Below are 72,089 nucleotides of genomic sequence, written 5' to 3'. Positions count from 1 at the left end.
AAAACAACCCTGAGATTCCACCTCACACCAGTCAGAATGGCTAAGATCAAAAATTCAGGTGACAGCAGATGCTGGCGAGGATGTGGAGAAAGAGGAACACTCCTCCATTGTTGGTGGGATTGCAAGCATGTACAACCACTCTGGAAATCAGTATGGCAGTTCCTCAGATAATTGGACATAGTACTACTGGATGATCCCACAATACCTCTCCTGGGCATATATCCAGAAGATGTTCCAACTGGTAAGAAGGACACATGCTTCACTATGTTCATAGCAGTTTTATTTATAATAGCCAGAAGCTGGAAAGAACCCAGATGCCCCTCAACAGAGGAATGGATACAGAAAATGTGGTACATTTACACAATGGAGTACTACTCAGCTATTAAAAAGAATGAATTTATGGAATTCCTAGGCAAATGGATGGACCTGGAGGGCATCATCCTGAGTGAGGTAACCCAATCACAAAAGAACTCACATAATATGTACTCGCTGATAAGTGGATATTAGCCCAGAAACTTAGAATACCCAAGATATAAGATACAATTTGAGAAACACATGAAACCCAAGAAGAACGACAACCAAAGTGTGGACACTTTGTCCCTTTTTAGAATTGGGAACAAAACACCCATGTAAGGATTTACAGGGACAAAGTTTGGAGCTGAGATGAAAGGATGGACCATATAGAGACTGCCATATCCAGGGATCCATCCCATAGTCAGCCTCCATACACTCACACCATTGCATACATTAGCAAGATTTTGCTGAAGGGACCCTGATATAGCTGTCTCTTGTGAGACTATACCGGGGCCTAGCAAACAAAGAAGTGGATGCTCAAAGTCAGCTGTTGGATGGATCCCAGGGCCCCCAATGGAGGAGGTAGAGAAAGTACCCAAGGAGCTAAAGGGATCTGCAACCCTATAGGTGGAACAACAATATGAACTAACCATTACCCCCCAGAGCTCGTGTCTCTAGCTGCATATATATCAGAATATGGCCTTGTCGGCCATCATTGGAAAGTGATGCCCATTGGTCTTGCAAACTTTATATGTCTCAGTACAGGGGAATGCCAGGTCCAAGAAGTGGGAGTGGGTGGGTAGGGGAGTGGGGGGGGTATGGGGACTTTTGGTATAACACTGGAAATGTAAATGAAGAAAATACCTAATAAAATAAATTTTAAATAAATAAATAAATTAATTAATTAACACAAACAAATCCAGGGTCTTTCTCTACACAAAGGGTAAACAGGCAGAGAAAGAAATTAGGGAAACAACACCATTCACAACAGTCACAAATAATACAAAAGATTTTGGTGTGACTCTAACTAAGGAAGTGAAAGATCTGTATGATAAAAACTTCAAGTCTCTGAAGAAAGAAATTGAAGAAGATCTTAGAAGATGGAAAAATCTTCCATGTTCATGGATTGGCAGGATTAATATAGTAAAAATGGCTATCTTGCTGAAAGCAATCTATAGATTCAACGCAATCCCCATAAAAATTCCAACTCAGTTCTTCACAGAGTTAGAAAGGGGAATTTCCAAATTCATCTAAAATAATAAAATACCTAGGATAGCAAAAACTATTCTCATCAATAATGAACCTTTGGTGGAAACACCGTCCATGACCTCAAGCTGTACTACAGATCAATTGCGATAAAAACTGCATGGTACAGGTACAGTGACAGACAGGTAGATAAATGCTATAGAATTGAAGTCCCAGAATTGGAGCCACACAGTTGTGGTCACTTGATCTTTGCCAAAGAAGCTAAAACCATTCAATGGAAAGAAGACAGCATTTTCAACAAATGGTGCTTGATCAACTGGCAGTTAGCATGTAGAAGAATGCAAATTGATCCATTCCTATCTCCTTGAACAAAACTCAAGTCTAAGTGGATCAAGGGACTCCACATAAAACCAGAGATACTGAAACTTATAGAGGAGAAAGTGGGAAAGAGCCTCAGAGAAATGGGAGCAGGGGAAAAACATTCCTGAAGAGCAATGGCTTTTGCTGCAAGATCAAGAAACCACAAATGGAATTTCATAAAATTGCAAAGGTTTTGTAAGGCAAAGGAAACTTTTAATAATACAAAATGGCTACTAAAAGATTGGGAAAATATCTTTACTAATCTAAAATCCAATAGGGGTCTAATATCCAATATATATAAAGAACATAAGAAGGTGGACTCCAGAAAATCAAATGACCCCATTAAAAATGGGGCTCAGAGCTAAACAAAGAATTTTCAGCTGAAGAATATGGAATGGCTGAGAAGCACCTAAAAAAATAAAAAGTTCAACATCCTTAATCATCAGGGAAATGCAAATCAAAACAACCCTGAGATTCCATCTCACACCAGTCAGAATGGCTAAGATCAAAAATTCAGGTCACAGCAGAGGTTCATGAGGATATGGAGAAATATAAACACTCCTCCATTGTTGCTGGGATTGCAAGCTGGTACTACCAGTCTGGAAATCAGTTTGGCAGTTCCTCAGAAAATTGGACATAGTTCTACCAGAAGATCCAGCAATACCACTCCTGGGCATATACCCAGAAAATGCTCCAACATATAATAAGGACACATGCTTCACTATGTTCATAGCAGCCTTCTTTATAATAGCAAGAAGCTGGAAAGAACCAAGATATCACTCTCAACAGAGGAATGGATACAGAAAATGTGGTACAATTACACAATGGAGTACTACTCAGCAATTAAAAACAATGAATTTATGAAATTCTTAGACAAATCGATGGATCTGGAGCATATTGTCGTAAGTGAGGTAACCCAATCACAAAAGAACACACATGATGTGTACTCATTGATAAGTGGATATTAGCCCAGAAGCTCAGAATCCCCAAGATACAGTTTGCAAAACACAAGAGGAAGGAAGACCAAAGTTTGGGTACTTCGATCCTTCTTAGAACGGGGAACAAAATACTGATGGAAGGTGTTACAGAGACAAAGTATGGAGCAGAGATTGAAGGAATGACCACCTAGAAACTGCCCCACCTGGGGATCCATCCCATAAACAACCACCAAAACCAGACACTATTGCATATGCCAACAATATTTTGCTGACAGGATCCTGATATTGCTATCTCTTGTGAGGCTATACGAGTGCCTGACAAATACAAAGGTCATCTATTGGATGGAACACAGGGTCCCCCTGAAGGAGCTAGAGAAAGTACCCAAGGTGCTGAAGGGGTTTTCAGCCCCCTAAGAGGAAAAACAATATGAGCTTATCAGTACCCCCAGAGCTCCCTGGGACTAAACTAGCAATCAAAGAAAACACACGGAGGGACTGGTGGCTGTAGCTGAATATGTAGCAGAGGATGGCCTAGTTGTTCATCAATGGGAGTAGAGGCCCTTGGTCCTTTGAAGGTTCTATGCCCCAATATAGGGGAAGGCCTGGGCCAGGAAGCACGAGTGGGTGCCTAGGGTAGCAGAGGGAGGGGGAGAGGATAGGGGATTTTCTGAGTGGAAACTAGGAAAGGGGATAACATTTGAAATGTAAATAAAAAAATCTTATAAAAATAAATAAGACAGAGTGGATCCTTTTGTTTTCCCATTTCAGCCATATTTTGTTTCTCAGGCCCCCACCCCATTTCCACCAGCATTTTTGCCAGCTGCACAAGAATTCTTCAAATCTGTTTTAACCCAGATTTAGGAAGAAAAAAAGAAAATAAAGAGAATAAAACAAAAAATATGAAACAGTAAATCCCCTCTGGGAGCTGAGTGGGAGCTATCCCAGTAGTTGTGGCCTCAATACATTTTTAATGGTGTCTTGAAAAAAAAATCTATCCCTTCATCACGTGCTTTTTTCTCTACTTCAGTTGAAATCTAAAGTCTCATTTCCCATTCTGTCTAAGCTCCATGGTGGTTACCACTATCTTTTGATAATTTATGGTTTCTTCTTTATTCCACTCTTTCACCCTTATCTATGTCTACTGTTTCAAACTGGATAAGAGAAAGAAAAATGAGAGAGAAAAAGAAGACATCCCCAAATAAAGTCAGGGTTTCAAATGGGACTCTATTAAAATTTGTCTATTTCCTACTGATCAGGGTGACACATTCATTGGAGCATGTGTTTCTTTGTGAGACAAGTCTGAGCCCTTACTATGTTTCCTGGTCTTATACAGTCCTTGGTGCCAAGTGACTATCCTTTGTGGACTCTGTGTTCATAACACTGACAAAACTGTAGTGAGTTTAATTCAAGCAGTCATGAGGTAAATGCATGTGAATCTTAGTGAGTTCTAGGCCAGCCTGATCTACACAGAAAGATCAAGGCTAGCCAGGAATAAATAGTGAAAAGTTATCTCAAAAGAAGAAAGAAAAGAAGAGAAAAAAAGAAAGGAAAAAAGAAGGAAAGATGAAGAGGAAGAAGAAATTTAAATGTGTGGGTCATGGTTGTACATTTCTTAAATCCTAGAACAAAGGGACAGAGGCAGGCAGCTCTCTCCACCTTTGAGCACAGTCTAGTCTATATTGTGTGATTCTACCTAGGGCAAAGTGAAGATAACATTAAAATGGAAAATATCAAATAACATCAGGAATGAAGACAAGAACATCACTTGAGTCCCAATAGTCAAAGAATAACAAGTGAGGATAAACACCTTTCTATGATGGAAATGAACAGTGGCCAATCAAGTACATTAGGACAATATTTCACTAGTGTTAAATTCTTTCAATGAGTGGAGAGAGGAAGCTTTCTTTTTAACTGTTTCTGGGAGGCCAGAGTTATTTCAAACAAATATTATAGACTGGGTGAGCCCTGGAGACAACCACACACTGACTTGGCCATGTGATTATGCTATTTTCTGTGTCTCTGCTGGTGAGGGGATCCTCAACAGAGGCTAAAAAATGAGGCTGCAGAACTGTGCACCTGGAGCCTTCAAAATGTTAAGTTTTTCTTTATAAATACTCAGCCATAGTTATCTTATCACACACAGCCTTATAAAAAAGTATAATACACTTTTAAGCAAATAATCTATAATGAGAGAGCCTGCACTTGCTGGGCCTTCCAAGAGCCTCTGGAAATATATATATTATTTTGGGTATACCTTGTGGTGTGAGCCTGAGACCCATGTGAGGACATGGCTCATTGATGGAGCATTAAGGCACATGGCCTTGGGACTGGCCACAAGGCAACTATTTGTTGACTGGTATGGGAAAGGACTTCCTGCCATGTCAACAGAGCAGAACCACAGGACAGGTCCTAAAGCCCTAGGGCCCTGGGTCCCCACTCCATGTAACACCAATTGTGGATGTAACTGGATTCAGTACTGGGTAGTCTACGTTAGGATAAACTGAGTTCTTGTTCTGGCCTGGTCACACACTGATTTCCAGGCTGAGGGATGGGAATCCTCATGACATCCTTGGGGATAGCTAGTCTCATTTTGTCTTCTAGATGGGACACACTGTGACTCACCCTCAATGCTCATTTTCCAATCACTGGGGAGCAGAGGTATATTTTGCTATTTAGAGCCTGTGTGGTTATCAGAAGACTCTTGGTGTCACCGGCCCTACTCAGTTCCATGTTCCTGGGGAGTTCAACCTGGGAGATCATGTGTGTGCCCTGTGAACATACAGGGATAATGACAGACACTCTGGTGTAGTGACTATGGTCTCACCATTCTATAATGCTAAGGCATGTTGGTAACATGACAATTGATAGGTGGCACTTCAAATTTCTACTGGTTGTCCCTGCAATATACTTCAACCCAGTCAGACCCAAACTTGAATACAAATATCCAGGCTCCTCTGTGAATTGCAAGGCTTTTATTGTTGGATTATTGTGCTTAGATACCTGGAAGAAATGGATAGGGTTTACTGCATCTATGCAGGTGAGCAGGCAATTGACTTCCTTGAGAACAAAGATGCAAACATCAACATGCTGGTCTGGCTTCTATTTTTTCCTGCAAAGAGAATAAAAGCAAGGTCTCAGAGGTGTAGAAGACCTCATGCCCACTGACTATACACGGGGATACCTCCAAGAAGGACCTGTAGTCAGTTTGCAATTGCTCTTGGTTCTTACCAGAACCAGGGAGCCTTATCTCAAACCTGTTGAGATAAGCTTTGTAAAGAGCCCCCAAGCCAGTCAGATGGGAGGAGCCACCTTGTGAGACACCATAGGCACAGATGGGACAGAAAGGGGAGGAGCTGGCAGGGCCCCATGTGAGCCTGTGGTCAGCTGGGACCCCACAAGGGAACTGAATCCTGTCACATGATGATGATGTCCCTCAGATATCTGCAGTTGAGGCAAAGACTTATCCGACTAATTCTAGGGACAAGAGGGGGTTCACTTTAATTCTACCCTTGAATGTCCCAGGCCTGGAGTCCACACATTGGCCTTGGAGGTGCAGGGAACAGAAAAACAGATTAGTGTTTTGGGGCTGGAGTTGCAGGCTTGAAAAGTTAGGATAAAAGACCCAGGCAGGAGAAGGGTTCTAGGCACCAAGCTTGTGTAGCTAGACTTAGGAGGCTGTGTCAGGAAGGCTGATGGAGGCCAAACTCAGGCAGGGATCTAGTGTGGCTTGGCTGAGTTGAGCAGCCAGGCCCAGCTCAGGCAGTCTGAGAGTCCCTTCCTGCCCCATTCTCCTGACATCCTCAATCAGGTGTGTCACATTTCTGGATTCTCAGAGAAGCTTCAGTGTTGTGTAAGAGCAAAAGCCCCTCCCCTAACCAGACACATAGAGACTCACTATGAAAGCAGTTGCATGTGTCTTGTCTTCGTCTGTCAATGTGCTATCGACACATTTCTTGATCTTTTCAGTATTTTCCAGTATTTCAGGATCGTCTTTGTATTGTTTCACATATTCAACATACTCTTCTGAGGTCCTGTGAAAGAATAGATGAACATCCTGTTTTATAGCTGGGCAAATGCCACAATCTGGAACACAAAGACAAGGTGATCCTTCATTGAAAGACATGTACCAGCACATCCCAGAGTATAGAGGTTGAGAGAGCCCTGAGAGCCTGCATCTCTGACCCCCACACAGTAATACCCACATACCCCTGAATGCAGGAGCAGGGCAGCCCTGAGCAGCAAGAGAGCACCAGCGAGCTTCATGGTAATGGTGGCAGGTACTCTTACCAGTTTGGTCATCTTTTATAACTGCCCTGGTCTGCTCAGTGGGCAGGGAGGGGCCATATTTGAACCCCACCCGATGCCTCCCAGGACACATCTTCAAACACCTTGAGGCCCGTGTGCTTGTGTCATGGGTAGTTATTTATTTTGGCAATACCTTAATATCTTAGTCAACAACCTGTTTCAGCCTGGTCCCATTAGTTGTGATCTTATTAAGGTCACATGTCATGTGAAGTCAAAGGAAAAGATGACAGGTCAAATGGCCTCTCAATCAGACCACCAGAGTGAGGTCTGTGTTCCCCTGCCATGCACATGGGAGACTGTGTCAATGTTTAGTTGAGAGCCTTACTCACAGTCAGTGTTTAGACAAGTCAGACTTTAGACCACTGGCTATGTGCCCCCTGACCTCTCTTTGTTCTACCCCTATCTTCCATTTGTTTCATGGCTTCCCTTGAAACAGTCTCTTCAATCCAAGCTTCTGATGCTATTGTAGGCATCCTTCAACTTGATCTTCTTGTTGTTGTTTATTGTTTTTTTGAGATAGGGTCTCTCTACACAACCCAGGTAGTCCTGAAAATATGTAGACCAGATAATCCTTGAGCTCACACAGGTCTTTTAGTGTGGTGGAATTAAAGGCAGGTACTGCTACTTCTGCCTAAACTTGACCTCTTAAAACCCCTGGTTAAGGTTTTTTGTTTTTGTTTGTTTGGTTGTTTTTTTATTTATTATTATTATTTTTCTTTTGAAGAGGATCTTGCCAGGTAGTTCTTGAGATCATAACCCTCCTGAGAAAGGTGTGTGTGTGTGTGTGTGTGTGTGTGTGTGTGTGTGTGTGTGTGTGTGTTCGTGTTTATGTGTATGTGTGGTGGATTCAGCTTTCCTTCAGGCTGGTGTTAATCACTGTTAAAATCTGTTACCAATGGCCAGGTATGGTGTCTCACACCTTTGATCCCAGCTCTTAGGAGGAAGAGGCTTCCTATCTCTGTGAGGTAGAGGTCAGCCTGGTCAACACATAGAATTTGAGGCCACCCAAAATTACCCAAGAAGACCCTGTTAATAAACATCATTAGTGTGTTCATTAAGTTCACACTGCAAGTGCCTCATGGTCATTTTCTCATAACTAAGCAAAGATACTTTAGTTTGGAGTGACATGGCCCAATAACTGTCCACTGCCAGACTCTACATTGCTGCTCTAGTTACTCTGACTACTGGTCAAAAAGTCAGCATGATGGCCATTTTGAATATTTCACAACTACCCTGGAAAAACTAGAGTCCAATGTCAGCGGGGTTCCTCAGTTCCAAAAAGCTCAGCATCAGTCCATCTGTGCTCACTGTTACCAAACATGGAGGGCAAAGAAGTCCAGGAGAGCATCCTCATACCCAAGCATAATTTCTATCTTTGTGATTAGGGGATAACAGAGAGGTAACTGGCACACACCTGCCTCAGCTTCCCAACCTGGGGATCACAGGTGGGAAGCACTATGTCTTTCCCTCATTTCTTTGGATTCGCCTGTCACCTGACTGCTCTGTGTATCCCTGAACCTGGAATTTACCATTTAACTAGCATGTTTGTCATTTGGAGAGTCTCTATACTAGGTATGACACCATTTCTACATAAGTATGACTCAAGGGAAAACCAGGGCCTTCATATGCTATGCCCTCAGTGCTTGAAACACATTTCCTTCACCTGCCTGGGAAATTTGTCACCTAAGTCCCCAGACTACATCACAAACCAACATGCCCGAGGGATAGCCAGATAGTCTTTCAACATGTCTGAGACACACACCAAACACCCATGTTGAGGCTTGGTCCCTGGAATGGCAGGGCTGAGCAGTGTATTGTGGTTGCTTGAGAAGCAGGGTGGAGCCCCTGCTCTCTGTCTTCCACAATTACCTGTAGCCCTTCTGCTGTGTACCCTGTGTTCAGACAGCAGAAGGCCTTGGCTACCTGAGGTTGTTTTAGCTTGGACTGTCTAAATACCAGACCATGAATCAAATTAACCTCTTTCCACATATGTTACCTAGTCTTGGGTCTTTTGTCATAGCAACACAACACAGATTACAACCCTGTAGTGGACATGGGTCCCTTGTGTGGAAGAACACACCTGACCTCCACCATAGTGAAGACTCTAAACCCTTCTTCCTCTTCCCTAGCTCCTCTTGCATTGGCTGCCTTTTGCTGTTCTTTAGATGTCTGAAGGCTCAGGAGAGGATGACTCTCCTCTCTCCCAGGATCAACACATGTAGGAGGTCTTCACAAATGCTGGTTAGACTGGCCAAAGGGTTAACTCACTTCTCTCAAGTCTATAAACTAGACCCTTTTTAAAACATGCAACACTATCTTTCCACATAACTCAGGCTTGGCCTCACACTACACCTCCCCCCAAGCATATGTTATATAAGTGTTTGTGTTTATGTAATTTGACTGGTATTAAATTTTAAAAGTAAAGAGTGTCAGTATTTCATACGTCAGAATTAAGTAGTTTATTTGAAAAGGCACTTGATGTCCCTTTCCCTACATCAACCAGTGGCAGAATAAAGTTTGCTTAATGAGGTCAAAGCCTTTGACATTTATTGGTTATCTGAGCCAAACAGGATTTGCATTTGGTAACTGTTTGGGCAATTAGGTGCCAAGCACTGAGATCTAATTGTGAGCTCTCTGCTGAGTTCAATGTGCTCTGTTTCTATAACCTTACATTTCCTGAGGGCTGAAGAGGCCTGTAAAATGTGCCCACTGGGGGCTTTTCTCTTCTGTGCGGGGTTGGGAATGGAGACAAGAGCATAGTTTGGCAAAGCAAGTATCTACAGCTGGTTGATCCAACAGTAATCTTAACTAAGACACATGGCAAACATATGTGTATGTATAAGGTGGCCAGGGACAGACAATAAGGTGCCTTCAGTTGTTCTTACCATATAGATGTGTGTGTATATACATTATTTGTGTGTATAAACATACATATATATGGATATGTATATACTTATTTGACATTTTATTTAGTTTTCTTTTATATGTATGGGAATTGTGCTTTCATGAGTGTCTTATGCAGTCATGTTTACTTTCTGGAGTTACAAATGGTTGTTAGCTGCCATGTTTTGTGTGCTGGAAGTAATTATGGGTCCGTTTTACGGCTGAGACCAACTTATATTTTTGATACAGGGCCTCTTAATAGGCCTGAAGCTTGCTAATTTTGCTAGATGGAGTGGTCAGTGAGCCCTGGGTGGGCTCTCTGGTGCTGGCATTACCAGAGGAAACTTTGTGACTATCTGTGTTCACAGGTTCTGAGGGCTGAAAATCTCATCTTCATGGCTCCAGTTGCATATGTAGCAGATGGCCTACTCGGTCATCAATGGGGAGAGAGACCCTTGGTCCTGTGAAGGCTGTAGGACCCAATGTAGGGGAATGCCAGGGCCAGAAAGCAGGTGTGGGTGGGTTGTTGAGTAAGGGGAAGGGGGAGGGGATAGGATATTTTTTTTGGAGGGAAAACCAGGAAAGGAGACAATATTTGAACTGTAAATAAAGGAAATACCTAATAACAATTTTAAAAAACAATAATTTGAGGAAAAAATTAAAAGATTAAAAGCATCAACTATGCAAGCAGGGTGAGCTTGATTTTAACAGGTTCCTATCTTAAGAAACATGTACTACAACAACAAGCTGACAATCTCATTTGTGCTGAAAATCTCTTCATTAGAGTAAGTAGGTTGATCTGAACTTGAGACAGTTCACACACACAGCACAGCCTGTGGCCTGTGGAGCAGTGTAGTCTACAGGAAAGCAGTCCACAGTAGCCTGTGGAGTTGTAGATAACTGGGAGCTCATACAGGGGGAGAATTCCTAACTCTACTGCTCACTGCTCTTACCACATGGACTCCATTGTTTAAACCTCTTTGAGACATGGCTCCTGACAGAGATGAGAGGTGACAAGGCGAGCAGGAATACAGGAAGGAGCTATCATGAAGTAAAGCAGAATTTGTGATACAAAACCATCATCAGTCCCCAAGAATACCCACACGGCTAAAGAGTTGGGGACTACCTTGGCTAAGAATCACTGAGACATAGATGGTGCCTCCATGTCCTCAGCCTTCCAATCCAAATGTCTCAGCTGCTTGGTCAATTGGAGCAAGGAGAATTGGGGAGTATGACCAGGAAGCACAGGTGACAAGTAGAACAGGACCACAGGGCATTTGGCTCAGAACTCGGGCTGTGCTTACAAAGGTCAGCTCTAATCCTTTTGGCAAGGAACAAATAACTTCTCTCCAGAAAATGAGGACATCAGGCTGTCTCAGGGTGTTTGTTCTTCAGAGTGGGAGGGGCTCCCATACTCCTGCCTCTATGCAACTGGGAAGGGAATTCACAGATGCTAGGTTCTTGCCCCAAGGTATGTCGAGCTCTTGGAGGCAGGATTGGTGGTGGGTGTGGCTGGGTTAAGGGCTATAATGGTTTATAGGGAAGAAGATCTGTACTGAGAAGAGCATTTAGCACTCTCCTCTCCACCATGAAGGGGACACTTCTTCTGCTGGCCTTGCTGATGATTGGAGAGCTGGGCTTCCATACAAGTGAGAGTGGGACACTCATTCACCCCATCTCCGTCCCATGTAGATCTCTAAGTGTGGCATGAGACAGACCTAGGGTCCTCGGGAGGCCACTGGCAAGGAGCTGCAGAAGATGGTTGATGCTTTCTGCTCCAGGTTACAACACTTGGGGTGGGTAGGACAGGGAGACAAAAGTGTGCTGGTGATGATACTCATGATGAAGGGACTGTAGATGAACCTTGAAGCAGAGGTGAGTGTGGAGCTTATGTGAAGGTCAGATACAGGACTGCCCACTCGTATCTTTTTCTTCTAGAAGTGTGTGTCTCATGGAAACCATGTTGTATCTGGGAGGCTGAGGCCTTTGAGAGGGCAGGAGTATGAGAGTGGAACTCTCGTCCACCCCACCTCAGTTCCATGTAGATCTCTAAGTAGGGCATGAGACCGACCTAGGGGTCCTAGGGAGGCCACTGGCAAGGAGCTGCAGAAGATGGTTGATGCTTTCTGCTCAGGTTACAACACTTGGGGTGGGTAGGACAGGGAGAGGCATTTGAAATGTAGCAAGGAACATCGAGCTTCTGTGTCTACCAGCCTGTTGTCTTTTAACGATGTTTTTCTGTATGTGCTTGTAGCAGAAGCATGTGTTCCTTTCTTTGCTGGATATGCTGGTGTTATCTCAGGAAGCAGGCTGTGGTTGTATCATGAACTTAGCGCATTCAATGGTACACCTAAGGAAACAGTGGCCTATGAAAAAATCCAGGACTGCTACAAAGAACAAGGAGTTAAATCCCAAACACTGGAACCACAAATTTTGGTAATGTCCTCCCTACCTCTACTTGTCCACATAGCAAATATTGAAAGCTGTGTACAAATGATCAATGCAACCACTAATATGTATCAGGTGACAAGCTACCAAAAACTAAAACCCTTGCCCACCCTAGCACATGTCAATGGAGCATGCCAGGTACACATGCATCCTTTCATGCAGGTTCCCACAATTCACTCCCACATGCTGGGTAAACATAGGGTTCCCATTCATAGTAGGAACAAGGCAGTCCTTGGTATGGCCTCTACACAGGCATGGTACCTGCAGATATACTCTAAGATGCCTGAAACTTGTGTCTACTGGCCAGTTTCTTTGGAACATCCCTTGAGTCTATTATTCCCCTGCCTCAGATGAATCCTCCTTCTGCTGGCATCATCTGATCTACAAATAAAAGTTTCCTCTATTTCTGAAATGTCACTCCAACCTTCAGGGAGTGCCTGCAGCTGCTCACCACAGCTGTCACCTGATGTCTCTTGTTTAAAGCATAAGTGGATTGCAGAGATGTATATTTTGAACAGTGCAGATCACATGCTGTTTCCCAAAGGACTTTTAGTTGAGTATCAGGTCCTAAAAAGCCATAGTGCCATTCAAAAAGGAATTTCTTCTAACAAGCCCACATGGGGGATGTGCTTTTAACATGGCCACACAACCAAGGAGAGATGTACTTAGGTATGGGAGACATCACCAAACTCACACTTAGCTATCTTGTCCCTCTCCAGACCTAGCCCCCATCATGCCTTCCAGAACCTATTCCCCTTTTTCCCTGCCTGGCTATGGCAGATTTCAGGCTTCCCCCTGAAGACTGTGGGTGGGTTCCAGGTCCCTTGAAGCAGAATCTGTTGCTATAGATCTAAATCACTGCAGGGGATTTTCTTTCCTGTGGACAAGGAGCAGTCTTTTTCTGGGTTGTTGGGGAACCCTGCTGAGATCCCGTACCTTGCCTGCAGTCACCTCTGTTCCTTTCTGCCTTTTTTGTTTTCTAGGCCTCTATACTTGTCACCCCAGAATGCCTGCAGTACTATTCCGAAGAAACCTTTACGAAAATTAAGGATGCATTAAAAAAAATATCACAACATTAGAAGTTAATGGGTTATAGGCAACCCATATTTGCAACATGTCTAATCTGAGCACCATCTTGCTGATCTGTCCTTTTTCTCTCCTGAAGTTGGATTCCTGACACCTGTGCCATCATCCTGCACTCTCTTAGGCTGATTCTAATAAATGCATGCAGCTCTATTTTTGCCCCGTCTCTATGAACAAGGTCTTCAGAGGATCTGGGAGATGGTGAGAGAAATGACTGTGTGGTCACTCAGAGCTGGGTGACTGCCCCTGACTAGCCAGATAATCCTGGGAGAGCCATTGCAGCCTTTTTTCTTTTTTTGTTGCTATGTAGACCAGGTTGGCCTGGAACTCACAGAGATCCTCCTGAGTTCTGGGATTTTATGTGTGAGCCTCCATGCTCAGTTTACTGCAGCTGTGTGAGACTGTGGAGACTGGAGTTATCTGAGGGCAAATAGCATGTAAGCAGTCACAGGCTTCACCAGGCTGGCAGGACAGAAAGGAGGTACAGAGATACTCACCTCATGTGTTGTCTCTGGGCTTTATCACAGGACTATGGACTCCTTGTGTCCAGATATAACAGGGGAGTAACTCAGGGATCCCATGGGTGTGCATCTTGAATTTGCTAGTGAGAATCACCATTTGTCACAACCTAGTTGACTTAGCAAGCTCCAGGACAGCCAGGTCTACAAAGAGAGTCCCTGCATCAAAAACAAAACCAAGGGGCTAGAGAGATGGCTCAGCAATCAAGAGATGGCTGTTCTTCCAGAGGTCCTGAGTTCAATTCCCAGCAACCACATGGTGGCTCATAACTAACTGAGATGTCTTCTGGCATGTCTGAAGACAGCGAAAGCGTGCTCATTCATGAAATAAACAAATGAACCTTTAAAAGAATCCTAAAGCTGATTAAGAATCAAAGCACTTCAATGGGGAAAGAGTGGATGCCCAAGGAAAGGGAAAAGAGTGAAGGCCTGGGAAGAAGGTTCAATGGGTAGAGTGCTCCTGTGCATTATCGGGGACCTGAGTTTGACTTCCAGAACTCACATAAAACCAGACTTGCTAGCACGTGTCTATAGTTCCAATCAAGAGATGGGAAGAGACAGGTGAATTCCAAGAAATTTGTAGGCCAGCTGGCCTGGCAGTCCACAATGTCAGAATGCCAGAGACCTGTCTTAAACAATGAATGAGGATTGTCCTCTGATCTCCTTGCACACACTGTGGTATGTACATGCCCACTTTCCCTCATACATTCAACCTTACAAAAGCAGTCACACAGCTAAAAGGGAGAGGAATGACACACAGTGTAAATTAAAATGATGAACTCCATCAGTTATAAGGGACATATAGCATAATAGCACAACTCTTATTCTGTATAATAGTGGCAAAAATTGAGAAGACTCATTGAATAGAGAAAGTGCTGGTGAGCAGGCTGAAGGACTGAAAGTTATACAAACAGGACACATTGGTCAGTGTGTAAGATTGGAGCCATTGCTTTGTTCATCTGTTTCCTGATGTGACATGACAACATCTAAGGCTTCCTAAGGAAAGGTGGGTGATCCTTAGGAAGGTGAAATGGCCTCCCCAGGGACAAAGCTGTCACAGGCAAACTAATGACTCCTGAGCAAATAGACCATCTGCACCCTTTAACACTTGTACTGGTTGGTTTTGTGTGCCAACTTGACACAGGCTGGAGTTATCACAGAGAAAGGAGCTTCAGTTGGGGAAATGCCTCCACAAGATCCAGCTGTAAGGCATTTTCTCAATTAGTGATCAAGGGGGAAAGGCACCTTGTGGGCGGCACCATCTCTGGGCTGGTATTCTGAGCAAGCCAGAGGAAGCAAGCCGGTAAGTAACATTCCTCCATGGCCTCTGCATCAGCTCCTGCTTCCTTACCTGATTGAATTCCAGTCCTGCATCCTTTGGTGATCAACAGCAATGTGGAAAGTGTAAGATGAATAAACCATTTCCTCCCCAACTTGCTTCTTGGTCATGATGTTTGTGCAGGAATAGAAACCCTGACTAAGACAAACACCCAAGCCAGTATTTTTTTAAAACACAATTCCAGGACCAGATATGGTCCTGAATCTGAAATCTGTTGGAATTATTCAAAGAAGTAAATTCCTAGACTTGTTTGCTGTGCCCATGGGATGCCTAAGCAAAGGGTGAGGCCTCTTCCTTGTGTTTTTCTGTCTCCTGACCAACACTGGCCTCTCTTACATATCCCTGTGTGGCATGACATGTGTGCCTTCTCTTAGGGCATGTACGTACTATGATCCTTCGTTGTTGATCTTCCTGTGCCATTATGTATAGAAGGTAAAGGCTCACATGTAGAAATGAAACATGCTGGACGTTGATGCCTGGATACTGACAAACAGAAGAAAGGAACAGGTGAATTCTCAGAGCTGTTTCATTTGCAGTGGTTCTATTGCAAATGAGGGAGTGATGGGAAGGAATGAGCCAGAGACATTTGACTAGCCCATGCTGATAAGTTATTTCTCTGCCTGTGAAATCAGCCAAATCAAGCCACATTAGATTATATTAAATGCAGCTTTATCGGGAAGCTGCTCTCAGGTGAGCTCAGTCTCTCCAAGGACTGAGGCCTGGGAAGTCACCATGAAGAGGGAGCAGGAGAGAAAGAGAGAAGGGGCTCTTGTATGTGCAGAGAGAGAAAGAGAGAACGAGAAGAAGAGAGAGAAGTAGGAAGGAGGAGACCAAAAAGCCTGGATCATTTGAGGAGCCTCTGAGGAAGGGCAGCCCAGCTGGAAAGTTTAGGGTTGGAGGGCAGGGCATACCTGGAAGGAATGCTGGGGAAACTTGGAGGACAGGTCTAATTTAATATGTAAAATATGCAACGCAGTCCTTTGTCCTGGGGTCAGAATCCAAAGAAAAGTCAAAGTCAGAGTTGGAAAGGCAAGATAACAAAAAGTACCTAATGGGAGATGAAGGAAAAGATTGAGTCATGGCCCCTTCCCTTGGAAAGAACACATTAATGGGCCTCAGGGAGGTTCCTGGTACCAATCACCACCCAGCCCTGACATGGAGCCACCCTCACTCTTCTCTTGCAGGAGCTAGTTCCCCAGAGTCACATCTGCCCTGTCAGTCACCCATGCTTGTTCCTTCAGCTCCAGCTGGGCAAGTACGTGGTTCCTTGAAGGTACAAGGCCTACTCAGAAGTCAATGCAGCACCACAAGGTCACCATTCCTCACCCCCAACAGTGAAAAGGACAAGAAAGTAGTAATGACAAAGGAGCTTAAAGTTTTGGGGGTGCATCTCAAGAAGAGAATGCTTGCCTAGGACATACTGAAGAGAGAAAGACGGATACCTTAATGGTTTCTGAAATGAGGCATGAGCAAAATGTCAGTGAGAGGGGGTTGGCATCATGTAGCAGAAGGACAATTCCAGGCTGTGTTCCTGCCAGGATGAAGCTTTGCCAGGTAGGATCTCTGGCTTGTGGGAAGACTCCTATCCTGCCTCATTCCCTGGCATACTTCTGAGTCCTAGTTTGAGAGGATACAGGATGATAAAAGCAGGTACTCAGGCAGCCTGTGACCCACAGCACTTATGCTGGAAAACAAAGAAGGAAGTAGGATCTATGGATGACCCTGAGAAGCAGAGTAGCTCCTAGAAAAAAGGGAAAGAACTTATCCCAGGAGGCAGGAGAAGCAAGGTGGGCTGTGAGGGCAGAGTCCTCCAGCATCGTACCATGGTATTGAGTCTCTATCTCTCATCTATAAGCCTCCCAATGTGCACAGCCACATGCTGAAAAGTCACACTGAACTACAAGGAGGAAAAAAAAACAGTGCCCTTCAGCAGACTCTCCACCCCTAGTCTATCCAAAATTTCTCAAAGTAGGTACCAGCCTCCACCCCTGCCTACTTTCACAGAACAGTATGCGTCTGCTGAGAGTGTGCCCTGCTCTTACTTCTATTAGTCATCCTGTTGCCTACATCCAGGAAGTCACACATCTTATGTGTTGGGCCTGGCCTGAAGGCCAAATTTCCCTCCTTGCCTTACACTTACTGCCAATCTGCTTCCCCTATTCTCACACAGACCCTGGCTTGCTTTTTTCTCTTGGTCCTAGGAATATCAGTTTACACCCCTTCAAGAACACCACTCATAAATCAACTGTCTTCTGTTTTTCTCTCTTCTCATGCCATGGCAACCCATGGTTCACAGCAAAGGCATCCTGAGTACTTGGAACATGTAGCCATGGAGGCCATCCTATTCTGGCTCACAGTACTTGGGGAAGCTTTGCCTTACTCCCAGCTTCAACCTCAGCCATCTATATGCACTTGTAGCAGGTACCTATGTCTTTTACAACTCTATTGTACAGGCTATCTGTTAATATCTCAGCCCTCAAAGCCTGTAGGCATAATTTTTTTTTTTACACTCTATAAAGCTTGCCCTTGTGTTATTCAAGTGGTGATTTCTCTGCTCCCTTAGCTGGTTGTAATACAGACCTGGCATTGTAATGCTTATTCTAAGTATCTTTTTGTTTCAGTGTTTTACAAACATTGCTCCCCATTTATTCTCTGATTTGTTAATAAAAACTGATGCACCAATGGCTGAGCAGAAGAGAAAACAGGGCTGTACTTCCACTAGCCAGGGGAGGGAACAAGAGAAGAAAAAGAGAGAATTTGTCTACCAGGATAGAATCTTAAAGAGATACCATGAGAAAACACCTGGAGCAGAGACAGCCAGATCAATAGTAAAATGTAAGTATCTTGGGGATTGTAATTGGGAGGAAGAGAGGATTAGAACCAATCAATGACCCACTTTATTTAAAACTGGAAAACCTGGATCAAATGAACTAGTTTCTAGACAGATACCAGTACTAAAGTTAAATAAGGATAAGGTTAATGATCTAAACAGTCCTATGTAGCCCAAAGAGATAGAAGCAGTCATTAATAGTCTCCCAACCAAAAAAACCCCAGGACCATATGGGTTTAGTGCAGAGTTCTATCAGACCATCAAACAAGATCTAATTCCAGTTCTTCACAAACTATTCTACAAAATAGAAGCAGAAGGTACTCTACCCAATTCATTCTGTGAAGCCACAATTACTCTGATACCTAAACCACATAAAGAACCAACAAAGATAGAGAACTTCAGACCAATTTCCCTTATGAATATCGGTGCAAAAATACTCAATAAAATTCTCGCTAACCGAATCCAAGAACACATCAAAATAATCATCCATCCTGACCAAGTAGGTTTCATTCCAGGGATGCAGGGATGGTTAATATACGGAAATCCATTAACGTAATCCACTATATAAACAAACTCAAAAACAAAAACCACATGATCATCTCGTTAGATGCTGAGAAAGCATTTGACAAAGTCCAACACCCATTCATGATAAAAGTCCTGGAAAGATCAGAAATTTGAGGCCCATACCTAAACATGATAAAAGCAATCTATAGCAGACCAGTAGCCAGCATCAAAGTAAATGGTGAAAAGCTGGAAGCAATCCCACTAAAATCAGGGACTAGACAAGGCTGCCCACTTTCTCCATAGCTATTCAACATAGTATTTGAAGTCCTAGCCGGAGCAAAGATACAACAAAAGGAGATCAAGGGGATACAAATTGGAAAGGAAGACGTCAAAATATCACTTTTGCAGATGATATGATAGTATATATAAGTGACCCTAAAAATTCCACCAGAGAACTCCTAAACCTGATAAACAGCTTGAGTGAAGTAGCTGGATATTAAATTAACTCAAACAAGTCAATGGCCTTTCTCTACACAAAGGATGAACAGGCTGAGAAAGAAATTAGGGAAACAACACCCTTCACAACAGTCACAAATAATATAAAATGCCTTGGCATGACTCTAACTAAGGAAGTGAAAAATCTGTATGATAAGAACTTCAAGTCTCTGAAGAAAGAAGTTAAAAAAGATCTCAGAAGATGGAAAGATCTCCCATGCTCATGGATCGGCAGGATCAATATAGTAAAGTTATGAATGAAGATTCATTACACTTTGTTTATTGGCCAAACTAACTCATAAAACAAGACAGTTGTCTTTCACTTGCTCAACCAAGGAAGAAAAATTCATCTGTAACTTATTTGTGCACTGTGCACTTTGCACAATCCAAAAAATATCTGTATAGAACTAAATATTGGTTGTATGTTTCATATACTACAGAATGAAACACCAAGAGGGAAGCCCTGACATGATTCACCCTCATGGATGCTGAAATGACCTACTCTTCCAGCTAAGATCTGTCAATGCAAGGTAAGCTATTCCTTCATAATTCCTGCTTCCCTAAGGTATGTCAGTTGTTCTGGACCAGAAGATTGAAGATAGATGCTCCAATAGTATACGGAATATTGAAGACTGTCCATGAAGTCAGCTTTCTCTGCAAATTGTTTAAATTTTGGAGGTATTGAAGAGGACCATGGAAAGAAGAAGGTGCAGGAGGAAGACAGAGAAAGCACCACACCCACGTTTTGGGTTTGGTTTCAGTTTTTTCCCTGCTGTTTGTCTCTTTCATTTGAATAGGAAACTCAAACTCTGTATTCTCTGAAAGTCCACTGTACAACATCTTAGCTGACTGAACCACTTAAAGCCAACTGAGAAAAAATGTTGGTGTTGTTTTGTAGCAATGCTTGTCCCTCATATGTTTGGAAATTGAGGGGAAATAAGTGATCTGATATGGAATCCTGAAGACATCCTTAGACACAATTTAATTCTTAGTCACCATGTTTTCCTTTGCTCAGTTGTGTCTAGAAACAGCTATGGTGCAGAGACTGGAGCTTCATCTTTTTATGTTTCTTTTTTTCTTTATTGAGACAGGTTTCTCTATGTATCCTATGCTGTCCTGGAACTCACCACAAATAACTTGATGGCCTCGAACTTAGAGATTTGCCCGGCCTTTCCCTCCTGGTGCTGGGACTAAGGATGTTCACCAGCACTCTCTGCCTAAATCTTTTTAACATTGGGGCCATGAAAATAATGAAAATATTGCATATAGGACACTGATCCTGGCAGATTAACTTGGGGTCTGTAGCTTGAGTTAACATTTTTTGTTTGCCTGGTGTATTTTCATTGTTGCTTTTCAAAAGGTTTTTTTTTTAATCATGTTTTCCCAGGTGGTGGTGGCACAATCCTTACAGCACTTGGGAGGCAGAGGCAGGTCAGTAATTAGTGCTGAAATCTGGAGGCCAACCACCATGACTGACCAAGTAATCCAGTCCCTCATAGCATTCGTGAAACACCCCTAAGCATTCAATCTGGCTCCCCTACTTGAAGTATACTCTAAAGGCAATAAATATTTGTGTTAGAATTCTGAAGAGTTTCCAAATAAGTAGTGGGGTAAGGAACCTGTGAGCAAAGACCTTTAGAAGGGCATTCCAATACCCATCATAGCAGTACTTTGTGGAAAATTGATGCATTCCACAATCTGGCGTACACTTATGACAGTTACTAAGTTACTATAGTTTGCTTAATCAAAAGTTATTGAAGTATTTTTATAGGGGGCTTCTATCCCATATTACCCCATATATGCCCCAAGTAAAAGACACAGAAATCTGGCATTTTTATTATAACACTGGCAACTTAGTAGGTGCTGAGCTACTCTAATCTACAAGCAGCCATAGGCTCCACATTACTTGCTGTTCAAGTCTTGTCTGGCTTGCTTTTTTCCATGTCCTTTAGGCAAGGTTCTCTGGGCCATGTGCTTATGGTCTATCCTGCCTCATGGTGACTTTCTCCTCTCCTTGTTCCCTACCTGATACTCAGGATCTCAATTCTGACATCCTCCTTCTCCTGTCAGTCACATACTTCAGTATTCTATTACAAATCAGAGATTATTGGGGAGTGTTCTTTACAGCACATTGGTCAAAATAATGCCCATGTCCAGACTGCAACATGATCTTTGGGCACAAAGCTCAGCATCTGAATACATAGTGCACAGACTAACCCCAACATAAAGCGGTCTCCTTAAACTGTAAAGAAGAATTTAAAAGTTCAAAAAATAAAATACAAAAAAGCACACTGGCAGAGGTGAATAGGTGGCTCAGTGGTTAAGAGCAGTGATTGCTTTAACAGAAAAGGGTTTATTTTTCAGCATGCACATGGCTGCTCACAACTGAAGGAAATCCAACCCTTTCTTCTGTCCTTCATGGGAGCTGCACATACATGGTTTAGAAACATACATAAAGCAACACACACACACACACACACACACACACACACACACACCCACACACACACAAATTAAAGACAAAATTTTGAAAAATCAATAGCAATACTCCCCAGTGAGTTACTGGAACCCTGCCTTATGGAAAGGTGGTCTGTTTTTTTTCTCTCAGACACCTAATTTTTTTTCCATTTTTTATTAGGTATTTAGCTCATTTACATTTCCAATGCTATACCAAAAGTCCCCCATACCCACCCACCCCCACTCCCCTACCCACCCACTCCCCCTTTTTGGCCCTGGTGTTCCCCTGTACTGGGGCATATAAAGTTTGCGTGTCCAATGGGCCTCTCTTTCCAGTGATGGCCGACTAGGCCATCTTTTGATACATATGAAGCTAGAGTCAAGAGCTCCGGGGTACTGGTTAGTTCATAATGTTGTTCCACCTATAGGGTTGCAGATCCCTTTAGCTCCTTGGGTTCTTTCTCTAGCTCCTCCATTGGGAGCCCTGTGATCCATCCATTAGCTGACTGTGAGCATCCACTTCTGTGTTTGCTAGGCCCCGGCATAGTCTCACAAGAGACAGCTACATCTGGGTCCTTTCGATAAAATCTTGCTAGTGTATGCAATGGCAGACACCTAATTTTTACACCCAGAAGTTAGTCATGTGAGAGTTAACATTGCTCCAGGGCAATGGTAGGGTCATATAAACTCAGGTCTCCACCATAGATATTCTCTACTTACAGTAACAATCATTCTACAGGTTTCTGTTACTAATGATATAAGGAAAATTTCTCATGTGTTGTCATGAGGAAACTTTCTCTTGTCTTAGGTGGTTGCATATTCTGTTATGTTCTGTGCTTTGGTGTTCTTGGAAACCCATCATAGTAAAAGTCAGTTAGTTATAACTGATTTGTATAGTTAGCCACAATAAGCTTGGAACAGAACCAACCACCTGGTAGCACTTCCTGCAACTTCTTATGAGATTTTTGTTTTGTTTTGTTTTGTTTTGTTTTGTTTTGTTGGTTTTCCTGCTTTTGGGATGGACCCCAACATAAGGGAGACACCTGCACCAATATAAGACGCTATTTGGAATTCAATTTTCACTGTAATGCCTGCACTATTCTTCACAGAAATAAAAAAGCCACTGTAAAAATTGAAATGGAAACATAAAAGGCAATGAAGTTCGGAGAACTAATGATAAGTCTGGAGGTATCACTATTCCTGATGTCAAATTATACCACAGCCATAGTGATAAGAACAGCATGGTGCTACCAAAGAAATATACATGTAGGGCAATGAGATAAAACAGAGGATGTGGATAGAACCCCACCCAGCTATAGCCACCCCATATTTAATTGAGATGCCCATAGTATACATCACAGAAAAGGCAACCTCTTCAACAAGGGCATGTTCTTGTGTAATGATTAATATGGGTGGGCCCAACCCACTGTCGGTGGGTGGTGCTACCCTTAAGCAGGTGGTCCTGAGTTAAACAAAAAAAGTAGGCTGAAGAAGGCATGCAGAGATGTGTTCCCCCTTCTAAGGAGGATCAAAGCATCCACACTTTGCTCTTCCTTCTTGAGTTTCATGTGTTTTGGAAATTGTATCTTGGGAATTCTGAGCCTCTGGGCTGATACCCACTTATCAGTGAGTGCATATCCTGTGTATTCTTTTGTTTATTTTATATTCTGCCACTTTGGAAGTTCCACTTTTGAAAGTGCTTATCTCTATGTGTTTCTGTTGGTGTCCAGGTGTTTCCACTGATCTCTGTCAGACAAAGATAGTTTGCTGAGTTTTCACCCAAGGATTGATTGGGATATCCTCCAGATCCATCTATTTGTCTAAGAATTTCATAAATTCATTGTTTTTAATAGCTGAGTAGTACTTTATTATGTAAATGTACCACCTTTTCTATATTTGATTTTCTGTTGTGGGACATCTGGGTTCTTTCCAGCTTCTGCTATTATAAATAAGGCTGCTATGAACATAGTGGAGCATGTGTCCTTTTTACATGTTGGAGCATCTTCTGGGTATATGCCCAGGAGTGGTATTGCTGGATCTTCTGGTAGTAGTATGTCCAATTTTCTGAGAAACTGCCAAACTTATTTCCAGAGTTGTTATACCAGCTTGCAATCCCGCCAGCAATGGAAGAGTGCCCTTCTTTCTCCACATCCTTGCCAGCATCTGCTGTCATCTCAGTTTTTGATCTTAGCCATTCTGACTGGTGTGAGGTGGAAATTCAGGGTTGTTTTGATTTGCATTTTCCTGATGATTAAGGATGTTGAACACTTTTTAGGTGCTTCTCACCCATTTGTTATTCTTCAGTTGAGAATTCTTTGTTTAGCTATGTACTCCATTTTTAATGGGGTTATTTGTTTTTCTGGAGTCCAACTTCTTGAGTTCTTTGTATATATTGGATATTAGCCCCCTATTGGTTCTAGGATTGGTAAAGCTCCTTTCCCAATCTGTTGGTTGCCTTTTGATCTTATTGACAAAGTCCTTTGCCTTGCAGAATCTTTGCAATTATTTGAGGTCCCATTTGTCAATTCTTGATCTTACAGCACAAGCTATTGGTGTTCTGTTCAGAAATCTTTCCCTTCTGATTATATCTTCAAAGCTCTTCACCACTTTCTCTTCTATAAGTTTCAGTGTCTCTGGTTTTATGTGGCATTCTTTGATCCACTTGTATTTGAGCTTCTTGTAAGGAGATAGGAATGGATCAATTCGCATTCTTCTACATGATAACCACCAGTTGAGCCAGCACCATTTGTTGAAGATGCCGTCTTCTTTCCACTGGATGGTTTTAGGTCCTTTGTCAAAGATCAAATGACCATAGTTGTGTGGGTTCATTTCTGGGTCTTCAATTTTATTCCATTGATCTACCTTTCTGTCATTGAACCAGTACTATGAAATTTTTAATCACACTTGCTCTGTAGTAGCTTGAGGTTCGGGATGGTGATTCCACCAAAGGTTCTTTTATTGTTGAGAATAGTTTTTGCTATCCTAGGTTTTAGTTTTTCCAGATAAATTTGCAAATTGCTCTTTCTAACTTTGTGAAGTCTCAAGTTGGAATTTTGATAGGGATTGCATTGAACTTGTAGATTGTTTTTGCCAAGATAGCCATTTGACTCTATTAATCTTGCCAATCCATGAGCATGGAAGATCTTTCCATCTTCTGAGATCTTCTCCGATTTCTTTCTTAAGAAACTTGAAGTTCTTGTCATACAGATCATTCACTCTCTTAGTTAGAGTCACACCATGGTATTTTATATTATTTGTGACTATTGTGAAGGGTGTTGTTTCCCTAATTTCTTTCTCAGCCTGTTTATCCTTTGTGTAGAGAAAGGCCACTGATTTGTTTGAGTCAATTTTATGTCTACCTACTTCACTGAAGTTGTTTATCAGGTTTTGAGGTCACTTATGTATACTATCATATCATCTGCAAATAGTGATATTTTGACGTCTTCCTTTCCAAATTTTATCCCTTTGATCTTCTTTTGTTGTCTAATTGCTGGCTAGGACTTCAAGTACTATATTGAATATTTAGTTAGAGAGTGGGTTACCTTGTATAGACTTTGATTTAGGTAGTTTGTTGTTGGTTACTGGTTTGCTGTATATTGCTTTTAATATATTCAGATATGGGACTTGAATTTCTGATCTTTCCTAGACTTTTATCATGAATGGGTGTTAGATTTTGTCAAATACTCTCTAAGCATTTAGTGTTTTTTTAAGTGTTTTTATATAGTGGGTTACATTGATATTTTCCATATATTGAAACATCCCTGCATTTCTGGGATGAAGCCAACTTGATCATGATTGATGATCATTTTGATGTGTTCTTGGATTCGGCTTGCGAGAATTTTATTGAGTATTTTTGCATCAGTATTCATAAGGGAAGTTGGTCTGCAGTTCTCTTTCTTTTTGGGTATTTGTGTGGTTTAGGTGATTGTGGCTTCATAGAATGAATTGGATAGAGCACCTTCTGTTTCTATTTTGGGGAATAGTTTGCGGAGTATTGGTATTAGGTCTTTTTGAAGGTCTGATGGAACCCTGCATTAAACCCATCTCGTCCTGGGCCTTTTTTGGTTGGGAACCTTTTAATGACTGTTTCTATTTCTTTTTTCCATATTTTTTATTGGGTATTTATTTCAATTACACTTCCAATGCTATCCCAAAAGTCCCCCATACGCTCCCCCACCCACTCCCCTACCCACCGACTCCCATTTCTTGGCCCTGGCGTTCCCCTGTAGTGAGGCATATAAAGTTTGCACATACAATGGGCCTCTCTTTCCACTGATGGCCAACTAGGCCATCTTCTTTTTCTTTTTTCTTTTTTTTCTATTTTTATTTATTTATTATTTTTCTCTTTTTAAAAAATTAGGTATTTTCCTCGTTTACATTTCCAATGCTATCCCAAAAGTCCCCCATACCCACCCCCCCAATCCCCTACCCACCCACTCCCCCTTTTTGGCCCTGGCGTTCCCCTGTACTGGGGCATATAAAGTTTGCAAGTCCAAAGGGCCTCTTTTTCCAGTGATGGCTGACTAGGCCATCTTTTGATACAAATGCAGCTAGAGACAAGAGCTCCGGGGTACTGGTTAGTTCATATTGTTGTTCCACCTATAGGGTTGCAGTTCCCTTTAGCTCCTTGGGTACTTTCTCTAGCTCCTCCATTGGGGCCCCTGTGATCCATTCAATAGCTGACTGTGAGCATCCACTTCTGTGTTTGCTAGGCCCCGGCATAGTCTCAAAAGAGACAGCTATATCTGGGTCCTTTCAGCAAATTCTTGCTAGTGTATGCAATGGTGTCAGCATTTGGAAGCTGATTATGGGATGGATCCCTGGATATGGCAATCACTAGATCGTCCATCCTTTCGTCACAGCTCCAAATTTTGTCTCTGTAATTCCTTCCACATCTTCTTTTTCATATGCATATAGAGACACGAGCTCCAGAAGGTGTATTGGTTAGTTCATATTGTTGTTCATCCTATAGGATTGCAGATCCCTTCAGCTCCTTGAGTACTTTCCCTAGCTCCTACATTGGGGGCCCTGTGATCTATCCAAAAGCTGACTGTGAGCATCCACTTTTGTGTTTGCCAGGTCCCGGCATAGTCTCACAAGAGACAGCCATATCTGGGTACATTTAGCAAAATCTTGCTAGTGTATGCAATGGTGTCAGCGTTTGGAAGATGATTATGGGATGGATCACCGGATATGGCAGTTTCTAGATGGTCCGTCTTTTTGTCTCAGCTCCAAACCTTGTCTCTGTAACTCCTTCCATGGGTGTTTTGTTCCCAATTCTAAGAAGGGGCAAAGTGACCACACTTTGGTCTTCTTACTTCTTGAGTTTCATGCATTTAGCAAATTGTATCTTATATCTTGGGTATTCTAAATTTCTGGACTAATATCCACTTATCAGTGAATACATATTGTGCGAGTTCTTTTTTGATTGGGTTACCTCACTCAGGATGATGCCTTCCAGGTTCATCCATTTGCCTAGAAATTTCATAAATTCATTCTTTGTAATAGCTGAGTAGTACTCCATTGTGTAAATGTACCACATTTTCTGCATCCATTCCTCTGTTGAGGGGCATCTGGGTTCTTCCCATCTTCTGGCTATTATAAATAAGGCTGCTATGAACATACTGGAGCATGTGTCCTTATTACCGTTTGGAACATCTTTTGGATATATGCCCAGGAAACGTATTGCGGGATCCTCTGGTAGTACTATGTCCAGTTTTCTGAGGAACCGCCAGACTGATTTCCAGAGTGGTTGTACAAGCTTGCAATCCCACCAACAATGGAGGAGTGTACCTCTTTCTCCAAATCCTTGCCAGCATCTGTTGTCATCTCAGTTTTTGATCTTAGCCATTCTGACTGGTGTGAGGTGAATCTCAGGGTTGTTTTGATTTGCATTTCCCTGATAATTAAAGATGTTGAACATTTTTTCAGGTGTTTCTCAGCCATTCAGTATTCCTCAGGTGAGAATTCTTTCTTTAGCTCTGAGCCCCATTTTTTAATGGGGTTATTTGATTTTCTGGAGTCCACCTTCTTGAGTTCTTTGTATATATTGGATATTAGTCCCCTATCTGATTTAGGATAGGTAAAGATCCTTTCCCAATCTGTTGGTGGCCTTTTTGTCTTATTGACGGTGTCTTTTGCCTTGCAGAAACTTTGTAATTTTATTAGGTCTCATTTGTTGATTCTCGATCTTACAGCACAAGCCATTGCTGTTCTATTCATGAATTTTTCCCCTGTACCCATATCTTCGAGAGTTTTCCCTATTTTCTCCTCAATAAGTTTCAGTGTCTCTGGCTTTATGTGGAGTTTCTTAATCCACGTAGATTTGACCTTAGTTCAAGGCGATAGGAATGGATCAATTTGCATTCTTCTACATGATAACCACCAGTTGTGCCAGCACCATTTGTTGAAAATGCTGTCTTTTTTCCACTGGATGGTTTTTGCTCCCTTGTCAAAGATCAAGTGACCATAGGTGTGTGGGTTCATTTCTGGGTCTTCAATTCTATTCTATTGCTCTACTTGTCTGTCACTATACCAGTATCATGCAGTTTTTATCACAATTGCTCTGTAGTACAGCTTTAGGTCAGGCATGGTGATTCCACCAGAGGTTCTTTTATCCTTGAGAAGAGTTTTCGCTATCCTAGGTTTTTTGTTATTCCAGATGAATTTGCAGATTGCCCTTTCTAATTCATTGAAGAATTGAGTTGGAATTTTGATGGGGATTGCACTGAATCTATAGATGGCTTTTGTCAAGATAGCAATTTTTACTATATTGGTCCTGCCCATCCATGAGCATTGGAGATCTTTCTATCTTCTGAGATCTTCTTTAATTTCTTTCTTCAGAGACAAGAAGTTCTTATCCTACAGATCTTTCACTTCTTTAATTAGAGTCACACTAAGGTATTCTATATTGTTTGTGACTATTGAGAAGGGTGTTGTTTCCCTAAGTTTTTCCTCAGCCTGTTTTTCCTTTGTTTACAGGATGGCCATTGACTTGTTTGAGCTAATTTTATATCCAGCTACTTCACTGATGCTGTTTATCAGGCTTAGGAGTTCTCTGGTACAATTTTTTTGTCACTTATATATACTATCATATCATCTGCAAAAAGTGATATTTTGACTTCTTCCTTTCAAATTTGTATCTCCCTTGATCTCCTTTAGTTTTTGAATTGCTCTGGCTAGGACTTCAAGTACAGTGTTAAATATGTATGGAGAAATTGGGCAGCCTTGTCTAGTACCTGATTTTAGTGGGATTGCTTCCAGCTTCTTACCATTTACTTTGATGTTGGCTACTGGTTTGCTGTAGATTACTTTTTATCATATTTAGGTATGGGTCTTGAATTCCTGATCTTTCCAAGACTTTTATCATGAATGGATGTTGGATTTTGTAAAATGCTTTCTCAGCATCTAATGAGATGATCATGTGGTTTTTGTCTTTGAGTTTGTTTATATACTGGATTACTTTGATGGATTTCCATATATTGAACAATCCCTGCATCCCTGGGATGACACCTACTTGGTCAGGTTGGATGATTGTTTTGATGTGTTCTTGGATTCGGTTAGAGAGAACTTTATTGAGTATTTTTGCACCGATATTCATAAGGGAAATTGGTCTGAAGTTCTCTATCTTTGTTGGGTCTTTATGTGGTTTAGGTATCAGAGTAATTGTGGCTTCATAGAATGAATTGGGTAGAGTACTTTCTGTTTCTATTTTGTGGAATAGTTTGTGAAGAACTGGGATTAGATCTTCTTTGAAGGTCTGATAGAACTCTGCACTAAACCCATCTGATCCTGGGATTTTTTTGGTTAGGAGACTATTAATGACTGCTTCTATTTCTTTAGGGAATATAGGGCTATTTAGATCATTAACCTGTTCTTGATTTAACTTTGGTACCTGGTATCTGTCTAGAAACTTGTCCATTTCATCCAGGTTCTCCTGTTTTGTTGAGTATAGCCTTTTGTAGAAAGATCTGATGGTGTTTTGGATTTCTTCAGGATCTGTTGTTATGTCTCCCTTTTCATTTCTGATTTTGTTAATTAGGATTTTGTCCCTGTGCCCTCTAGTGAGTCTGGCTAAGGGTTTATCTATCTTGTTGATTTTCTCAAAGAACCAACTCCTCCTTTGGTTAATTCTTTGAATAGTTCTTCTTGTTTCCACTTGGTTGATTTCACCCCTGAGTTTGATTATTTCCTGCTGTCTACTCCTCTTGGGTGAATTTTCTGCCTTTTTTCTAGAGCCTTTAGATGTGTTGTCAGGCTACTAGTGTGTGCTCTCTCTACTTTCTTTTTGGAGGCACTCAGAGCTATGAGTTTCCCTCTTAGAAATGCTTTCATTGTGTCCCAAAGGTTTGGGTATGTTGTGGCTTCATTTTCATTAAACTCTAAAAGGTCTTTAATTTTTTTCTTTATTTTTTCTTTGACCAAGGTATCATTGAGAAGAGTGTTGTTCAGTTTCCACTTTAATATTGGATTTCCATTATTTATGTTATTATTGAAGATCAGCCTTAGTCCATGGTGGTCTGACAGGATGCATGGGACAATTTCAATATTTTTGTACCTGTTGAGGCCTGTTTTGTGACCAATTATGTGGTCAGTTTTGGAGATGGTCCCGTGAGGTGTTGAGAAGAAGGTATATCCTTTTGTTTTAGGTTAAAATGTTATGTAGATATCTGTTAAGTCCATTTGTTTCATAACTTCTGTTAGTTTCACTGTGTCCCTGTTTAGTTTCTGTTTCCATGATCTGTCCATTGATGAAAGTTGTGTGTTGAAATCTCCCACTATTATTGTGTGAGGTACAATGTGTGCTTTGAGCTTTACTAAACTGTCTTTCATGAATGTGGCTGCCCTTGCATTTGGAGCATAGATATTCAGAATTGAGATTTCCTCTTGGAGGATTTTACCTTTGATGAGCATGAAGTGTCCTTCCTTGTCTTTTTTGATAACTTTGGGTTGGAAGTCGATTTTATTCGATATTAGAATGGATACTCCAGCTCTTTTCTTCAGACCATTTGCTTGGAAAATTGTTTTCCGGCCGTTTACTCTGAGGTAGTGTCTGTCTTTTTCCCTGAGATGGGTTTCCTATAAGCAGCAGTATGTTGGGTCCTGTTTGTGTAGCCAGTCTGTTAGTCTATGTCTTTTTATTGGGGAATTAAGTCCATTGATATTAAGAGATATTAAGGAAAAGTAATTGTTGCTTCCTTTTATTTTTGTTGTTAGTGTTGGCATTCTGTTCTTGTGGCTGTCTTTTTTTTTGGTTTGTTGAGGGATTACTTTCTTCCTTTTTCTAGGGCATGATTTCCATCCTTGTATTGGTTTTTTCTGTTATTATCCTTTGAAGGGTTGGATTCATGGAAAGATATGTGTGAATTTGGTTTTGTCGTGGAATACTTTGGTTTCTCCATCTATGGTAAATGAGAGTTTGGCCGGGTATAGTAGCCTGGGCTGGCATTTGTGTTCTCTTAGTGTCTGTATAACATCTGCCCAAGCTCTTCTGGCTTTCATAGTCTCTGTTGAAAAGTCTGGTGTAATTCTGATAGGCCTGCCTTTATATGTTTCTTGACCTTTCTCCCTTACTGCTTTTAATATTCTATCTTTATTTAGTGCATTTGTTGTTCTGATTATTATGTGTCTTGAGGAATTTCTTTTCTCATCCCGTCTATTTGGAGTTCTGTAGTCTTCTTGTATGTTCATGGGCATGTCATTCTTTAGGTTTGGGAAGTTTTCTTCTATAATTTTGTTGAAGATATTTGCTGGCCCTTTAAGTTTAAAATCTTCATTCTCTTCAACTCCTTTTATCTGTAGGTTTTGTCTTCTCATTGTGTTCTGGATTTTCTGGATGTTTTGAGATGATCTTTTTGCGTTTTGTATTTTCTTTGATTGTTGTGCTGATGTTCTTTATGGAATCTTCTGCACCTGAGATTCTCTCTTCCACCTCTTGTGTTCTGTTGCTGATGCTTGCATCTATGGTTCCAGATTTCTTTCCTAAGGTTTCTATCTCCAGCGTTGCCTCACTTTGGGTTTTCTTTATTGTGTCTAAGTCCCTTTTTAGGTCTTGGATGGTTTTATTCTATTCTATCACCTGTTTGGTCGTGTTTTCCTGCAATTCTTTAAGGGATTTTTGTGTTTCCCTTTAAGGTCTTCTATCTGTTTAGCTGTGTTCTCCTGTATTTCTTTAAGTGAGTTATTAAAGTCCTTCTTGATGTCCTCTACCATCATCATGAGATATGCTTTTAAATTCTGGTCTTGCTTTTCGGTTGTGTTGGGGTGCCCAGGACTAGGTACGATGGGAATGCTGCGTTCTGATGATGGTGAGTGGTCTTGATTTCTGTTAGTAGAATCCTTACGTTTGCCTTTCACCATCTGGCAATCTCTGGAGCTAGTTGTTATAGTTGTCTCTGGTTAGAGCTTGTTCCTCAGGTGATTATGTTAGCCTCTATCAGCAGACCTGGAAGACTAGCTCTCTCCTTAGTTTCAGTGGTCTGAGTACTCTCTGCAGCCAAGCTCTCCTCTTGGAGGGAAGGTGCCCAAATATCTGGTCTTCGAACCTGCCTCCTGGCAGAAGTTGTGTTCCACTCGCCAAAGGTCTTAAGATCCCATGGAGGGTCCTGTGAGGACCTTGGGGGTGTCCAGAAACTCTGTGCGCAAGGAACACTGGTGCTGGAGTGGACCGGATGGGACTTGTGCCCTTGATCAGGCTGGGTTACTATTTCCCTATTTAATGCAGTCTCAGGTTCAGTGTGATTAGATTGGAACAGACACTGTGTTCCACTCACCAGAGATCTTAAGATTCCGTGTTGGATCCTGTGTGGGTCCTTGCGGGTGTTCAGAGACTCCGAGGGCAAGGAACCCCAGTGCTGGAGTGGACCGGAAGTGACTTGTGCCTCCTGTTGATTTTCTTGTTGGGGTGGAATTATGTTTGTATGGTTTTGTTTAAAGATTAATTTCTTGCTCCTTGTGTTGGTGTTTCCATCTATAATGCTTTGTAGGGCAGGATTTATGGAAAGATATTGTGTAAATTTGGTTTTTTCATGGAATATCTTGTTTATCTGTCTATTGTGATGGAGAGTTTTACTGGGTATAGTAGCCTGGGTTGGCATTTGTGTTCTCTTATGGTCTATATGACAACTGCCCAGGATCTTCTAGCTTTCATAGTTGATGGTGAGAAGTCTGGTATAGGTCTGTCTTTATATACTACTTGACCTTTTTCCCTTACTGCTTTTAAAATTCTTTCTTTGTTTAGTGCATTTGGTGTTTTGATTATTATGTGACAGGAGAAATTTCTTTTTGGGTATAGTCTATTTGGAGTTCTGTAGGCTTCTTGCATGTTCATGGGCATCTATTTCTTTAGGTTAGGGAAGTTTTCCTCTATAATTTTGTTGAAGTTATTTACTGGCCCTTTAAGTTGGGAATCTTAACTCTCTTCTATACCTATTATCCTTAGGATTTGTCTTCTTATTTTGTTTTGGATTTCCTGGATGTTTTGGGTTAGAAGCTTTTTGCTTTTTGTGTTTTCCTTGACTGTTGTGTCAATGTTTTCTATGGTATCTTCTGCATCTGAGAGTCTCTCTTCTATCTCTTGTATTCTGTTGTTGATGCTTGCATCTATGACTCCTGATCTCTTTCCTAGTTTTTTTTTTTAAACTCCAGAGTTGTCTCCCTTTGTAATTTCTTTATTGTTGCTGGTTTCATTTTCAGATCCTGGATGGCTTTGTTCCTTTCCTTTACCTGTTTGATTGTGTTTTCCTGTAACTCTTGAAGGGATTTTTGTGTTTCCTCTTTAAGGGCCTCTAGCTGTTTACCTATGTTCTACTGTATTTCTTTAAGGGGGTTATTTATGTCCTTCTTAATATCTTTTATCGTCATCATGAGAAGTAATTTTTAGATCGGAATCTTGCTTTTCCGGTGTGTTGGGGTATCTAGGACTTGCTATGGTGGTACAATTGTGTTCTGATGATGCCAACTTAACTTGGTTTCTGTTGCTTATGTTCTTACACTTGTCTCCTGCCATCTGCTTATCACTAGAGGTACCTGCTCTGGCTATGTCTGACTGGAGTCTCTCCTTCCTGTGATCCTGTTTTATGTCAGAACTCCTCCAAGTCAAGCTGTCTCTGTGATCCTGTGTTTCCAGGATCCGGAGATTCTGAGATACTAGGTATGTCCGAGCTCCTGGGAGTCAAGATGCCTTTGGGACCTTGAGATCCTGGTGTGACCAAGCTCCTGGGATCCTGGGGTCCACTGATCCAGGGCATGTTAGAGAGTCTGGGAGTGGAGCTGACTCTGGGTGTTGTGGAGTTTTCATCCAAGGTGTGCTCAGGGCCCTGGACCAGACAGACCAGAAGGAACCAGTGTGAGTGGTCTGGTAGAGTTCCTGCATGCCTGGGTCCCACTAGTCCCAATTATTCATGGTGTTGGGGACAGATGTTTTGTCTTATTCACCTTTGATCCTCTTATCCTGGGCACATTAGAGCACCTGAGATTGAGGCTTCCTCTGGGTGTTGTGGGGATGGCTGTGGAGTTTGCACCCAAGGTCTGCTCAGGGCCCTGGCTCAGACAGACCAGAAGGAACCAGTGCCACTGGTCTGGCAGAGTTCCTGCATCTCATGATTCTTCTTCTTCTTCTTCTTCTTCTTCTTCTTCTTCTTCTTCTTCTTCTTCTTCTTCTTCTTCTTCTTCTTCTTCTTTTTTACTTCATTCTTTTTTATTAGATATTTTCTTCATTTACATTTCAAATGCTATCCCCAAAGGCCCCTATACCCTCCCCCTCCCCCTGTTCCCCAACCCACCCACTCCTGCTTCCTGGTGATGCTCTGAATGAAGTTGGCTATTGCATGAGACTGTGGTCCATTTGATTTATTGGCTCCATTCTCCCAGATCCCACTGCCTCTAGAGAACTAAACAATTTATAGGCCTAGGCATGGTGGGGCATGGCCTTACCACAGCACTCAGGAGACTGAAGGAGGAGGATCTCTATGAGTTTGAGACCAGTCTGGTCTCCAGAGGGAGTTCCAGGCCAGAAGGGCTATGGAGCTACACCATGTCCAACAACAACAACAACAACAACAACAACAACAACAACAACAACAACCAAACAACAACAGCAACAACAAGGCAAATCTTAAATTTGGAGTCTTAAGAGAAAAAGCACCAGTAAATAAGTCGTTTTTCATCCACAGAAGAAAACCAAAGCCTGCTTCTGTGTGACACCCACTACTTTTGCACTGGACAGGGAAAAGAAAAACAAAGCCACAAAAATCTAAGGTTTCTACCAAGAACTATCCTTTCTAAAGAGCACAGAAATAATTTCTAAGTAAAAGAGAGACAAAGGCTTCTTTTTCTCAGGAAGTCATCTTCATCCACTAGGGAACCATGAAAAAGCTTAAAACAGAGTCTACAAGAAATTAGTGCACTGTGTAAATCAACTGAGTGTTCTGAGATAAACAAGGAGCAAGGTATGAGGAAAGAAGTCTCTGATCTAACACCACATCTATTTTCTAAGTCAATAGTCAAGGGAACACTTGCACTGTCATAACGAATGTGAAGAGGAAGTGATTTGGCTTAAAACTAACCTCGGCTGAAAACAAATGTAGGTCCTGTATGACTGTGCCATGCAAGGTGGAACTGTGTGAATAAGAAGCTCACTCCTCCTGGAAAAGATCTTTCTAGGACACATTGTTCTCCCAGACAAGATGATGCTACCAGCCTCATTCAAATTGAATGGGTGTTAAGAAAAGATTGAGGTGGGACTAACTTAAGAAATCATGCCCCTAAATATGTGTTGGGGGTTGTGGATTTTGTCTAATGCTACCTATGTTAATTTGGTACCCCAAATTACATGGGAATCTAGACATCTGCATGTAAGATGCTGAGGGATCCTGCCCCCAGTTGGGTTTCATTTGTAAATAAAGTTGGCAGCAGGCAATAACTGGGCAGGGAGACAGAAGCAGGACTTTTAGGATTCCTGGGCAAGGGACTAAAGAGGTGAAGGAGTTAGCTGCCATGGCAGGAAAGGAGTAGCCACCACACCTGAGAAGTAAAGAACAGAGACAGCCAACATGAAAGAGCAGAGGTATAGTGGACTCATCCCCCACCCCCACCCACACTGGGTTTAGGACAACAAAAAATGGAATATAAATTTTAGTAAGTAATATCTTGGGAATATCAGAGGAGTGTGTTAGCCATGAAAGTGGCCTAATCAGTGAGCTGTTGAAGGCATATTAAAATGTAAGGTAACACGTATGTCCTTCATTCAGGAATTCAGAACATTGGGACAGATAGCAAGGAACTCACAGGGATACATTTGGGTCAATTAGAGAAGTGATTAATTTGGCATCAGCAACAGATCATGTCCAACATATTAGGCTTGTAGTCATATTTAAAAATTATTTGGATATTCCTGAATGGCATGTACATGCCTTCCCTTTAAGATTAAGAGATAGGGAGAATTTGTTTCTAGGTAAAGCTGACCTGAGCCATGTGTTCCTCTCCAAATCCTACAGGTTTGGAACTAGGATAGAAGTTCATGATAGTTTGTCATACATGAAGTCAGAAATCCACAGAATATGACATTTAAAATGATTTCAATATTAATAGAATTTTTCACTAGGAGATAAACCTGCTCCTGACAGTACCCCCTTCAAAGTGCAACAAAGATATTGAGCATTATAACCTCCATATAGAGTTTCTCCAGTTTTGGCAAGGTAGCCACTGGACAAGAATTGCCCTAATTCATTTACAGACAAAAATACTTCCCAGGAAAGGACACACAATGCAGAATGGTCAACAGCTTAGCTCTGCCAAGCAGGGTAAGCTGGTCCTTCATAATCCCCACTTGACTTAAGTTCTGTCAGATGGGTCTGGGCCAGAAGGCTGAAGACAGGAGCTACAACATTTTGAGGAATGGGGGACTGTCCAGGTATTCAGCTGCTTCTGAAACTTGGTTAAGTTTTGGAAGCCATATTTTGTCCTTCCTATATAGTCAGGTCATATTTAATTTATTCTTGGATCTCTGACCAGATTAAAGACTAGTTACAGTCTTATAACCAAACTTAAGTTGTTTAGCATTAAGAAAGATGAAAGGATGTTTTTAAAATAGTAATGCAAGGTAAAATCAAAACATAATTCTGGTTTAGAATTGCAAACTCTCTAAGTTAGGAAGAAGGTAGAGTAATGTACCTAAATTGACAAAATTGATGGGCTGGAAATTATTTGTGTATGTCATACCTTATAGTTTACATAACTCTTATTAATTATGTTCAATGTATATCTGAAAGAACAGGCTTTTTTAATGGACAAAAAGGGAGAATTCTATAGATTTGGTCTAATGCTACTTATTATAATTTGGTGCTCAAATACGTGGATATCCACATGTCTTTATGTAAGATGCTGAGGGACCCTGTTCTGAGTTCGGTATGATTGGCAAATAAAGTTGCCATTAGCCAATGGCTGGGCAGGGCAACGGAGGTGAGACATTTAGGATTCCTGGACAAGGCATTGAAAAGTGCGCCCTTCCCCCAGTCTTGAGTAGGCTAAACAAACCCAGTATGGTTTTACAACCTATTTTGAGTCATCTGGTCTTGCCACATTTGCAATTTCCTACAGAAACTTTGAAGACTTGACTGTCCACTTAGCTTGGTTTGCAACTCAATCCAGCTGAAACAAAGGATGGGGTCTGTGGTCTTTCTTATGTCAATACAGTGATCAGAAACTTTGTCTTGGCTTCATCTTTCTCTTGCACCAGACTTTTTAAATGTACAGCTCCCCTATCAGGTAACCTAGTTGATCCATGAATGCTGGACAGCTATAGGTGGTTCCCAAAAAGGGGACTGAACATAAAATGACTCACTGAGAAATGCTGTCTTGAGTGGAGTGTCACAGAAAACAGAAGAAAAGTAACAATATCCTACATGGTGGTAAGTAATGAACAGCATTAATGCTAGCGCTAGTTATAAAGTTTATTTTTTGGATACTGTTGTTGCAGGGGGTGCATTAAGAGAGGATACAGGCTAGAATGAATAGGTTTTGACCTGATACAGAATTCAGCTAGGGAGTGACATGACAATTGGGATGGGGAAATTCTGTATAGGCATTTGTCCACAGCCAAGAGCTGCATTAGGCAAGAGGACCCGTGTTTAAAAAACAGATGTTAGGAAAAAATATCTTAGCTCAAGTAGATTTATGCTGTGCATGGTTCTCAGAAGTAAGAATGGGAAATATACAGATGACATGAGAGAGAGAGAGAGAGAGAGAGAGAGAGAGAGAGAGAGAGAGAGAGAATAGGTTTCAGAAAAAGCAGTTTTCCCCTGTCGGGGACACATTAACAAAAAACAAACAAACAAACAAACAAACAAACAAACAAGGAAAATGGTCAGAGCTCTCCTAGAGACAGAAGGAAATCAGGAGGCATCCTACTTCCTCTCTGGCTCCTACTGGAGATGTCCTTCGTTCAGGTTCAAGTTCTCTTCCCTGTATGTCTATTTTTTGTCCTTGGGGCTCCAATCTGTCCATTTATGTCTGATTTTGTTTCGTTGTTTGAATGATTGTTGTTCTGTGTTTCGTGTTAAAAAGAAAAAAATGGTTAAACTTCACCTGCTGGCTATCTACTCCTTGATTTCCTTTAACTTGTTCAGAAGGCAGTCTCCATTTGCACAGCAGGAACTGATACTCTGCATTGTAGCTGAGAGTCAAGCACAGCTGGAGAAGCTGCCAGGAGCCGAATTGCTGCTTTTAAAGTTGCTGGCACTTCTCAAGTTCTATGGCAAGTAAGCTGATGGCAGTGTGTTCCTAGAAAAAAAAAATCTCTAAAATTGTGATTATTGGGTGCAGCAAGTGAAAACATGCCGTTTCTCTTGAAATTTCAGCTAGAAAGGATAAGAAAGTTGTTTGGTCTAAATATATAAGATGGGTGTAGTCTCTTCATTTTTGTTTCTGACTGCTTTGAAAGGTATAAATATGACCTGCACATCTTGGTTATAGAGTACTGGTTTATAAGTTATTTGGTATGATTAAAAATTTATAACATTGGTAACAGAAAGTTAGCTTAAATCTGATAACTCAGGGTTGGAGTCATTCTAGACAACAATATGTAGCATGAGCCAACCCAGGAAACAAATCCCTAATGATACTTCTAAGTTGGGGTAATAATTCATGTAATTCTTATTTTAGAAATTAGACTTATAAAGGAATTGTTTTAAGACAATGCCCCTTTTTTGTGCATTGGGCTATGCACAAACAGTCTGATCTCCAGTCGAGCTGAGGTCTGAAAGTTGCACTGTAATGCCTTCATATATATGACCTGGCAGCCAAACTTTGCAATGTGAAAGTAATGCTCTTGGTATTGATTTTTAAAAAGAATGGATTGTTTACACTGTTAAAAATTGGGTTTTTCTTTCCAAAGTTGTGGTTGTGCTCTGGTGTTACAAGACAAACTTGAAAATTATAGTTCAAACGCCAGTGTTCCATTGACTGCAGTTGGCATTTCAACCACAGGTTTAGTATTTCTAATGCACCCATATGTGTAATTAATAAAATTTCAAAAAAGTGGAGATGATTGCAAGAGTAATAAAAGATTTAAAAACAGGTGTTGCACAGTATGGGCCTGCTGCCCCTCTTACACAAGTCTTATTGGATATAGTGATAGAAGCAAATTTAACACCCTACCCCCAAGATTGGAAAGAAGATCTCAGTAGGAGTTTATCTGCGATCAAACAAGGCGATTCTCTGTATCAAGAATTTGTAGATGAATAGCTAAAAGCAGCTGGTAGAATTTTGGAGACAGAATTGGACCCTCATACAATCAGGGTCTGTCTGTGACTGCTGCCTTGCAGGTGACTATAGTACAAGCAATGCTTTCACAGAACCAAGGTGATAAGGAATGTTTTAAGTCATTTTAGGAAACAGTGTCCAAAAAATAGAGGCATAGAAAGGCAGCAGAACCACTCCCCTGGAATCTGTCCTCACTGCAGGAAGGGTAAAGAAACATTGACATTTGAGTTAATGCAAAGCTCAGAGCCTCCTCATTGGAGGCTTGGGTGGCATTCCTTTTGTCTTGGTAAAGACTGAGAGAAGACAAGGTGGCTTTCATTCCTCTGATGTGTACTGGGCTCAATCTACTACTAATAAGAGATTTAACCTTAAATTACTAATTGAAGAAAAGGTTTAGAGGATTATGGACACTGGAGTTGATGTACTCACTCACCTCCAAGGAATTGCTTATTCCATTAATCCAATACAAAGTTCAAACTTAAGATTTATGAAAGGTTAATGAAACTAGGGACTTGTGGAGGCATTGCAGCCTGGGTTGCTTACTCTAGTTGCCATTCCAGGAAATGCATATAGTATTATTATGGGTTTGGAGGATTGTTTTTATACTATTCCTTTGCACCTCGATGGTTGTAAAAGGTTTGCATTTAGTGTGTGTGCTTGTAATTGTAAAGAACACATGAAGTGGTATCATTGAAAAGTTTTGCCTCAAGGAATCGCCAATAGCCTTAAACTAGGTAAAAAAAATTGTTTCTGCTTCAATGCAATATGTTAGAACTTTGAATCCTTCAGTGTATATTATTCATTATATGGAGGATATTTAATTAGCTGATTCCACCTGAAAGAGTTTTACTACAAGCCTTTGCTCCTCTTTTACAAGTTTTAAATTTTTGGAGTAGTTTTTGCTCCAGAAAAGATTATAGCCTAAAGAAACCGTGGCACAGAAAATTCAAATAAGAAAACATACTTTACTTACTTTAAAGGAGTCTAAATGTTAATTGGCTAAGACCTTACCTTCAGCTCACCACAAGAGGACTTAAGCTTCTGATTGATATTCTCAAGCAGCATGCAAATTAACTTGTGAGGGACAAATAACTTTTCAGGAAGCTATTGGCCAACAACAGTTACATTAGATCAATTGTTGACTATTTGTGATATTGCTATTCATGTGCTCACAGCAATTCCTTGGCACAAGGGACCATTAATGTGGATTCATTTTTCTCCATCTCCAAGTAAAGTTTTAACACTGTATTATGAAGTTGTTGTTGTATTAATACAGAATTTTAGGATAGAATCATGAAAGAATTTCAGAAAGAATATCTTAAGAACTTGATGAAATATTTATTCCTTATTTCAAACAACAATTAAATTGGTTATTGCAGAATACTGATAATTGGCCTATAGCATATGAAAAATTTTCAGGCAAAATTGACAAGTTGTTACAATGTGCCTCTATGAATGCTTTTGTATTTCCTGTAAGTTTGTGTATATAATCAATAGAGAAAGTGATTACTGTGGGAAGCCATTCCGGACTCCCTGGCCAGCTGGACGGAAATCTATGCCAGGCAGTAAACAAGCCCCTATTAGGTGGATGGCTAGCCCTTAATCCCTGATTGGCTTAGCAAGCCTGCCTGGTGAGGTAATGTGACCTGTGGTGATTAGTTGAGGTGTGGTTGTGACTTGAGTGGATAAAAATGCTTGTACCCCAAGGCTCGGGGGAGTTGAAGAGAGAAGCTGCCTGAGTAAACTGCATTAAGAAGAACCAGTGGTTGCGTTTTCCTTGCTGGTCGAGTTGGATGCAACAGCTTACTGTATTTACAGATAGCTCATATAATAGGAAAGCAGCATATGTAATTGCACATGTTTAATCTCTTGAGTTTCCCCCTGCTTCAGGACAAGTTATTAAATTATGTGCTGTAGCCACTGTTTTTGAAATGTTGAAAAATCAAGCTTTTATTTTGTATACTTATGGCCAATGTATCGCTCATGGCTTAAAATTGCTTGAAATTGTTCCTTTTATAGATATTGCTAATTCTCAAATTTAACAGTTATTTATACAAATACAGCTTAATTTAAGAAACATTTACTATTATTTAACTTTATAGGACATTTAAGAGCTCATACTGAATTGCCCAGACACCTCAATGAGGTCAATGCCACTGCAGATTTTTATGCCAAGCAGACTGTAGGCCTTACAGGAACAATTAGTCAAACGATTTAATTCTTCACATCATCCAAAATAGTGATAGTTTGAGACATAATTTGGTATTTCTAGAAAATGTCCACATCAAATTGTAGAGACTTGTTCTCAATATCCTCAATTACTACCTGTATCACCTAATGGTGTTAATCCTTGTAGACTTGTACCTAATCAGTTTTGGCAAATGGATATTACTCATATTTTTTATTTTGGAAAATTAAAATATGTACATGTGACTACTGATACCTTTTCAGGTTTTCTTGTTGCAACTTCTTTAACAGAAAAAAACAATTAAAAATGTAATTAGTCATTGCCTGCATTATTTTTCTATGCTTGGTGTTCCAAGTCAGATAAAAACAGATAATGGAACTGTCTATTACAGTCATGCATTTCAGAGGTTTTGTAGACAATTTAATATTGCCCATATTACTGGGATTATTTATAATCCTCAAGGACAGAGTATTTTGGAACTTTAAAACAATTATCTTCATAAAATAAAAAAGAGGAATTATATCCCAGCACACATTATTTAAATCATGCTTTTTATTGTTAAAATTTTAAAATTTGGATGCCAAAGAACTCTCTGCTGAGGGTCTATGGCATTCTACAATTAGGTATATACATGCAAAGGTGAAGTGGAAGGATCCACTTACTGGGATATGGCATGATTGTGATCAGGTATTTAATATGGGGGGCGAGGTTCTGTCTGTTTTTTTTTTTTTCCAAAAATATTATGGAGCCTGATGGCTGCCTGAAAGATTGGTTAGTCAAGTGGACACAGATCGTGAGCCTTCTAATGATTATGATACCAATGATAAAGACAGCTCAAAAACCCTATCAGCCAGCTGAGTTAACCTTCAGTGAAGTCTCCACTCTTACTGGAGAGTAAGTATTTTCTATCAATTCTCAAAGCCACCCCCCCCCCCCGCCCCATATACCTGGTGGCCAGACATTGTGTTTGATATTTGCCAATTGGCAGCTGAATTGAATACCTGGGACATTCCTGCAGACAACTTTAATGTTGTTGCTTTTAACTTTTGGAAACAGATTGGTTGCCTTCAGACAGGATTGCTTTCAGTAAACTCAGCTATTCAGCATGGCAGTTATTCATCGCTATGAAGAAATGCATTGAATGCATATTCATATGTCCTATGTGGTTTTGGTCTAAAAGGGATAGTGTGCCTTTGAAGCCTAGTAGCCAGGGAAGGGTAAGAGTGTTCTTGAGCTCCTATCAATCTAAGCCAGAGACATACATGAAAAGCTATGTTTGTCATCCACGACAGGTAAGAAGGAGCAATAAGGATACAGATCTAAGGGAGGCATGATCGCTTAACCACTCTACTCCCTATTTGGGATTATGGAAAACAAGTAAATTGTGTACCCCTGTTCAGCTAGTGATAATTGCTCATCTTTAATGAACAAAAATGGGGGAATTACGTCCTTCTCCCATCACTGGGTAGGCTAAAGAAACCAAGGATGGTTTTACAGCTTAGCTGGAGTCATTTGGCCTTGCCACATTTGTAATTTCCTACTGTAGCTTTGAGGAGTTGACCGCCTGCTGAGCTTGTTTTGTAACTCAATCCAGCTGAAACAAAGGGTAGAGTCTGTGGGCTTTCCCTATATAAACACAGTGTTGAAAATTAAACTTTGCCTTGATCGGAAATTTTGTCTTGGCTTCATCTTTCTCTCACACATGTCCTTTTTCATTTATAGCCCCCTTTCAGTTAACCCAGTTAATCCATGGTTGCTTGACAGCTACAGAGAAGGAGAAGGAGTTAGATGTCATGCCAGGAAAGGTATAGTTGCCATAGCTGAGACATAAAGGGCAGAGAGCCTGCCAACATGAATGAGCTGGGAAGAACAGCCCCAGGAGGCTAACTAACTGGGTCTACAGCAACAGAAATGGAATATAGATCTTAATAATAAGTTGGGAATATAGAAGTGCGTTAGCCATGCAGAGGCTTGGAAGTGGCCCAACCATTGGGTTGTTTAAGGCATATTAAAATAAAAGGCTGTGTGTGTGTGTGTGTGTGTGTGTGTGTGTGTGTGTGTGTGTGTGTGTATTTCATTTGGGTATACAGAACATTGGGGCAAGTATCAAGGAACTCCTGTTTCTGCTGCCACTGTATTGGGTCAATTAGAGAAGAAATTAATTGGCAATAGCTGCCACCATCACCACATCCACTGCTGCTGGCACCATCACCAATGTGTTGATTAGAGAAGAAATTAATTGACAACAGTAACAGGAGGTAGGGTGTCTTTGTGCCTGATGAACTTGATTTGGAGGGTGGTATCATAGTCATCTCCAGGTGTCAATTTGACACATTGCAGAATCATGTAAGGAGAATAGACATCAGCAGATGTCATGCCAGGAGTAACCATACAGGTACCAAAAGTAATCAAACCTGGCAGATGAGTGTATTTTATTTCTCAGAATTTGGAAAACTAAAGTTAGTTTTTGTGTACTATTGATGCATATTCAGGGTTTCAATGTGTAACTGCTTTGGGTTCTGAGAAGGCTGATTCTGTAATTACACAATTACGGAAAGTATGCATGTTGTGAAAGTTTCTGTACAAAAAAGACTGACATATATCTCCAATAAGATGAAGCAATTCTTTGCTTATCATAATATGAACCATATTAAATGTTTACCACAGAATCATACAGGACAAGCAGTTGTAGAAAGATCTACTCATACCTTAAAAGAATGATTATAAACAGAAAGGAAGAATAAAGTCCCCCAGAGACACAACAAATGGTGCTCTCTCAACTATAACTTTTTTAATGTTAATGAGAAAGAAACAATAGTACCCAAGAGACGAGGTATAGGAAAAAACTGTGGAATTAAATCAGCCTATATACTCTAAAGATGTGTTAATATCAGAATGAAAGCTCTCAAAAATTTCCATCAGGGACAGAAATGTGTTTATTTTTCTTCGGGAAATGAAAAGATGTGGATGCCAGCAAAACTCATAAAGATTAGAACTGAGTAAGGGAGGTCTCCTGAAAACCTTGGACACTAAATCAAAAAAGAATTTATTTCATTCACGGAAAATGTCTGTGTTTATAATTTCCTTCTAAATGCAGCACAATTATTAACTTAAAAATAGAAAGAAGGAAACATACTGATAATTTTGGAATTTTGGTTTATTTAAAAACACAGAAATATTATGGGAATAAATTATTGTTTCTATCCCAAGTGCAGGATATGGGGCTGCTCCTGATTGCCCACACCAGCTGATTATGATTTGCCTCATGCTCTAGCAGGGACATGATTTTGCCAACTTCAGATAGTTTCTACAACTATGTGAAGTTTGAAATTCTATAGAATTTTCAAAACATATATAAATGCTAGGGACCAGATAGGTGGCTTCTTGGTTGTTGTTGGTCATGGATGGTTAAGCAGTCATGCAGAATGAAGAAACAAGAAGAAATTAGATATCCAGATGGTGAAGTTCAAACTTGCCCCAAGAGTTTGAAGCTCCTAACCAGGAAGAAGTAGTCTAATAATAATATTGCCCCCGTTCTGACCCCTGTCTTTATTCATGTATCTTTTTCCTTTTCCCTCTATCCTTTTTTCTCTTTTCTAGTGTTAAGAGATGAAATTGTGGAAAAAAAGGGGTATATAAGGGTGGAAGAAAGAAAAACCCACAAAATAGCTAATGAAAGCTACAGTGGACCCTTATCATCTCACAAATACCCTATCTCTTATACTGCTTCATTAGAGGTCACTTTGCATGGCACATCTCATGGAGACATGAAATATTTAAACCATGGCTGGAAAAGTCCTGGTGTTTCACTGGAGCATATGATAAGCCTAACCCAGTTTCTACCTTTCAGTCCCATCCTACCAGAAGATAATTATTTTTCTTGATATTTGAAGTTCTCTTAGATGGATCAGGTCTTTTTCCATAGACCACTACTCTGTCAGAGGGAATAGGTTCCTGGAGCCCTACTCCTATCACTGAGTAAGCTTTAGCCCTATGCATCCTCCTCCACCTTTGCAAAATCAGCCATGATACTGAGCTATACAAATGGGTCAGCATTCTCAGGAAGCAGAAGAAAGTGGCAAATGCCACCTGTATATTAATGGGTATTGAGATGAGTTGAACTAGAACCCTCTGGATTGCTGCATGACCTTATTAGAAGGAAAGCACCTTAACTGCTTGCTTATGGTCATTCACATTACTTTATGTTTTGGAGGAGATAAAGCCTGATGTTCATATATATGTGTTTGTGTGTATGTGCATGTGTGTGTGTGAATGTGTATGTATGTATATATATATATATATATATATATATATATATATATCCTTTTTTGTTATAAATATAATATAACATTATATTCAAATATTACATAAATTATCATATGTTTTACTATATAAATTTATTTAACATTAAATGTTATCTAGGTCTTGGGCTAGAAATGTAGCTACATGGATAAAATGCTTTCTGAGCATTCATAAGGCCCTGGGTTTGATGCTCAGCACTGCACAAAAGTGTGATGATGGTGGTATACACCTGAATAACCAATACTTGGAGGTGGATATAGGAAGATAAGAAATTTAAAGGCATCCTTAACCACATAGCAGCTTTAAGGCCACTCCATGCTAGAGCACCTTGTCTTTAAAAACAATAGTAATTCTTTAAAAACTCTTAATGAAGCTTCATGGTTAAGAGCACTGTCTGATCACTAGGAGGACTTGGGTCCAATTCCCAGCTCCCACATTGCAGCTCATTACCAGCTGTGATAAAGTTGATATAATACATCATAATACACAATAATAGATAATACATGATTTTGACTCTCTCTGCCCTTTGGGATTTAGGCTGATATTGGTCCATGAGTGCAAACTTAGCAGGTGTGAAAGACTGAGGTGTTCAGAAGCCCTGTGACTATGTTCGATAATGAAAAAGTACCAGGTCCAGATGCAAGGAGATAGATCACCATTACTTGGGGTGATTTAAGGCTTACACAATTTTAGGAGAGAGGGAAAAGAAGCATCCACGAAGGAGAAATTTCATTGGTGGAAGATTGAATGTACCAAAATACCTCATAGCATGGGGAATAATTTCAGGAATCTCAGGTGCTAGATTCTTATGGGTTCTTATAAGAAGGAAGTTGAATTTGCAATCTTTACTATGGCTGTGTGGGATTTTGCAAGTAGAGGTATGGGTGAGGTGTGAATGCCCCAGTCAAAGTCAGAGTAAGGGAAGCCCTGCCAATGAAGGGAGTCCTCCATCTTGTACTGAGCCCCAGAAAGCTATTACAAAATTGGTATAGTTTGAGCTGAATTTACTTAGCAGTGCAACATATACCAATCAAAGTGTACCTCCAGTTCTAGTGAATCTGGTGACCTCTTCTGACTTCCACAGTCAATAAGCATCAAATGGTGCACATACATACATGTAGGGAAATCACCTGTAAACACGAAGTAAATTAATTAAAAAATTATAAAGAAAAATTCAGAAGCATACTTTACAAATGAGTAAAGAGCCTAGACAGATAAAACAGCTTGCCAGATTTAGTATGATCTCTAGTTTTTGCAAATGTGATATTTTTCTTATTCCTGGTTTACAGAAGTCTATTGTGTATGCAGGCCATGCTTTAATAGTGCATAAGTCAGACTCAATGTTTTCTCTCAGGTATATTCTCATGATACTGCAAACACACACACACACACACACACACACACACACACACACACACACAAAGGTAGAAAGAATTCAGGTGACTAGGCTCTGAAAAGTGATGAGAGAAGCAGGAAATATATAAATATTTTCCAAACATATGCGATTATTGAGTGTAAAAGCAAGTTGCCATGGTAAAGGGGGTGATAAGTGTTTCTGCTAGCACAGAAGTGTATCCTGGGACTAGGAATCCTAGGAGCCATAGAACTCCTAAGGGAAAAATGTTTCCCAGTGGAAGGGTATCCCAAGACATGGAAGCTCAAAAAACCACACAGATTTGAAAGGAAGCACTCTCAACAAAGGCAAAACACCTCCCAATGAAGGGTAACACCAGCTGATCTGAGGACCTCAGGATCCCCAGCCCTGCTTCATGTCTTTGTTTTTTTCTCTTTTTGGCATTTTTTTCTTCTTTCCTTCTTCTGATGAGAGTCATACCAGTCAGGAAATCTCATGAAATAGATTTATTGTAGGGTCCATGGTGTGGAGGCATGAATCCAGGATGGCTGCCCTCTGCTCCAGGCAAAAAGACCATACCTATTTGGGATTTCTGAGGTGGTGAAGCTTCTAAGGGCAGAGATTTCCAGAGTAAGGGTTGATGGTATTTCAAGTCCTAAGCTTGGGGAACTTAGAGATTTGTAGCTTTCCTGTTTTGGGATTAGTGAGCTTTTGAAGGAAGCCCAGTGATTCATGGATTTTCCTCTTCAGGGAATGATGGGTTTATATTAATCCCTTCTTCCCTGCAACAGGCCTATGCGTTAGGGTGTGAAGTCATTCTTGTCTGCGGATTACTTTGTCTTATGTGCCATCTCTTTGGGGCTTTGGGGAGGAAGGGAGAGGCTGGAGAGGAGGTTATGCCACTTTAGACAGCTCCTGTGGTATAGCTCCTGCAGTGGTGTTTCAAGAAAGGTGGAACCTGAGCCCTGAAAGAAGTTGCCCACACCATGGATAGCTCCTACGTGGCTGTTTTAGCTGACCCTAGCAAGTTACTATGTCACGTTTTTGTGTACACCTTTTGCAACTCTTGTGAGGTCTGAAAATGAAGAGATGGTATGGTGGCTTCATTTTAACAGGAGCCGCCAATGGGACAGCTTCTGTGAGGCATTTTGCTGAGGTGGCTGGATGATCACCTTGGAAGGAGGGACATGCCTCCTCTTCAAAGGGTTTTGTTCCATGGGGGCTCTGGTGGTATGAAGCTGAAAGACTACAACATATGCATCCATGTTTGTTCTTTATTCTCCTAATACTACATGGAACCCAATGAGGATTTGTGTTGCTACAGGCCTTACATTATTAGAAATACGGTTGTGAATTTGAGTAGCATTATCTTGTTTGATCATCAACCTGAGTGAATGATACCCCATTGGAAAACCCATCCTAGAAATGTTACAGGGTACATACCTAGTTCAATTTCAAAGTACAAGAGATTCAAAATTCACTGGCTACCTTTTGATCTTAGTTTGCTTTTTATTGCAGTGATAAAGACCATAACCAAAAGCAACTCAGGATTAAAGGAGTTCAACTTTCAGCTGGCTCATATTAAGGTAGAGGAAGTCAGGGTAGGAAATAAAGCAGAGGTTAAGGAGGAAAAATACTTTCTGGCTTGTTCTGCATGCCTTCTTCAGCCTACTTTTTTGTACAACCTAGAACCACCTGCCCAAGTGTAGCAACACAAACCTACAGTGGGCTGAGGTCACCCATATTAATCATTAATCAAGAAGATGCCCTTGTTGAAGAGGCTGCCTTTTCTCTGATGTACACTATTGGCATCTTAATTAAATATGGGTTAGGTATAGCAGTGTGGGATTCTATCCACAACCTCTGTTCTATCTCAGTGCCCTATATGTCTGTTTCTAGGGTAGTACCAAACTGTTCTTATCACTACGGATATGTGGTATATTTGAGATCAGGAATAGTGATACTTCCAGACATATCATTAGTTCTCAGAACTTCATTGCCATTTATGTTTCCATTTTTAGGGTTTCTTTTTTAATTTCTGTAATGAATAATGCAGGCATTATGGTATAATTGCATTTTCACAACATTTACCCTTTTAGTCCCTGAGCATGGGAAGTCTTTTCATCTTCTGTCTTTCTCTATTTTGCTCTGTTTTAAAGCTTGTATTGCAAGCTTGTATTCTACTTCCTTTGTTTGGTTTATTCCAAGGAATTGTGATAGTCTTGGGGTGATTTTTAGTATGATAATTTCTCCGTTTCTTTTTTCCCCTCAGTATGTCTTTTATGGGTATATAAAAAGGCTACTGATTTTTGTATGTTTATTTTATATTCTGCCCTCTGGAATCTCCACTTTTGAAAGTGTTTATCTCTATGTGTTTCTGTTGGGGGTCCAGGCACTGCCTCACAAACCACATAAACACGGATCCCAGTCAGAAAAGGATAGCATATTGAGCTTTATTGGTTTATCAAGGATGCAGACCAGGCTCAGGAGGTAGCTGTGACCATGAGACAGGATCCTCCATAGCTTTTAAGCCTTGCAAGCCATAAAAAAATCTGTGCTAACTAACTCCACCAATCAGGATCAAGGGATAGGACACTTCCTTATGAACATGTCTTTGTTGTACATTTATTCTGCACTCATTGCTTGGGGTGTTGAAATGTGGAAGCAGGCTTGCCTTACCTAACATATATATCTTAACAGGATGTCTTTACCCACATACATGTCTGTTTATGTCTAATACTAGGATGTCAATACCCAGGGAGGTCTTAGGAACTTTATTTGACTCCAAGCCAAAATAGAAGTCTTATTCCAAATAGCTTCTTATATTGGTTTATGTATCTCTCTTATGTTGGGGTCCATCTCAGGGGAAGAGTCTAAAAAGAAAACCAAAATAGGGCATAATGAGGTGCAAGGAAGTGCTATCAGGTAGTTGGTTCTGGTTCAAGCATATTGTGGCTAAATATACAAAGTAGTTCTAACTGACTTCTACTGTTATGGGTTTCCAAGAACACCAAAGCACAGAACATAACAGAATATGCAACCACCTAAGTCAAGAGAAAATTTCCTCATAACAGCACATGAGGAAGTTTCTTTAAATCATTAGTAACAGCATAGAAAGGCTGCCTACACAGGCAAGAGTTACATAGGACTTAATAGATTCCTGGTGTAAAATAACATCATCTGCAAATAGATATTCTTAGGTTTCTTCCTCTTGTCTTTGTATCCCTTTTATTTTCTTCCATTGTCTTATTGCTCTGATGAAGAGTCCATACATGATATCGAATAGAAGTAGAGAGTGGGGACCCTTTTGTCTTACTCTTAATCTTAGTAGATATAATTTGAGTTTTTTACACTTATCTTTAACTGGCCTGTATGCTTATCATATATACGTATATATATTCTGTCCATTTCTATGCAGTTATTATCCTGAATAAGTGAATTTTTCATGGATTCCACTGAAATTTATCCAGGGGAAAACCATTGGATATTAACAAATGCTTCTCCTGCATTTGTTTAAATGTTATTTTTATTCCTCTCATTGAGTTTGTGATGACACACTGGGATATGTGTATGCAGAACTATCTCTGAAATGATGTGTTCCTGAATTGAGTTTAATGTGACTTTACTGAGAATATTGCATTCACTTTCGCCATAGAGAGTAACCTATGATTTTCCTTTCATGTTGTGTCTTTGTGTGACTTTGGTATCAGGGCAATATTGACTTCAATAATTGTGTTCTTATCTACTTTATGGAATAACTTGAGACTCATTAATATTTTTTCTTTTTTAATTAGATATTTTCTTTATTTACATTTCAAATGTTATCACCTTTCCTAGTTTCCCCTTTAAAAATCCCCTATCCCCTCCTCCCTCCCCGTGCTCCCGAACCCACCAACTCCCATCCCTGGTCCTGGCATTCCCCTATAGTGGAGCATAGGGCCTTCACAGGAACAAGAGCCTCTCCTCCCATTGATGACTGACTAGCCATCCCCTGTTGCATATATAGCTAGAGCCACGAGCTCCACCATGTGTTTTCTTTGATTGGTGGTATAGTTCCAAGTAGCTTTGGGGGTACTGGTTACTTCATATTTATGTTCCTTCTATGGGGCTTCAGACCCATTCAGATATCTGGGTATTTTTCTGGCTACTCACTAATAATTGGATATTAGCCCTGAAACTTAGAATACCCAAGATACAATTTGCAAAACACGAAACTCAAGAAGAAGGAAGACCAAAGTGAGGATACTTCGTTCCTCTTTGAATGGGGAAAAATACCCATAGAGGGAGCTAAAGAGACAAAGTTCAGAGCAGAGCCTGAAGAAATGACCATCCAGAGACTGCCCCACTTGGGGATACACCCCACAAACAACCACCAAACCCAGACACTAGGCAGATGCCAACAAGAACCTGCTGACAGGGACCTGATATAGCTTTCTACTGTGAGGCTCTCTGCTGGTGCCTGGCACATACAGAAGTGGATGCTCACAGTCATCCATTGGAGATTCATTAATCTTAGTTCTTTAAAGGCTTGGTAGAATTCATCAGTGATCTCAGCTGGTCCAGAAAATTTGACCTGGGAAACTTTTCACTACTATTTCAATCTCATTTGTGATGTAAGTTACATTGTAGTTGTAAGTTTTATTGTAGTTATAAGTTACATATCTTGCCATGTTTTAGCCCTGTTAGTTTGCATTAATGAAATCTATTTCTTTGGACTTTCCAGTGTAGTGTGACATATATCTTTAAGGTGTGTCTTTATGATCTTTCTAATATTTTTGACATTGTTAATGCAAGATGGGAGGAGAAAAATACCCAGTTAAATCATCATGGCTAAATTAATTAAAGAAAGCAATTAACTAAACCAAGCTATTTATTTGATATACAGCCTGCCTCACCCTAAGGTGGGGTTCCATATATCAGCATTGGACATGAAAAGGAAAGACCTATATAGCTCACAGGTAGGGAATTTCCCAATAAGTGATCTGGTGGGCAAAATAAGCAAGGTTACAGGCAATGTGGATTCCAATTCCCTCATAATAAAGGCTCAGTTTCTCATTTGAATTTTGGGCCTAAATCTTGTATACTAGCTCTCTGGTCTCATTAAACAAAGTGACAACTCAGTCTTGCCTCTAAGCACTTGTGTATGCCCAGGATTTTTAACACCTCCTATATGAAATTTTATCAATGGGGTAAATCGACACAGTCCCTGGTCTGGACTCCAGAAACCATAGTCCAAAGACCCAGTGGTTTACAGTGGGAATTGTAATTACCAAACTTATAACCACCTTCATTTTGAAATGAAAACATTTAAATTATGAAAAACAATTATTATTTATTAAAATAGGATTTCTCTGTATAGCCCAAGCTGGCCAAGATTTGTTTATAGATTAGGTTGGCTTCTGATTCACAAGAAACCTAACTGTCCTTGCCTTGGTCTTATAAGCATTGACATCAAAGTACTGAATTTGATTTTTCATCCATGCATCCTTAAAAAGATTTAAAGCCATTCATTTATTTCTCCCTTCTATGGAGATTAATATTTCTCTGGACAAATACACTTTCCCCTTTATCTTATTTTACACAAATACAAATATCCCTTTTATCTTTATATAAATTGAATTAATATTTTTCCTATAATTAACTGCATTTTAATTCCTTTATATTTACTGTATAAGTCTATTTTCAGGACAACATATGTATCATGTGCTAGGATAACCTGTCCCAGTGTACCCATGGATCCCTCATCGAAAGAACTCAGTTGCTTAATGTAGCATTGACATATTACACTTCTATTATTTCTCCCTTCTTTACCTATGGTGAAAAAAGTGTATATTTAGAATTAGCCATCAGGACTCAGTTTAGATGACCACAATCATCTTGGCAACATCTAGAGCATCCTAATCAGGAGCTAAGAAAACATACACCTTTTTCTCTCTGTCAGGCCTTGTCAGGGTATGGACTTTGGCCACATCAATGTCATAGAGTTTTTTCACGGACTCTTTGATCTGGTGCTTGTTGGCCTTGACATCCACAATGAACACAAGCATGTTGTTATTCTTTATTTTCTTCATGGTTGACTCGGTGGTCAGTGTGAGTTTGATGACAGCATAGTGGACAAGCTTGTTTCTCCTGGGCACACAATTTTAAGGATATTTTGGCTGTCTCTGGAGCCACAGAGACTTGGGCTGCCTGGAGGCAGGTGACATTCATATCTTCTTTTTGTGGCTGTGGATGACTTTCAGCACTGCCTTCTTAGCTTTTGAGGCATTCACTTTGGCTTCAGCTTTGAGAAGGGCCAGGGCTTCCTTCTTTGCTTTTGGTGCCATCTTGGTGAAAAGGCTATTTTTTCCTTCTAAAATATACTTACTGTAATTTTTATATATTTCTCCAGTCTATAGAGTTTAATATCTCTGTGGATAAATGTACTTATATTGAAACCAGTTTCTTAAGATGGCATTGAAATCTCACATTTCCATTTATTCTTTATACTTTTTTTGGAAGGCATGTAGCCTTGCTTTCTGCCCTCTGAGTAGCAGGAATTTGCCTGCTTCTTTGCACAGCAAGGGGCTTTAGCATCTTAGGAATTAAGCAGCATCTCCAAGAAAGCAGAGAAGCATTGAGAGACCTCAGGCTGGAGCCCAAGCCTGCCCCTTAGCATGTTGTTTGGTTGTGGTTTGGGGGGGGCTCAACTTCATCTTAACTTAGAATCACTCATGCCAAAATTTGTATTTTTGTCCTAGTCCTCCCACTCCCAAAACAGCTTCAAGAAAAACCACACAGCTACGAAATCAATTCTCCCCACCACCTAATCTTAAGACGACAGTGTATGTTTTCCATTTGGCAATCCAACACTAATTTTTTTAAAAGTGAACTTTTGCTAGATATTGAGGTTTTAGTATATTATAGAAATTTTTAATCTAAACCTGGGGTTTCCACACAGGTTTTGGTTCTTTAGTTCCTGGATAAAATACACACATAAACTTTATAAGAATCTTTAATCAACACTAGAACTGGACAGATAACTACCACTTATGCTATTAGAATCTACGTTACTATCAATAACCTTGAATTGTTAATTACTACTTATTGTGTTTCATCTGGGCTCAACAATTGGCCAGCCCTCAAGGCCACATTTTTTTGGTTCACTTATGCCATCGTGGTTTCTCCTTCTCCCTCCTGCACCTTCTTCTCCTCATGGTCCTCTTCTGACCCCAAGGCTGGGAAACTTAAACCCCATTTATGTCTGTTATGCTCAGCTATTGGCTGCTGGTATCTTTATATACCAACAAGAAATGACTTGGATCAGGGTCACAGGTCTATGTGCAGATTCCAGGTCTTGGGGGACCACATTTAGCATTAAAATAGACAGCAAAATCAAACCTCAACAAAACTCCCACATCTAAATCAAAGTAGAAGCACCCTGAAATATACAGTCCTACAATATCTGATCACATAATTTATGCTAGAAGGTGCATTTCCATGTATTTTTGCAAGTACGTTTACCGTGTACCTCAGCTTGCTTCATGAGAGTAAAACACGGAAGCTATGAGGGGCAAGTATCTCTCAGTGGAGCTCAGAACTGACTTGTAGACTGTCCCTCAGAGTAAGTTATCACATCTATGATTGAATCATAATTTAGTGCAGACCAACCAAGGAATGGGGTCATAAAGCATGGATTCATGTGGTCTGGCATAGTAAGAAAGATCCATTCACTTTTAACCAGCAACTCAGAAGATAAACACAAAAGTTGTGTTTTATTTTTATTCAAATGGTTGTTTTACTATCAGTTATAGGTATAGAGATGCATGGGTTATGTACTTGAATAGGTAGGTTCCCTGAGAGACCAGAAGAGGACATGTATTACAGCAATTGTAAGCTAGCTATTCAAGGTTCACGCTTATGCCACCAACTTCTCTTGCACTTTTTCTATATCACAGCCCTGTCTGTGATCACAATATGGAGATTTTAGATTTTTATACATTTCCCAGTAATGTTGTCTCGGCTCCATATTGGGCATAATTGAATGAATAACTGTGTTTCTAGTTACTTTGTATTTCACAACTGATTTTCTAAGATAAGTTTTACTCCTGATATAGATTTATTTCAACCACAATTGCCAATGAATTTAGAGTCATTTTCTAGTGGGAAACACCTTGATATGCAGAAATTGGTCAGTGGCTAATAGCCCTTCCAGAGGACAAGGGTTCTCAGCACCTATTACAGCTTATAACTTTCTATATCTCCAATTCCAGAGGACCCAAGGTCCTCTTCTGGCCCACAGAGACAGTCTCATGGTAACCAGACATCCATGCAGACATGATACATACAGAATTAAAATAAATGTATTTTTAAAACAGCATTTAACACAACCCTACACTCTCACAGTAACAAATTACCAGTTTGCACACATTCTGCATCAGCAACTCCTATAAACATCTGTTACTTTGAAAATGGTTGACGACAGAGACATGTTTTCTCTGGGAACCTGAGATTGCTTAGAGTTGGTGTCTCCATCTATTCAACTCAACAGCATTCCTCCAGTTTTTCCAATCATGAAATCATGATCCTACTTGGAATTTTTTCATTGTCCAAACATACATGATCCTACACAACTGCCTTTAATCTCTCTCTCTCTCTCTCTCTCTCTCTCTCTCTCTCTCTCTCTCTCTCTCTCCCTCTTTTCCCTTCTCTCTTCTCCCCTCTCCCCTCTCTCCTCTATCCTCTCCCCTCTCCCCTCCCCTCTCTCCCTCTCTCACCTCTCTATCTCCTCCCCCCCCTTTATGAGTCAAGGTCAAATGACAACCTACAGGAGTAGGTTTGGTCCTCTCCTACCACCTAGGTCTTGGAGTCTAAACTCAGGTTGCCATGCTAGGAAACAAGTGCCTTTAGTTATTGAGCCACAGCAACAGCCCCACAGTTGACATATTATGCAGCCCACATGCATCTGAATAGAAATAAGGGAATGATATTAATTCCAAGGCCATTGGGTGAACATATGGTTACTTGTGTCCTCTGGTTTTGTGGTGTTAAAAATATCTGAAATAAGATTTCCTGTGCATAGTTTCAGTCCTTTCCATGGCAATCGCTGTACATCACTGTAGTGGGAGTGGGGGCAGAACTTTGGAACACCTGCAAGGATGGCCGCCAAAGGTCTGTATGTATATGTTGTGCAACATGATGGTGTTCATGCCTATGAAGTTTCATGCCTTGAGAACTTCAGTGCCTAGAAGACTCAGCTTGGTGTCTGAGGGTGAAACTTACAGCTTTTGTCAGGCTGAGGCTTTGTACAGGATTTGTAGAATCTGAGTTTTGAGCTACTGCATCGAGTTAAGGAACTCAGAAACTGAAGGACAACATGTAGGCTAGGCTCAGGAGGACACTGCATAAGTGACTGCAGTACTGCCCAGCATGGCTTCTGTTAGGGCACAGCCTGACACTACTTTTTTTCAGCCTCTGGTCTACAGGTGGCAGCCATTTGGACACACTGCCTGGAAGGTGCTGTGGCCCCAGGCAGCACTTGAGTGCAGCCAAGTGCACATCAGAAGTCAGAGCCTCACCTGCTCAAGTCTTTTCATCTCTGCCCAGATGATCAGGCCTGGGGAGCCTTCCGTTAGTAAGTTTCTGTTTCTGTCACCAAGTGTCAGGAGGGCCCTAGAAGTTTTCTCTGCAATGAGAGACCTTCATGTGTAGAGGCTTGAAGATTTACTTGAGAAGAGATGGGAAACTGAGCAGTTGAGCAAGGGTACTTTGATTCTGAGGGTGCTGATGCCATCACGATGAGCTAAGGAGACTCCTCCCTAGACAGGATTAAAAAATGTCCCTAGAGTTTGCTCAGAGGTAAAAATGACTTGGAGTTGAGTGTGATGGAGGGCTCCACTGTGGAAGGAGTTTCATTTGCTTTACTTATAAATTTTTTATTATTATTCTATGTATGAGATTTTTATGGGTATATGGATGCATATGTTTTGTCCATATATGTATGGATGTATATGTAAAGCACAGGAATTAGGCCACTGTGCTGCAGCACAAGGATTGAGGTACATGAAGGCTTTTGTTGCCCCTGGATGAGTACTGGATGGTAGTACTCTCAAAATCTCTCTCCTACTATAGAATTTTATAAAATTCCAAATTTTCTGACTTAGGAGCCACATAATGTGGTGAAAACCTGCTAATTGGAAGCAGAGAAAGCACCCAGCTAACCTTCCTACTCCACTGATGTCCAAGAAGGAAAACTCACCATCTCTTTCCCCATGCTCTCTTAAATCCTCTTCAACTCAAAGATGCTCCTTCCTCTAAACTGAGTTTTCTTATGTGCACTCCCTGACAACTGATTGCTCTTACTGCCTCTTGACTTATCATTGACTTTATTTAGCTCTTGCTTACAGAAAGCTCTTGGTTTAAAGATGTGTGCTAGAGCTGAGCCACACGAAAAAAAGAAACAGATTTTTTTTTTTAAATTCAGTCTCATTGTTCACAGTGTGATCAGATATCCTGCAACAAGTGTGGCTTCTAACACAATGTCACTCTATCACAGGTTTCTGTAACTTCAGAGACACTCAGGAGCTAAGCAGACATAAGCAGAATATATCTCATGTTACCTTGCCATATATATCCTACTCCTCTTTTAACTAGAAATTAGGCTAGGACTATCTTGATTTTATATATGTCTATTAGACCTGTGGTCTGATCAGATATAGATACTTAATCCAGAACAGCAGTTGTGTGGGCACATCCTAGTATCTGACTACCAGTGGCATGTCCTGTAGAAAGTATTACAAGTACCTGAATTGATGTATGTGCATCCTGAGGTGAGACAGCTGGCAGTCAGTTATAGTTTAGCATCATGTCTTGCAGGATCAGAGGGCTAAGATGCAAGATCGAGGACTAGACTGGCAGCTGAGGATCTGAGTCTTTGTTTACTGGGTATTAGTGACCGTGGAATTACAATGGCATGTCCTAGACTGCTTAGACCTGGGCCTACACCTTTGCCCCACTGGAGGAGGTCACACAGCTCAGTAGCCAGGTTAGACGTCCTTTCCCCTTACAAGGTCATGTTCAACAGCATCAGCAAATGAGGCATTCGCAACACTATGGCTTCAACCACTGCTATACACTCTCCATGGAAGCCCCTATTCAGCCCCAAAGGTTTAAATACCTGTGTTTCCACCAAATTAAATGACCTGTCTCAGTGAAGCCTGTCTTCCAAGAGTGTTCTCAAAGCACTCACTGCTGCTTGAGGTTTCTCTCACTTTCTTCCTCTCCTTCCCTCCTCTCTCACACACATACACACATCGACTATTCCCATCATTATAGGTGAACAGAGTGGGAACAGTATATATTCACTGGCACAGGAGTGGAGGGCAGAAGATAGGCTTAAGACAGGAGCTTCGGGAACAGTGCCAGTGAAGGCCAAAGTCCAGAGCTCCGGATTGATCATCATTGTGATTTCAGGTATAGGACAAAGGAATGTCTTCTGTTGGTCTGGGAGAGTCCAATATGAGTAGAGGCAAAGAGGGGACACAAGGCCACCTGAGGCTTTTGATGTCTATAGCTAAACAAAAGAAAATGTTGTCTTCTGATGTGGACAGGTCAGTTGGATCATTTTTTTAAAATAATGAATGTTAAGAAGTAGGTTTGGAGCTTTGTTGAATCTGAGATGTCCTAGAGAAGTGTGTGTGAAGGCCTTGAGTGTATGTCTGGACACAAGTCTGGAGAAATTCAGGACCAAGATTCCAAATGAAGACCAACTGTGTATTTTGGTGATGTATACGAGGATGGAAGTATAAGTTGGTTATTCTTAGGGAAGGAAACATTCAGAGGATTGTGGCTGTGGTGCTAAGTGTAAGGAAGGGAGTGGTCCACTTAATAACACTGGACTTATCTCTCAGACTGAGATGGCTGTCACAATGACAGATGAGGTTTTATCAAGTATATGGGTTAGAAAGGTGTTTGGTAAGGGACCAGGGGTGCAAGAGACACACATTGGATTGGGTATGAATCAGAACAGTCATAAAGGTTGGTGGCAATCATGCAGGTGACTAACTGGGAGGCAGGTAACTAACTGTGAGGAGGGTGACTAAATGTGAGGAATGTGACTAAATGTGAGGCAAGTGACAGGGACTGTGATGAAGATAACTGTGAGGTAGATGACAGTGAGTCTGAGGCAGGTGACTAACTGTGAGGAAGGTGACTGTGAGGCAGGTGGCAGGGCCTGTGATGAAGATAACTGTGAAGTAGATGACAGTGACTCTCAGCAAGGTGACTAACTGTGTTGCAGGTGGCTGTGAGGCAGGTGACTGTGAGGCAGGTAACAGTGACTGTGAGACAGTTGAATGGGAGGCAGGTGACAGTGACTGTGAGGCAGGTGACTGTGAGGCAGGACTCTATACTTGTGAATATTCCCCACACTATTGTGGTGATCCTGGGTGGAATGTGGAGATCTGTACTTTCGCTGGTAGATAAGCTCATGGGTAAATAAGAGAATTACTGAATTCTTCAGGACCAAGGAAGCTGTGCTTTTGTTAATGCAATTTTAAAAGGAGCTGTTTCTTGTCTATCTTGGCTGTCTTCCAAATAAATGAGACAGAGACCATTCTATTTATTTAATCAAGCATTATAGCAGAAAAAAGTGGGCAGCCATTGATCTGTTCTATTTCTCTAAGCTAAACTGCCTACCTTCCAATGACATTCCCTAAGATACTTACATTTTGCTATTGCTCTGGCTGTCTCTACTCCAGGTGTTTTCCCATGGTGTCTCCTTAGGACCCTTTCCTGGTAGCCAAATTCTCTTTTTCTTTTTCATCCTCTCCCCTGGCTGATGGAAGTGCATCCCTGTTTTCTCTTCTACTCAGCCATTGGTACATCAGTTTTTATTAACAAATCAGAGAATAAATTTTTCAATAAGAGACCTGGTCTCAAATAATTAGTTGAAGACTGTTGAGATAGTTCAGTGTTTAAAGGTGCACTGATTGAAGGTAAACATCTGAGTTCAAATTCCAGAATCCACCTGATAGAAGAATAGAACTAACTCCTCCAAATTGTCATTTGACCTTCACAAGTGAACACACACACACACACACACACACACACACACACACACACACATATCTTGGCACCTCTGTCCATACAATGCTACGCCTACTCTGGTGAAGTCTGCTTGACAGGTGGAGAGGCCTGGAAGCAATTATGAGGCAAAGAGTTTCAAGGAAACTATGCCTCCTGGAACCTTCACATTCTCATAAGCCATATACTCAAACCCTATCCCTCAGTTAGTATGGTGTATGCTTTCTTTCAGTATTGTTTTATTATAAGTGCATTTAAAGATTGAATTTTAACATAGGTGAGCCTCCACCACTGTTCCAATGTCCTAGAATATCCTTGAAGTAGAAGAGCTTGTAATTCAGTAGGAATCCAGTGAGAAAGCTATCTATTCAGTAACATTCAAATTTACTTCTAGTAGAGAAGGTGAAACTAATTAGGCATTACAAAGAACAGAGTTAGAATAGCTCAGGGCTAGTTTGCAGAGTGATTACTTAGGACAGTAGCCAGTCTTACCCAAATGAGGGAATACACAATGGCCTAGCTAATAGGTGGATTTACCATGAAAGATTTAGGGAATTCCACTGAGACAGGAATCTTAATTATAGCCAGGTATAGCGGGCTACATTGCATATTAGAAGCAAGTTGGTGAATTCTTCTGAAAAATAGAGATTCCCCACAGATACTTAAAAGAACAGCCAAGTTGCACTCATGCAAGAATTTATCAAGGCCTAGGATAGAGGGGGGTTGTGGTATTGCATTATTCATGAGAAGGTCTGCTAGAGCAGAACTCCCTTATGCTAGCTTTCACAAGGCTCAAAGGAGTAGCACAAATTGTGACTAGGGTGTGAAATCCTTACCTGTCATTAGCTGACCATAGGCAGGGCTGTTTTATCCTTACTGTAAATATTACCTGGTTCCTGTAAGATATTTTGAAGTCATTCCTTTGTTTTGTGTCAGGTAACTTCAATGTACTTTGCCTGCTGTGACATCCTACCCCTTTGTTTTCTCTATTGTATAAGAATGGTGTTCACTTTGTAACATTACACTCAGATTCAACACATCCTCTCATGTCATATCTGTTTGTCATTCACCGAGTCCTTCGCCCACTTGCCATCAGAGACCCATTCCACGCAGATAGGAGATCCCCCAACAAAAGGGGCAATACACAGGCACACACACACAAAAGCACACAAACACATGAACACTCACCCACAAATGTCTGTGAAAACTGGCATCCGTAAGCATTAAGAAGCTCCTAATGGACAAATATGAAACAATTTAATAAACTGAATAACATTATATTAGATTGTACTATAATGGTGAAATAACTTAGAAACTCGTGCTGGTGTGAATGGTTGCATGGCAGATAAATGAACATGGATGAAAGTCAGTGTTCTTACATCTCACAGAAGAATTCCAGAGGATCTGAAGATGTTACTCCTAGGAGCTGATCTCCCTTCAGGTCATCAGTACAGATAACATGTTTTCAAGAAGGCAGCAGTCAGTAAAGTCAGTGAAGTCAGGCCAGTCAGTGAAGCACTTGCTGGGTACATGCTTGAGTCTATGATTTTCAGACCTCAGAAGCTGTGAGGATGGCCAAGCACAAAGTGCCCCCTGGTAACACCAGCACCAGAGAGCCCACCCAGGGCTCACTGGCCATCCCATCTAGCAAAATTAGCAAGCTCCAGTAAGAGACCTTGTCTCAAAAAAAAAAATAAGGTGGTGTAAGCTGTAAAAAGGACTCAGAATTGTTTCCACCAAACACATGGCATCTAACAACGAACTATAACTTCAATTCTAGAGGGTCTAGCGCTCTCCTGTGACTTCCACAGACACTGCAAACATGACTGCCAAGACACTCACTCAGGCACAATCCCCATACATGTAAAGTTAAACTAAATAAAATGACAAATGAGTACATACATATGCATATATATGTATGTATAAACACACATATAATGTATACACACACACACACACACACACACACACACACACACACATATATATGGTGGAGCATAACTTAAGGGTCTCACTGTCTGTCACTGAATACCTTATGCATACATACACATTTGCCATGTCTCTTAGTTATAATTACTCTTGCTGTGCTAAGACACCATGACCAAAAGCAGAGTAGTGTATGGCCAACCAGTAGTCGATACTTGCTTAGCCACATAATGCCATTGTCTCTGTTCCCAACCCTGTTCAGATGAGAAAATCCCTCCACTGGGTACATTCTAGGGTCCTCTGCAGCCTTCAGGACATGCAAGGTCATAAAAATACTGACCAGTGGACCTAGAAGAGAGCTCACAATTAGATCTCAGTACTTGGCACTTAGTTGTTGAAAAATTTACAGGAGGTAAATTCTGTTTGGCTCATCTAACGAGTAAAAGTCAAAGGATTTGGACTCTTTAAGTCTTCAGCAAACTTCATTCTGTCACCAGGTGACAGAATGTGACAGTCAAGTACCTTTTACAACAAACTACTTAATTCTGACTTATCAAAACACTTATATCTGTACTTTTAAAATTAAATACGAGCCAAATTACATAAACACAAGCACTTATATAACATAGACATGGGGGGGAGGAGTAGTTTGAGGCTAAGCCTGAGTTATATGGGAAGATGGTGTTACATATTTTTAGAAGGGTCTTGTTTATAGACTTGAGAGAAATGAGATAACACTACAGTCAGTCTAACTAGCATTTGTGAAGACCTATTATGTGTGTTGACCCTGGAAGAGGGGAAGGCTTTGCTCTCCTGAGCCTTCAGACATCCGAAGCACACCAAAAGGCAACTAATGCAAGAGGATCTAGGCAAGAAGCAGGGTTTAGAGTCTTCATTATGGTGGAGGTTGGGTGTGCTCTTATACACAAGGGTTCCATGCATACTGCAGGGTTGTAATCTGTGTTATGTTGCTATGACAAAAGACCCAAGACTAGGAAATGTATTTGGGAAAGAGGTTAATTTGCTTCATGTTCTGGAATGTTGAAAGTTGAGGATAGGGCAGCCTCAGGTAGCCAGCGACTTCTGATGTCTGAACACAGGATAAACAGTAGAAAGGCAACAGGGGATTGTGGAAGACAGAGAGCAGAGGCTCCACTCTGCTTCTCAAGCACCAATGATACACTCACTGCTCAGGCCTGCCACAATGAGTACCAATACTCAAAGTGGGTATTGGTGTGTGCCTCATATATGTTAAAGCATAGCTAGCCCTTCATGGACATGTTGGTTTTTGATGCAGTCTGGTGATTTAGGTGACAAATTACCCAGAGATGTGGAGAAAAAATGTTTTAGGTAATGAGGGCAATGCATATGAAGGATCTGCTTTTTGCTTGGGTCACACTTACAGAGAAATGGTGTCATACCTAGTATAAAGTCTCTGCAAATGACACACTGGTTAAATGGTAAATTGCAGGTTCAGGCTTATACAGAGCAATCGGATGACCAGCAAAGTCCAAAGAAATGATGTGAAGACATGCTGCTTTCCAGCTGTGATCCCCATTTGTGGGAAGCTGAGGCAGGTGTGCCCCAGTTACCTGTCTGGGATCACCTTAATCACAAAGAAAAAAATTATGTTCAGGTAGGGGTTGCTCTCTCAGGGTGGCTTCCACCTCTTCTTTGCCCCCCATGTTTGGCAACAATGAGCAGAAGCTTGCTCTAAATGAAATATATATTTTAGCTAGCCTCTATAAAAGACACAAAGACTTGGTATATTATTTGAAGAGCTGTAAGCCTAAATTGGGCAGGTTCTGTACTCTTTTAACTTACATCCAATCCATAAGCCCCATGTTACTTTCTGCACAAGTGTCACCCAGGATTATTTCTGCTCCATCAACCTATCCTCATGGTCCACTGATCCTGGTCACATGCTCTTGAGCCATCAGGCCTCATGGCAGCCTTTCTCGATCTCAATCTTCTTATCCTCCTCTCTACTCTTCTATTGCCTTCTGATTCTTATCTCTGAGCCCCCCAACCCCAGTGAAAAGAAGCCCAGAATATCCCTCTTCTCTCCAGTATTAGCTGGCAGCCACATTTTTTTAAACTAGTCAGAGGATAAGATGAGCAGAGTTTATACAGCAACATTTGGTATATGTATGAATTTGTTTATCAGATTATGATACGGTCAGAGGATTGAGGGAGTCCAGATACCATGGTCAAGTACTTAGCATTTGAATACACAGCAGCTGAAGACCATTCCCAACATCTGGCAGGTGGTGGAGTGAGCAGTGGTACCCTCTGAGGAGCAGTCCTCACACTAGCATACAACCAGGAGGCCTACCTATACTGCAGCCTCCACAGCATGGACAGGAAGGTGAACCTACCTGGCACTCTACTGTGATGAGGCTCTAGACCCTGTTGGACTCTCCAAAGATTTTAAAGCTCCATAGACCTCTTCTGGCAAACAGGGCCTAAAGATCATCTCCTCTGGATCCCTTTTGTCCTTCCTCATAGTCTGCCTCTGCCCTCTCATCCTTCCATGACCCTACATACTGTCTCCTGCCCTTCCCCTGTCAAATGATTCAGCTGCCACAGGGCAGCAAGGCAATTGGCCTATTTCACAGCTCAAGCTGCTGACCACTCAGCCACAACACTTCTGCCTTAGGCTTTGCTCTGCTGTGTTCAGCCACCTCCATTGCTGTCTGTTCAGCCCATGCTTCCTAAAGAAGTACGAAAGAGCTCTGAAAAGAACCCTTTAATGAGGCCTAAAATGGCAACACCAGGCAGATAACTCTAGAGTATTACCTCTCTGAGTAAATGGGCCTGTAAGTCTGTTTCCATAGGTCAGGGTAGCAGGAAACCTACCACAGCCTTGCATCTTAGCACCCTTCACAATAATCCCCCTTCTGTGCCCCTGCAGTGGAAGATGCTCTCATTCAGGCCAGGTAGGAATGGTTGAAGGGTCATCTGGAATTCTGTGGTAGCAAAGCTCTGCTGGATACACTTTAACAGATGGCCAGATGCTGAGCCATCAGGAGCTGGGAAAACCAGCTGACAGTCAACTCCAGTTTTTTCAGGGTAGCTGTAGAATATTCAAAATAGCCATCATGCTGTCTTTTTGACAAGTAGTCAGAGTAGCTAGAATAGCAATGCATAGTCTGGCAGTGGACAGTTAGGGGGACAGGTCACTCCAAACTGAAATATCCTTTCTTAGTCATGAGACAATGAACAGGAGACACTTTCTGTGTGAACTTAATGAACACACTAATGATATTTATTAACAGGGTCTTCCTTTGTAATTTTGGCTGGCCTGGAACTCTTTGTGTAGAGAAGGCTGACCTCTAACACAGAGATAGGAAGTTTCTTCCTTGGAAGAGCTGGGATCAAATGTGTGAGTCACCATAGCTGGGCATTGCTAACAGACTTTGACAGGGATTGCCACCAGCCCAAAGGAAAGCTGAATCCACCACACATATGCGCTCACACACACACACACACACACACACACATACACACACACACACACACATACACACACACACACACACAAACACACACACACACACACACACACACACACACACACACACACACACACACACACCTCTTTCTCAGTAGGTTTATAAGCTCAAGACCAACATGGCAAGATACTTTTTTAAAAAATGCAACAGTGTTGAAATACTGGATTTTACCAAAAGCCTGAACTTTTGTTAAATGCTCCTGTGATTTCTCCTTTGAGTCTGTAATGACACTTGGGGATGTGCATACATTGAGCCATCTCTGGAGTGACGTGTTCTTTAATTCAGTACAACACAACTTTACTGAGAATATTGTGTCTATTTTCATCATAGAGTAGACTGTCATTTTCATTTTATGTTGTGTCTTTGACTTGATATCAGAATAATATTGGCTTCTCTAATTGAGTACTGTTAATATACTTTGTAGAATATCTTGAGACTCATTAATCTTAGTTCTTTAAAGACTTGGTAGAAATCAGCAGTGAACCAGCTAAATCTAACCTGGGAAACTTTTCACTACTGCTTCAATCTCATTTCTGTTATAAGTTATAATGTAATTTGTTGTTGTTGTTGTTGTTCTTGTTTTTTTCTTTTTTTAGTAGGTATTTTCTTATTTTAAGTTTCAAATGCTAACCCAAACGTCCCCCATATCCCCCCCCCACCTCCCCTACCCACCCACTCCCACTTCTTAGCCCTAGTATTCCCCTGTACGGAGGCATATAAAGTTTGCAATACCAAGGGGCCTCTCTTCCCAATGATGGCCGACTAGGCCATCTTCTGCTACATATGCAGCTAGAGACACAAGCTCTGGGGGTACTGGTTAGTTCATACTGTTGTTCCACCAATAGGGTTGCAGACTCCTTTAGCTCCTTGGGTACTTTCTCTAACTGCTCCATTGGGGGCCATGTGTTCCATCCAATAGCTGACTGTGAGCATCCACATCTGTGTTTGCCAGGCACTGGCATAGCCTCATGAGAGACAGCTATATCAGGGTCCTTTCAGGAAAATCTTGCTGGCAGATGCAATGATGTCTGCATTTGGAGACTAAGGGTTGTATCCCCGGGTGCAGCAGCCTGTAGATGTCACATCCTTTCCTCTCAGCTTCAAACTTTGTCTCTGTAACTCCTTCCATTGGTGTTTTGTACCCAATTCTAAGAAGGGGCAAAGTGACCCCACTTTGGTCTTTGTTCTTCTTGAGCTTCATGTGTTTTGCAACTTGTATCTTGGGTATTCTAAGTTTCTGGGCTAATATCCACTTATCAGTGAGTACATAACATGTGAGTTATTTTGTGATTGGGTTACCTCACACAGGATGATACCCTCCAGGTCCATCCATTTGCCTAGGAAATTCACAAATTTATTCTTTTTAATAGCTGAGTAGTACTCCATTGTGTAAATGTACCACATTTTCTGTATCCATTCCTCTGTTGAGGGTCATCTGGGTTCTTTCCAGCTTCTGGCTATTTTAAATAAGGCTGCTATGAACATAGTGGAGCATGTGTCCTTATTACTAGTTAGAAAATCTTCTGGATATATGCCCAGGAGAGGTATTGCGGGATGCTTCATTAGTACTATGTCCAATTTTCTGAGGAACCACCAGAATGATTTCCAGAGTGGTTGTACCAGCTTGCAATACCACCAAAAATGGAGGCGTGTTCCTCTTTCTCCACATCCTCACTAGCATCTTCTGTCACTTGAAATTTTGATCTTAGCCATTCTGACTGGTGTGAGGTGGAATCTCAGGGTTGTTTTGACTTGCATTTCCCTGATGATTAAGAATGGTGAACATTTTTTCAGGTGCTTCTCAACCATTTGGTATTCCTCAGGTGAGATTTCTTTATTTAGCTCTTTACCCCATTTTTTAATGGGGTTATTTGATTTTCTGGAGTCCACCTTCTTGAGTTCTTTATATATATTGGATACTAGTCCCCTATCTGATTTAGGATTGGCAAGTATCCTTTCCCTATCTGTTTGTGGCCTTTTTGTCTTATTGACAGTGTCTTTCGCCTTACAGAAACTTTCCAATTTTATGAGGTTCCATTTGTTGATTCTTGATCTTACAGCACAAGCCATTGCTGTTCTTTTCAGGAATTTTTGCCCTGTGCCCATATCTTATCTGTTCCCTGCTTTCTCCTCTATAAGTTTCAGTGTCTCTGGTTTTATGTGGAGTTCCTTGATCTACCTTGATTTGACCTTAATACAAGGAGATAAGAATGAATCAATTTGCATTCTTTTACATGATAATCGCCAGTTGTGCCAGCACCATTTGTTGAAAATGCTCTTTTTCCACTGAATGGTTTTAGCTCCCTTGTCAAAGATCAAGTGACCATAGGTGTGTGGGTTCATTTCTAGGTCTTCAATTCTATTCCGTTGGTCTACTTATCTGTTGCTATAACAGTAACATGCAGTTTTTATCACGATTGCTCTGCTAGTACAGCTTTAGGTCAGGCATGGTGATTCTACCAAGGTTCTTTTATCATTGAGAACAGTTTTTGCTATCCTAGGTTTTTTTGTTATTCCAGATGAATTTGCAAATTGCTCCTTCCAATTCGTTGAAGAATTGAGTTGGAATTTTCATGGGGATTACATTGAATCTGTAGATTGCTTTTGGCAAGATAGCCATTTTTCCTATATTGATTCTGTCAATCCATAAGCATGGGAGATCTTTCCATCTTCTGAGATCTTTTAGTTCTTTCTCAGAGACTTCAAGGTCTTATCATACAGATCTTTCACTTCCTTAGTTATATTCACACCAAGGTATTTTATATTATTTGTGATCATTGTAAAGGGTGTTGTTTCCCTAATTTCTTTCTCAGCCTCTTTATCCTTTGTGTAGAGAAAGGCCATTGACTTGTTCGAGTTTATTTTGTATCCAGCTACTTCACTGAAGCTATTCATCAGGTGTAGGAGTTTTCTGGTGGAATTTTTAGGGTCACATATATATACTAACATATCATCTGCAAATAGTGATATTTTGACTTCTTCGTTTCTAATTTGTATCCCCTTGATCTCCTGTTGTTGTCGTCAAATTGCTCTGGCTAGGACTTCAAGTAGTATATTGAATAGGTAGGGAGAAAGTGGGCAGCCTTATCTAGTCCTTGATTTTAGTGGAATTGCTTCCAGCTTCTCAGCATTTACTTTGATGTTGGCTACTTGTTTGTTGTAGATTGCTTTTATCATGTTTAGGTATGGGCCTTGAATTTTTTATATTTCCAATACTTTTATCATGAAGGAGTGTTGGATTTTGTCAAATGCTTTCTCAGCATTACGAGATGATCATGTGGTTTTTGTCTTTGAGTTTGTTTATAAAGTGGATTACATTGATGGATTTCCGTATATTAAACCATCCCTGCTTCCCTGGGATGAAGCCTACTTGATCATGATGAATGTTCGTTTTGATGTGTTTTTTGATTCAGTTTCTGAGGATTTTATTGAGTATTTTTGCATCGATATTCATAAGGGAAATTGGTCTGAAGTTCTCGTTCTATGTTGGGTCTTTATGTGGTTTAGGTATCAGAGTAATTGTGGCTTCATAGAATGAATTTGGTAGAAACCTTCTGTTTCTATTTTGTGGAATAGTTTGTGAGGAACTGGAATTAGATCTTCTTTGAAGGTCTGATAGAACTCTGCACAAAACCCATCTGGTCCTGGGATTTTTTTTTGGTTGGGAGACTATGAATGACTGCTTCTATTTCTTTAGGGGATATAGGACTGTTTAGGTCATTAATCTGATCCTGATCAGGTACCTGGTATCTGTCTAGAAATTTGTCCATTTCATCCAGGTTTTCCAGTTTTGTTGAGTATAGCCTTTTGTAGAAGGATCTGATGGTGTTTTGGATTTCTTCAGGATCTGTTGTTATGTCTCCCTTTTCATTTCTGATTTTGTTAATTAGGATGCTGTCCCTGTGCCCTCTAGTGACTCTGGTTAAGAGTTTATTTATCTTGTTGATTTTCTCAAAGAACCAGCTCCTCGTATGGGTAATTCTTTGAATAGTTCTTGTTTCCAATTGGTTCATGTAGCCCCTGAGTTTGATTATTTCCTGCTGTCTACTCCTCTTGGGTGAATTTGCTTCCTTTTGGTCCAGAGCTTTTAGATGCATTGTCAAGCTGCTAGTGTGTGCTCTCTCTAGTTTCTTTTTGGAGTCACGCAGAGCTATGAGTTTTCCTCTTAGAAATGCTTTCATTGTGTCCCATTGGTTTGGGTATGTTGTGGCTTCATTTTTATTGAACTCTAAAAAGTTTTTAATTTCTTTCCTTATTCCTTCCTTGACCAAGGTATCATTGAGAAGAGTGTTGCTCAGTTTCCATGTGAATGTTCGCTTTCTATAATTTATGTTGTTGTTAAAGATCAGCCTAAATCCATGGTGATCTGATAGAATGCATGGAACCTTTTCAATATTTTTGTATCTGTTGAGGCCTGTTTTGTGAGTAATTATATGGTCAATTTTGGAGAAGCTACCCTGAGGTGCTGAGAAGAAGGTATATCCTTTTGTTTTAGGATAAACTGTTCTGTAAGTATCTGTTAAATCCATTTGTTTCATAACTTCTGTTAGTTTCACTGTGTCCCTGTTTAATTTCTGTTTCCACAATCTGTCCGTTAATGAAAGTGGAGTGTTGAAGTCTCCCACTATTATTGTGTGAGGTGCGATGTGTGCTTTGAGCTTTAATAAAGTTTCTTTAATGAATGTTGCTGCCCTTGCATTTGGAGCATAGATATTCAGAATGAGAGTTCCTCTTGGAAGATTTTAGCTTTGATGAATATGGAGTGCCCCTCCTTGTCTTTTTTGATAACTTTGAGTTGGAAGTCGATTTTATTAGATACTAAAATGGCCACTCCAGCTTGTTTCTTCAGAATGTTTGCTTGGTAAATCGTTTTCCAGCCTTTCACTCTGAGGTAGTGTCTGTCTTTTTCCCTGAGATGGGTTTCCTATAAGCAGCAAAATGTTGGGTCCTGTTTGTGTAGCCAGTCTGTTAGTCTATGTCTTTTCATTGGGGAATTGACTCCATTGATATTAGGAGACATTAAGGAAAGCAATTGTTGTTTCCTATTACTTTTGATGTTAGAGTTGGCATTCTGATATTGTGGCTGTCTTCTTTTAGGTTTGTTGAAGAATTACTTTCTTGCTTTTACTAGGGCATAGTTTCCATCCTTGTATTTTTTTTCTGTTATTATCCTGTAAAGGACTGGATTTATGGAAAGATATTGTGTGAATTTTGTTTTGTCATGGAATTCTTTGGTTTCTCCATGTATGGGAATTGAGAGTTTTGCTGGTGTGATGGTTTGTATATCCTTGGACCAGGGAGTGGCACCATCTGGAGTTGTGGCCTTGTTGGAATAGGCGTGACCTGGTTGGAATGGGTGTGTCACTGTGGGTGTGGGCATAAGATCCTCACCCTAGTTGCCTGGAAGCCAGTCTTCCACTAGCAGCCTTTGGATGAAGACATAGAACTCTCAGCTCCTCCTGTGCCATCCCTGCCTGGATACTGCAATGCTCCCACCTTGATGATAATGGACTGAACCTCTGAACCTGTTAGCCAGCCCCAATTAAATGTTGTTTTCTATAAGACTTGCCTTGGTCATGGTGTCTGTTCACAGCAGTAAAACCCAAACTAAGACAGCTGGGTATAGTAGCCTGGCTGACATTTGTGTTCTCTTAGTGTCTGTATAACATCTGTCTAGGATCTTCTGGATTTCATAGTCTCTGGTGAGAAGTCTGGAGTAATTCTAATAGACCTGCCTTTATATGTTACTTAACCATTTTCCCTTGCTGCTTTTAATATTTTGTCCTTATTTAGTGTATTTTTTGTTCTGATTATTATGTGTCAGGAGGAATTTCTTTTCTGGTTCAGTCTATTTGGAGTTCTGTAGACTTCTTGTATGTTCATGGGCATCTCTTTCTTTAGGTATGTAAAGTTTTCTTCTATAATTTTGTTGAAGATATTTGCTGGCCCTTTAAGTTGAAAACCTTCATTCTCATCTACTCCTACTATCCATAGGTTTGGTCTTCTCATTGTGTCCTGGATTTCCTGGATGTTTTGAGTTAGGATCTTTTTTGCATTTTCTTTTATTGTTGTGTCAATGTTCTCTATGGAATCTTCTGCACCTGAGATTCTCTCTTCTATCTCTTGTATTCTGTTGCTGATGCTCGTATCTGTGGTTCCTGATTTCTTTCCTAGGTTTTCTATCTCCAGAGTTGTCTCCCTTTGGGTTTTCTTTATTGTTTCTACTTCCATTTTTAGATCCTGGATGGTTTTGTTCAATTCCATCTCCTGTTTGGTATTGTTTTTCTGTAAATTTCTAAGACATTCTTGTGTTTCCTCTTTA

General features: G+C 40.8%; 2 protein-coding genes and 1 pseudogene across 2 annotated transcripts; 1 reads left to right on the top strand and 2 right to left on the bottom strand.

Moving 5' to 3' along the window:
- Positions 1-5,753: 5,753 nt before the first annotated feature.
- Positions 5,754-7,077, bottom strand: Scgb1b24 (secretoglobin, family 1B, member 24). The gene is made up of 3 exons (NM_001099329.3): positions 7,001-7,077; positions 6,694-6,881; positions 5,754-5,907 (listed from the first exon to the last, which is right to left on the bottom strand). Exons 1-3 carry the CDS (start codon positions 7,059-7,061, stop codon positions 5,878-5,880), a joined length of 279 nt encoding a protein of 92 aa, NP_001092799.1. The 5' UTR covers positions 7,062-7,077; the 3' UTR covers positions 5,754-5,877.
- Positions 7,078-11,564: 4,487 nt separating this feature from the next.
- Scgb2b24 (secretoglobin, family 2B, member 24) lies at positions 11,565-13,667 on the top strand. Its single transcript, NM_177446.2, has 3 exons — positions 11,565-11,635; positions 12,241-12,422; positions 13,418-13,667. The coding sequence occupies exons 1-3, from the start codon at positions 11,575-11,577 to the stop codon at positions 13,511-13,513; spliced, it is 339 nt and encodes a 112-aa protein (NP_803229.1). The 5' UTR covers positions 11,565-11,574; the 3' UTR covers positions 13,514-13,667.
- Positions 53,077-53,603, bottom strand: Rpl23a-ps12 (ribosomal protein L23A, pseudogene 12; annotated as a pseudogene).

Source organism: Mus musculus, chromosome 7, assembly GCF_000001635.26.
Source record: "Mus musculus strain C57BL/6J chromosome 7, GRCm38.p6 C57BL/6J".
Classification (NCBI taxonomy): Eukaryota; Metazoa; Chordata; class Mammalia; order Rodentia; family Muridae; genus Mus; species Mus musculus.
Note: the sequence above shows the minus strand (reverse complement) of the source record. Positions and strands in the feature narration are given on the sequence as shown.

What these genes read in the sequence shown, in the direction of transcription:
- Scgb1b24 (NM_001099329.3), bottom strand. Translation starts at nt 7,061, where the DNA reads ATGAAGCTCGCTGGTGCTCTCTTGCTGCTCAGGGCTGCCCTGCTCCTG. An exon ending in GCTCCTGCATTCAGGGGTAT is followed by an intron (nt 6,882 to 7,000) that starts GTGGGTATTACT and finishes TTTGTGTTCCAG; the next exon opens with ATTGTGGCATTTGCCCAGCT. An exon ending in CACATGCAACTGCTTTCATA is followed by an intron (nt 5,908 to 6,693) that starts GTGAGTCTCTAT and finishes TTCTCTTTGCAG; the next exon opens with GAAAAAATAGAAGCCAGACC.
- Scgb2b24 (NM_177446.2), top strand. Translation starts at nt 11,575, where the DNA reads ATGAAGGGGACACTTCTTCTGCTGGCCTTGCTGATGATTGGAGAGCTG. An exon ending in AGAGCTGGGCTTCCATACAA is followed by an intron (nt 11,636 to 12,240) that starts GTGAGAGTGGGA and finishes ATGTGCTTGTAG; the next exon opens with CAGAAGCATGTGTTCCTTTC. An exon ending in CACTGGAACCACAAATTTTG is followed by an intron (nt 12,423 to 13,417) that starts GTAATGTCCTCC and finishes TTTGTTTTCTAG; the next exon opens with GCCTCTATACTTGTCACCCC.